General features: G+C 32.9%; 2 protein-coding genes and 1 pseudogene across 6 annotated transcripts; 1 reads left to right on the top strand and 2 right to left on the bottom strand.

Moving 5' to 3' along the window:
* The first annotated feature begins 29,148 nt into the window (after nucleotides 1-29,148).
* On the top strand, nucleotides 29,149-32,111 carry LOC133671226 (pyruvate dehydrogenase E1 component subunit beta-3, chloroplastic). The gene is made up of 4 exons (XM_062091913.1): nucleotides 29,149-29,534; nucleotides 29,616-29,728; nucleotides 29,820-29,863; nucleotides 30,841-32,111. Exons 1-4 carry the CDS (start codon nucleotides 29,429-29,431, stop codon nucleotides 31,811-31,813), a joined length of 1,236 nt encoding a protein of 411 aa, XP_061947897.1. The 5' UTR covers nucleotides 29,149-29,428; the 3' UTR covers nucleotides 31,814-32,111.
* A 7,308-nt stretch (nucleotides 32,112-39,419) lies between these two features.
* LOC133670700 (inositol hexakisphosphate and diphosphoinositol-pentakisphosphate kinase VIP2-like) lies at nucleotides 39,420-58,010 on the bottom strand. Of its 5 annotated transcripts, none has more exons than XM_062091276.1 (30): nucleotides 57,662-58,010; nucleotides 57,468-57,527; nucleotides 57,342-57,388; nucleotides 56,792-56,875; nucleotides 56,246-56,309; nucleotides 55,670-55,823; nucleotides 54,962-55,032; nucleotides 54,304-54,408; nucleotides 53,177-53,269; nucleotides 52,212-52,286; nucleotides 51,490-51,575; nucleotides 50,504-50,710; nucleotides 50,321-50,420; nucleotides 49,261-49,331; nucleotides 48,451-48,532; nucleotides 47,880-48,038; nucleotides 47,661-47,703; nucleotides 46,632-46,714; nucleotides 46,444-46,506; nucleotides 46,296-46,370; nucleotides 45,842-45,967; nucleotides 44,749-44,990; nucleotides 44,450-44,494; nucleotides 43,664-43,730; nucleotides 43,223-43,294; nucleotides 42,493-42,746; nucleotides 42,359-42,416; nucleotides 41,436-41,603; nucleotides 40,848-40,922; nucleotides 39,420-39,929 (listed from the first exon to the last, which is right to left on the bottom strand). In XM_062091276.1, exons 1-30 carry the CDS (start codon nucleotides 57,752-57,754, stop codon nucleotides 39,660-39,662), a joined length of 3,192 nt encoding a protein of 1,063 aa, XP_061947260.1. In that variant the 5' UTR covers nucleotides 57,755-58,010; the 3' UTR covers nucleotides 39,420-39,659. The 5 variants fall into 5 exon arrangements, with proteins under 5 accessions (XP_061947260.1, XP_061947262.1, XP_061947261.1 ...); XM_062091278.1 differs by having other exon boundaries at nucleotides 57,680-58,010; XM_062091277.1 differs by having other exon boundaries at nucleotides 39,420-39,926; nucleotides 57,662-58,009.
* A 7,321-nt stretch (nucleotides 58,011-65,331) lies between these two features.
* The window catches only part of LOC133670955 (cleavage and polyadenylation specificity factor subunit 3-I-like), an 8,959-nt pseudogene continuing 2,201 nt past the window's right edge, over nucleotides 65,332-72,089 (bottom strand).

Below are 72,089 nucleotides of genomic sequence, written 5' to 3'. Positions count from 1 at the left end.
CTTTGCTTCATTTTTTTTCAATATTTTGTCCCATTCCTTTTTCTTTTTACCTTTTGACCATTTATGAGTTTTGATTGAGTATGGCTGATTGATCTTATTTTAGACAAAATTACATAACTTTTTGGTGTTTCATTGGTCGAGAGGAAAAAAAACTTGTACAACATTTGAGTGACACACATTGTTGCCTTAATACAAAATTGCCAATCATGAAAAAAGGTCGTTATATATATATATATTTATTATTCTAAGAAAAAATGAAACCAATCTTATGGTATATGCTAGGATAAGATCATTAACTCCGATCACATTATCAGAAACCACATAAGAAAGTTTGTGCTACATTATAAACTAGTACATAATTAATGCCTTTATCCCCTTTAATTTTTGAAATGGAGCATTTTTCAACCATTTCTTTTTTATGCATTTAAATGGTTTCAACTCTTTCTTTGTTTTCTACTTTCATTGGTCATTAGAAAGTCTTAGGCAAAAATGGCTTTAAACATGGAGAAGCCCCTATATTGCAACAACGTTCTACCTTTTTACTACTATACTTTACTAATAATTTTCAATTTTTCCATCAAACAAGGATCACCATCTTACTACCAAATATTGTTCTTTAACTTATTCAACCTTTTCAATCACATTTCATCAACAAAACCATAGTTTTTCGAGGCAAAGAGATAACTCAACTTTCTTATGGATTCTTATATCCAAAATAATATGAGGTTTGCTCTTCTTTTTGCTCAACTCAATTAGTTAGATTGTATGCTCATAAATCATACATTAAACATTTAAGCTTCTTTTATTGACTTTTTCATTTATATTATGTAAACTAACTATCTTTACTTAATGGATACAAAAAAAAACTTTAGTTTCTAAAAGAGATTTATGCACATCTACTTGATCCATTCTATTAGTTACATTATTTTTTATTTATAAAATTATTTGATTGGGTTATTCTTATAGATTTTGATTGTCTAAAACTTTTTAATTGCATAACGTTATGCTAATTTTTTTTTTTTTATCTTTTCCCTTCCTATTAGCTCTCACAAACCTTTAGTTAGCTCGAATGCAAGTTATTACCCTACTAACATGTTCCTTTCTCCTATCAAAACATAAAAACTTCACAGCAATGTTGCATCCGTTGCACTAGAAAAGCATTGGTATAATCAACTACCAATGAATCAACTTTTACTTCTAATAAACAAAGGATCACCAACACTACCACAACAAAGGTTTTGTTATTCATCTTTTATGTATATTTTGCTAATCATTACATCATTCTGCTACCATTTCATAACTTTGTGTTTTATTCTCCTTTTAAACTCTCATATGTGGTAGCATTCAAAGGCGGAACCAAGGGGTGGCAAGCAGAGGCCCGGGCCCCTGCAAAACACCCCTGCAAAATATTTTAATTTTTTTTTAGTATTTAAATATAACAAGTAATTAGCTTTCTAATAATAAATTATTATTTTACTACTTATATTTAAATTTAAAATTATCTCTCCTTATAAGTAGAAAAGAAAACAAATAATTTTTTTAATTTAATTACATTTCTTTATCATTTCTCTGTCTTTCTTTTCTAGAGTCTTAACCACAAAATATAATAAAACAAAGCATTGCGGAAAGGTTAAAACAAAGCTGCCAATTAATTCATTGTTTATCAAAACAAGGTAATTTGTTTTTTTTTATGTTTGTTAAGAATTTGATGAGGTTTATATATATATATATATATATATATATATATATATATATATATAATTCTCCTACTTTTTCTTTTTTATAGATTTACTAGTTTTATCATTTTTTTTTATTTCTTGTTATAGTGAATGTTGTTTTTTCTAATTAATTAGATATATTTTATAGGTTTGTTTCGATCATGCTTGGATTTTTTATGTTTTATTTTTAGTAGAGCCGTTAAAATTATTAATTTTTTCTCACATGTACCTTATTATCACAAGGTCCCATATACAATTAGACACGATCTTTCTAGCCAAATTGAATTCTTTGAAGAGCACATACTCAATTTTGATTCAATGTTAGATTTGCTTTTATATATTAGTTTCTTTACATGTAAAAAAATTATACCTTGTTATATTGGTTTTGGCCCCCCTATCAAATAATCTCAGCTTCGCTCCTGGTAGCATTGATATAAAACAAAGTAAATAGTAAAGAAGTGCCAAAGAGTTTCGACAGCTACAAGTTTATTTGATTTTCTTGAACAAATACCTTGTATTTCTTATAGCTTCATGTTTTGCATTCATAGCCCTTAATTTTGTTTTCAATTTTTTCTCTAGGTTTAAAAAGTAGGTTCTTAATATATAACTAAATATGTTTGGTATCTATGTACTTTTACGCCAACTTCTAAATGATTTCTATAATGCTATAATTTTTTACTTCTTTTTTAAACCATCATTTCTCACCCATCATGAATCATGCTCCATTTAATATGAAGAAGGAGATTGTTCTCTTTAGTTTGTTTCATTATGTCACCTTGTTGTCATAACAATTGAGATTCATCATCAATTTCTTTTCTCGTGTGTTTAAGTCTGTTTCTATTATAGCACATTTCAAAATTGAATATACCATTGTGTTTCATTTGCAAAAAAAAAAAAACTATAATTGACATTTTTTTCAATCTATTATGTTTATACATGTGCTCAAATAAATTATTATTGGCAACTACATCACATATTAACTCTAACTATTGGTGGAATTTTTATACCATAGTGAACACCTCTATTTTTACCATCATGGTTGATTTAATATTTTGTTCATTACTAATTGAAAAATGAAGGTTTCCAAGTTATATGTTCATTAGATTTTCAAAAAAAAAAAATTAAATTACTTAATTTATCTTCCAACTACTATGCTATTAATTATAATGATTTCTATGACATAGAATACTATAAATGGATATCATGTGTCATTACAATGAAGTGAATATGATGATATAGTAAGAAATTCGAATACATTTAGATTGAGGTGCAATTTGTTATAATAATAATATTTTATTCTTGATGCTGCTACTATGCTTAAGCTTTTTCTTTTTCTACTTGATGATTATGTCACTCTTATCACCAATATAGGTATAAAGAATACAAAATGTGAGAGGAAATCATAATTGATGTCTTGAAATAGGTCTTATTTTGCACGTATATGATTCAATTATACAACTATCTTTGTTTGGAGTATTTGTCATAACCTAATTTTTCAATTTAAATTTCAAAATATTTTTCAAAAATTCAAATAAAACATTAAAAAAATGTGTTTACAATGTATTTAATTCGTTCGCACACCCATTTTGTATTTTTCAATTATTTTTATCTTGTAGATGTCTTCTTTAAAAATAAAAAATATATTTTCAATGTATTTGAGCTCATTTTTTAATTTTCAACGTCTTTAAAAAAAATCAAAAACCCAAAAATATGTTTTTGATGCATTTTGACCATTAACATATTCATTTCGTAATTTTTTAATTAATTTTCTTATTGACTTGACATTGTTTTTTTATAAAAAAAATCCAAAATGCAAAATAAAATAAAATTAGGGAGCAAAATGGACAAGTGGGCTAAAATGCAAAATAAGAAAACAATGAATGACCAGAAAAAATACAACAAGGATATTCTTAGAATAAGGGATAAAAAAAGAATATTCCTAAGGAGAGTAATATAAATGAAACTTATCTCTCTCATAAAAAGGAGGAGTAAAAAAAAAAAATCATAGCCATCATCAGAAAAAATAAAATTAGAAAGAAAATATGTGAAAAGGATGAGAGAAAAATATATTTTTTTTAAAAAAAAGAGTGTAAAAAGAGAGGGAAATAGAGGAAGAAAAAAAAGAGAAAATATGAGTAGATCTTTCTCTTCGATTCTCTCACCATTTTAAAAAACAAAGATAACACCTATTAACCTCTCACCTACTGGATTCCAGTATAGCGACCACTAACCCAACTCTACCAACCATTATGGCTATCGCACCGACAAGTCTAGTTGTCATTCTTCTTTCCAGCTAACATCAACTCTCTCTCTCTCTCTCTCTCTCTTTCAAAAAGCCAAAATCCTATCTCTTGCTCTCATTCTTTTTTCCATCCCTAACGACACCCACCAAACCAACAATCCATAGCAAAGTAGTGCCAGTCCTTTTCTCCCCTCCAGTTGACCGATATCTCTTTTTTTTTTTTGTCAAACTCAAATCAACCTCCACAGCTTTTAGCCAAAATAGCACCTCCACCATCAACCACTTCGCATTGTCAGCAACACACAACAAAAACACCAGTCCCTCACACCAATCACACTAGTGGCCAAGTAGAAAAGAGAGGAAAACAAGTTGCGATAGAGAGAAAAGAAGAGAAAGGATTGAAGTTTCCTATAGCTATATCTTCCTTCTCAAGTGGTAGTTGACTTAATCGCTACTTCAAAAGTAACAAATATAAAAAGGAACTTCTAATCTACTACGTGACACCAAAGATACATGTGGTTCCATACCCTAGTAGCACTAGTGATACATGAATCACACGCACCACTATTGTTTTAATTCAATTCCAATAGTGTCATCCATGATTTTAGTCATTTCAATCGACTCCAACCATATTAAAAGGTCATTTTACAACACCTAATGCATTTTATTGCTTATTTTCCAAGAAATTCTAACATGTTATTGATTTTATGGTGTTGTGATGAGATACTTAGATTTGAACAATCTTTTACATGTTTATTATTACATATTATTGTGAAATATTTAAAGTGTTAGGTTCTATATCGTTGCATGGCAACCTCAAAGGTATGATGCTACTAAGAAATTTATTTTTGAGTGTAGAATAAGGATGGAAATAAATACATTATGATGGGTTGGGAGGATTGAGTTGTAACAGGTTTATCCAAGGCGTAATGGTTTGGTCTTGATTTGAATTTTTAATGTGAATTGATGTTTGTTTATGAGTTGTGAAATCTATACATGGATGCTTGATATTTCTTGTATGTTTAATTTTTTAGCATGATGCGTTTTGTGTATAAAATGCGGTAGGATCATTTTCACATAAAAAGAAAAAAAAATAATATATATATATATATATATATATATATATATATATATATAACACAATTGCATGATATTTTGATGAATTGTATTTAAAAAAAAAACAAATTGTTAAACAAGAACATGAATCGGTGAGTTGAAAGGTTACTTTGATGATACCGTCTCGACTTATTTCTCCTTCATACAGTAAATTGGTATCCTATCAGCGGAGTCACTCTTGAAGTGACTACATATAATTTAAAAATAAAAAAGTTTCTTGTTCTTTTTATCATTTTTATTTGTAGGTATTTTTTGTTTATATTTTATATGTTTACGTCATATCATCTCTTTTGTTGTGAATGAACCTAGGCTGATTCAACCTGACCCCACATAAGTCCAATGAGTATTAGCAAATATTCTAAAATTAGAACATTGATGTGATTGTTAAATATAGTAACACGTCCTTGGACAAATGAATTCATAGAGGTCATTTAAACTAAGTTCACAACATTGGTACCACTAGATCTTACCACTAAGTAAATCAACCTAAAATAGTTATTGCTTGGATATTTTAGAACTAGGATACAAAATCCTCAATCAGCCAAAATTACAAGTAAACCCTAGTACAATAGGATAAATAAATATGAGCAAAGCATTATCCATGGACCACTATTGTATAAACAAAATGTTTAAGGACAAATCCTTGAAAGCTCTAGGATGTGTTCAATGAGGCCAACATAGGCCTACTCGATTATTGATTAGCACTTAAAAGTGCATTTTTATCAAGGTTTTATATCATCATTTTGCACTTGAAGTATCAATAGCTCCTTAACTAAAGCATGTTTTATAATAACATATCTAATTATATAAGATACCTTTAATTTATGGTAAATGTTCATCTTAAATGCAGGCCTATCACATAAATGAAAGAATTGATTGATGAGTTGAAGTACTAATTGAAAGGACAAAGAGATTGTCAAAGTTAGAAAAGAGATGCTGGTGCAGTCCAAACTGGAACACTATTCGGTAATTGGGTCATATCTGGAGTTGCAGATCTTGGATTTAGGTCCATTTTATATGGATGGAAAGATAAGACATAGGCCTACAACTTTCATGTGGAGCCCAAGATTTAAAAAGGCTGTTTTCAAATCCAAATTGTAGCAACAACAAAGAAGTCCGAATCTGTCCTGTAGCCCAGACACTATTCAGTGTTCAGCCCATATCTCAAGTTCTAAAAGTTCAAATGATCTCAAAGTTTTACCTTGGAAAGATGAGACAATTTCCTATAACTTTCATGATTTAAGTTTTTTCAAATTATGACATCATCAATGATGTTTTTGGCAGACAAGAAGATAAGAATTGTCACCAAGTCAAGATGTGGCCACCCACTCATCAATTAGTCAACAAATCAATAGTTCCAAATTTTGGCCTATAAAAGGAGGCATTTGCCATGTATTTAGGCATCTTGGTGTTCAGATCAAGATCATGCTCTTGCTTTCTCTCTTTGTATTGCTTATGCTTTGCTTTCATTAATATCAAGTTTATGCCTTTCATTTCCTTTCCTTTACTTAGTTAACTTTTATCTTACTTATGTTCTTATCTTGTTTATTTATGTTTCTTTCTTTCATTATGTCTAGCTAAGTTAATTATGTCAAGGTGAAAAAGTTACACTAATGGTGTAAGGATAAGTATAATATAAACTCAACATGGACTTTAATGTTGGATACTAACATGCTTTATATTTGTTATCTTATTCACTTTTAATACTTTGCTTGTTAAATGGTTAATCTAGATTTATGTTGTATAACACTTGGTACAACAAATACTTGGCACTTTCATAGCCCATACTGTATGGTATAACCGACACCTAAGCTATGAAAGGAACTTGATTTGTTGTTAACATAAGTTATAATCATGAATGCCTGAAAATATTTACAAGTATTAGCATTATTCGAATAAGATAGCTAATGTAATCATGTTAACAATTTATAATCTGATTGGAACCTCCTTGTGTGTGGTTTCAATTGAGTAATAAAAACAGTTTATACTATACTTGTTTGAAATAACATTAGTGGATCCTCTAACCCTGACAATTATTTTTATCCTTGTTTAATCCTTACATCAATATCACATCTCAAAGCTCTCTTTAACTTATTATTATTGTTGTTGTTGTTGTTGTTTATAATTTATACAATTAACCTCTCTGTGGTTCGACCCTGGTCTTGCCAGGTTATTTATTACTTCGACACTCCTACACTTGGGAGAAGACATCAATCTTTTGGTCGTGTCAAGTTTTTGGCGCTGTTGTCGGGGAGGTAAATTCTTGTACAAATTATAGTATTTATTTTATTTTCTCTTTTCTCTTTTCTTGTATCTAACTTTGTTTCTTTTGTTTTGTTTTCTTCTTCCTTTTATTCTCTTCTTACACGTGCATGAGAGTGTGGTCACGTACATTAAGTGGTAGACTTTGTAGGGTATCCTCATCATTTTTAGAAAATATGGCTGAAGAAGATAATCAATCGCTTTATAATGAGAATAATGAGAATATTCGAGTTAGAACTCTTAGAGACCACATGAATCCTACAAGAACAAGTGCACCCTCATGCATAGTTTTTCCTCCTGATGCATCTCATTTTAATTTTAAGACATACATTATTCAACTTTTACCATCTTTTCATGGCTTAGATTTAGAAAATCCATACTTGCATTTAAGGGAATTTGAGGAGGTTTGCAACACGTATAATGACTCAAATTGTAGCATGAACACCATTAGATTAAAGCTTTTTCCTTTTTCATTAAAAGATAAAGCTAAAACATGGCTACAAAATTTGAGACCTGGATCCATTCGTGCTTGGGATGAAATGCAAAAACAATTTTTAAAGAAGTTTTTTCCATCCCACAGAACAAACTCTTTCAAAAGACAAATCATTACTTTCTCTCAAAAACCAGGAGAAACATTTTATCAATGTTGGGATAGGTATCGAGACTTACTTAATACTTGCCCCCATCATGGTTTTGAAACATGGAGATTAGTTTCACATTTTTATGAAGGGTTAACTCCTAGAGATAGGCAAATGGTTGAATTGATGTGCAATGGAACTTTTGAGGATAAAGACCCTAATGAAGCAATAGAATACCTAGACTTGCTAGCTGAAAATGCGTAAAATTGGGACACTACAGGTACTTATGAGGCACCAAGTACAACCCAACCTCATACATCTAGTGGGGGTATGTACAACCTTAGGGATGATTATAACCTCCAAGCCAAGTTTGCATCTTTAGCTAAAAAAGCCGAAGCACTAAAATTGAAAAAAAGTGGTCAATTAAAATCTATTCAAGACATTATGTGTCAAATCTGTGAAACCAATGAACATTCAACCAATGACTGTCCAACCTTGCCTTTTTTTAAAGAATATCTCCATGAACAAACCCATGCTTTAAATAGTTTCCGAATGCCCAATCATAACCCATACTCGCAAACATACAACCTTGATTGTAGAAATCACCCAAATTTCAATTGGAAGAGTGATAACAATAATACACAAACTTCACAGCCACCATTTCAAGCACACCATAATTTCCAAAATTCTCATGGATATGCACCTCCTTATGCTCCACCTCCTAGAAGAAATCTTGAGGAAACATTGCATGCATTTATGGAAAAGCAGGAGGCAATTAACACTCTACTTGCTCAAAGCATGACAGATTTTAAAGATACTCTTGTAAAATTGACATCTGCTCTTAGTTTTCAAGAGAAAGGTAAGTTTCCATCTCAACCACAACAAAATCCCAAGAGGCAATACAATGCGAATGCAAGTAGTTCAGGAAGCAAACGCATGGATCACGTAAAATCAGTCATCACTCTTCGCAGTGGTAAGGTTATTGAAAAACCCATTCTTGAACCTTGTGAGAATGATGATGAGTCAATCTCTGAGGGTAAGGAAGGGGTTGAATCTGATCATTGCAAAGAAAAGACTGATTCTCCGCCAGCACTTCCATTTCCTCATGCCATAACCAAACAAAGAAAAGTCAATCACAACTCTGAAATCTTTGAAACCTTCAAACAGGTAAGGATCAATATACCTTTGCTGGATGCTATTAAACAGGTTCCTTCTTATGCTAAATTTTTGAAAGATCTGTGCACTGTGAAGAGAAAACTGAATGTGAAAAAGAAAGCCTTTTTAGCTGAACAAGTAAGTGCCATTCTTCAGAATAATAATGCTTTGAAATATAAAGACCCTGGTTGTCCTACAATTTCTTGCTTTATTAGAGAATGTAAAATTGAAAAAGCCTTACTTGATCTTGGAGCTAGTGTGAATTTACTTCCATATTCAGTTTTTCAAAGTCTCAATCTAGGTGAGTTAAAACCAACTTCTGTAACTCTTTTACTTGCCGATAGATCTGTAAAAGTGCCTAGAGGAATAGTTGAAGATGTGTTAGTACAAGTCGATAAATTCATTTATCCTGTGGATTTTATTGTCTTGGATACACAACCTGTTGAAACATGTAATTCATTTCCTGTTATTTTAGGACGTCCATTTCTTGCAACTTCTAATGCATTGATTAATTGTAGGAATGGACTGATGAAGCTATCATTTGGGAACATGATATAAGAGATGAATATTTTCAACATTTGCAAGCAACTTGGAGATGATAATGATTTACATGAAATAGATTCTATTGAAGAATTAGTTTATGATCAACTTGAATCTACTTTGAGTAAAATTAAGTTGGATGAATCTGAAGATTTGCAAATGATTTACTTTCAGGAAGAAATCATGGATGAAAAAGATACCGAAAATGTTGATGCGGATCTTTTGTCAAGAGTGACAACAGATTCAACATCCGACATCACACCAATCGACGATTACTTTCCTGATGAATCCTTACTTTCTCTTAGTTCAATGCCTTGGTTTGCTAAAAATATCAATTTCCTTGCCTCAGGAGATTTTCCAACTCATTGGAGTACCGAAGATAAAGGAAAGTTTTTGAACAAAGTAAGAAACTTTTATTGGGATGACCCTAACTTATTCAAATATTTTCATGATCAAATATTTCAAAGATGCATTGCGGATAATGAGGTAAGTAGTGCCATTAAATTTTGTCATTCTGAAGCATGTGGAGGTCATTTCTCATCAAGAAAGACCACTGCAAAAATCCTACAAAGTGGATTTTACTGGCTCACCATATTCAAGGACACACATGCATTCTGCAAAGCTTGTGAAAATTGTCAAAAGTCAGGATTTATTTCAAAATATAAGGAATCTTTAGATAATCTTCTATTGACTTTGGAGACATATCCTAGTGGAGATGTGCATCGTGCATTTCAAGATTTATGGCCCCATTTTCATAAAGAACATGATAGACTTAGTCTTGGGAATCTGCTAAAAAAGACCTTGTTTGCCAGTTTTTAAGAAAACTGGATGGGAAGCCTATCCCCGACCCATAGAGGGCGTTTAAGCCGTTCTTGGACGTAAAACCAAGGGAAGATGTGAGCCACAATCACAACTACCCTGTACATACACATGCTTTTTCAAAATAAATAAATAAATAAAAAGAGAGAGAGAGAGAGAGTGTGTGTGTGTGTGTGTGAGACTCCAGCTGGCCTATATATAGGTGATATGATTGTATTTTCAATTCCGCATCTATAAAATCTTCTCTTCCTTCCCCTCATTTCTACTCAACCCTTACATTAGATAGATATAGAAGTGTGTAGAAATGGCAGGTCCCTCAAGTTATCATATAAAAAATATTTGTGTTTTCGGTGGATCCAGTCCTGAGAAGGAAATAGCTTTTTTAGAAGCAGCAAATCATCTTGGTCAGGTACTAGCTGAGAAAAAGATTCATTTAGTGTATAGGGGAGGCAACCTTGGGTTAATGGAGGGTGTGGCAATAGCTGTATTTTTAGGAGGTAGTTAAGTTTTGGGGGTCGTCCCCGAAGCTTTAACAAAAGGGGACATCATTGGAAGAACAATTGGAGAGGAACTACAGGTCTCCACAATGTTTGATCGAATGAATACAATGTTTAACCATGCTGATGCCTTCATTGCCTTACCAGGTGGTCTGGGCACATTGGAAGAGATCTTTCATATTTCCTCTTGGGCCCAACTTCACATTCACCATAAACCTATAGGTCTGTTAAATGTTAATGGTTTTTATGATAATTTGTTGTCTTTTCTTGATCAAGCTGTGAAACAGGAATTTCTAACATCTTCGGCACGACAAATCATAATCTCTGCTGCTACTACTGAACAATTGATCGACAAACTACAATCTTTCACCCCTGTAATTGATCCTTCCATGAGTCGCATAAATTGGTCAGCTAAGGAAAGCCGTAAAAAAGCTTAGATTGGATTTGAGCCTTCGTTTGTGAATCCTTATGTCTTTTGGTTTTATTTCTAGCATAGTATTTTGTTCTGTTATTTCTTATATTTTTTTAAGTGTGTTTCAGGTTTGTCAGTGTTCGTTGTTTCAGGTGATGTCTTCTATACTCTATCTTTCTACTTTAGGACATTGAGGACAATGTCTCATTTTGGTTGGGGGGAGAGGGTAGTAGTATTTTTTTTTAAAAAAAAAACTAACCAACTAACTGTTTTTGTTTTTAAAAACCATTTGGCAAAATTGTCATTACTATGATGGCAGAGTATGGGGGAATTTTATTGACTCTTGAGATGCATCTTAGTAAACATTTTCTAATGGTTATTTGCAATATTCATAACAAGGCCTATTAGAATCCTTCTTGAAATATTCAGGTTTACAAACTCTCGCATTGTTATCACTTAATTTTGCTCATATACTCATTTAACAAGTATTCTTAAACCTTCATTTTCACACATACACTTTAACATATGATTGTGGGTTGCGTATTGGATTATTACATTATTTATGTTCTTTTGTTAAGGTAACAATTAAGGGATAGGGATAGTATATAATTTTCAAAAAAAAAGAGAGAAAAAAAATTAAAAAAAATGATGATAATAAAAACGTAGATAAGTTTGGTTTCGTAGCCTCCCTAACTTAAGCAATTAAGCCCGAAGGGGTGTTTTAACACCTAATACCCTAAAGTCAACTGACTTGGGAGCTATTGGCCCAAAGCTTGTTACATGGGTTAAGGAGAAAAGCTTAAGGGAATCAAACATTGCACTATCTACGTATCAGTATCTGCAACCCGAGTTACTAAGCTCGTAGGGGTGTCTCAACACCTAATGCCCTAAGATCAACTGGTCTGGGAGTCATTAGCCGAAAGCTCGTTACATGGGTTAAAGATGCATTGTGTTTTAGGTTATATGTATAGATATTAAAAAAAAACAAAAAAAAAACAAAAAAAAAAAACAAAGTAAAATAAAATAAAATAATCCTAACCCAAAGAAGTTAACCTTAAACATTAGAACAAAATATTGTTTTCTTCCAATAAAAGCCCCATCATCTATGTTTCATACATTAAGCACATAACAAGGAAGGTTTATTAATATTTTGTTTAAGAGATATTGAGCATATATATAAAATTTAATGAGAGTTTGTTTATTTAGATAGATTAATGGAAGTTGAATGATGAATGCCTTGCTTTGTGGAATTTACAAATTGTTTTTCTATTTTAACGCTTTAATTACTAGGGACTAGTAATAAGCTGGTTGGGGGGGTGTGATTAGCACTTAAAAGTGCATTTTTATTAAGGTTTTATATCATCATTTTGCACTTGAAGTATCAATAACTCCTTAACTAAAGCACGTTTTATAATAACATATCTAATTATATAAGATACCTTTAATTTATGGTAAATGTTCATCTTAAATGCAGGCCTATCACATAAATGAAAGAATTGATTGATGAGTTGAAGTACTGAAATTGAAAGGACAAAGAGATGGCCAAAGTTAGAAAAGAGATGCTGGTGCAGTCCAAACTGGAACACTATTTGGTAATTGGGTCATATCTGGAGTTGCAGATCTTGGATTTAGGTCCATTTTATATGGATGGAAAGATAAGACATAGGCCTACAACTTTCATGTGGAGCCCAAGATTTAAAAAGGCTGTTTTCAAATCCAAATTGTAGCAACAACAAAGAAGTCTGAATCTGTCCTGCAGCCCAGACACTATTCAGTGTTCAGCCCATATCTCAAGTTCTAAACGTCCAAATGATCTCAAAGGTTTACCTTGGAAAGATGAGACAATTTCCTAGAACTTTCATGATTTAAGTTTGTTCAAATTATGACGTCATCAATGATGTTTTTGGCAGACAAGAAGATAAGAATTGTCACCAAGTCAAGATGTGGCCACCCACTCATCAATTAGTCAACAAATCAATAGTTCCGAATTTTGGCCTATAAAAGGAGGTATTTGCCATGTATTTAGGCATCTTGGTGTTCAAATCAAGATCATGCTCTTGCTTTCTCTCTTTGTATTGCTTATGCTTTGCTTTCATTAATATCAAGTTTATGCCTTTCATTTCCTTTCCTTTACTTAGTTAACTTTTATCTTACTTATGTTCTTATCTTGTTTATTTATATTTCTTTCTTTCTTTATGTCTAGCTAAGTTAATTATGTCAAGGTGAAAAGGTTACACTAATGGTGTAAGGATAAGTATAATATAAACTCAACATGGACTTTAATGTTGGATACTAACATGCTTTATATTTGTTATCTTATTCACTTTTAATACTTTGCTTGTTAAATGGTTAATCTAGATTTATGTTGTATAACACTTGATACAACAAATACTTGGCACTTTCATAGCCCATACTGTATGGTATAACCGACACCTAAGCTATGAAAGGAGCTTGATTTGTTGTTAACATAAGTTATAATCATGAATGCCTGAAAACATTTACAAGTATTAGCATTATTCGAATAAGATAGCTAATGTAATCATGTTAACAAATTATAATCTGATTGGAACCTCCTTGTGTGTGGTTTCCAATTGAGTAATAAAAACAGTTTATAATATACTTGTTTGAAATACCATTAGTGGATCCTCTAACCTTGACAATTATTTTTATCCTTGTTTAATCCTTACATCAATATCACATCTCAAAGCTCTTTTTAACTTATTATTATTGTTGTTGTTGTTGTTGTATTATTGTTGTTTATAATTTATACAATTAACCTCCTTGTGGTTCGACCCCGGTCTTGCCGGGTTATTTATTACTTCGACACTCCTGCACTTGGGAGAAGACATCAATTTTTTAGTCGTGTCAATTATTCACCAACATGACTTGATAAAATATTAATAGTCATACATCATGATCAAGAGTAAATGGTCATAAAAATATCAATTCACCAAACAAATTGGAAGATTAATGACCCCAACTTTTAAAAGCAATTTCCATATGTTATCCTTTTCAATAATGTCAAAAACTAGGTAATTTTTTTTTGTAACAATCTATTGTCAGTTTAATAGTCAACTAGATTAATTCTGTCCAACAATTTGGTCAATCGGTCTCTCTAAAAATTCTTAGATTTATCTTACCGGTTGATCAATCGGTCAACTGATTTCTCTAAAAATTCTTAGATTTCTCTAATTGGTTGATCAATCGGTCGATCGATTCTTTTAACTACTTGGGACAATAATGATTTTAACTGTTCATTCTACCAAGTGGTCGACCTAATCAATTTGATAATCCCAATAATGTTCTGAGCAGAATCATTCATTTTCATTATTTATCCTTTAATCATTTATCAATTTTTAGTGTAGCATTTGTTTTTACTTATTTTTGTAAATTGACAGCATTTCTATCGAATCGAATCTTCAGTAGAATTTATCCCTTTCTTTTTAATTGACCATGTTATCAACAACTTCCTCACATCTTAAACCAACAACACAAATCATGGTCCAACCATCTTGAACTTTATCTCATCTCATTATAATCAAAGTTTCGTAGTATGTATAAATTTTCATCTTATTATAATCAAAGTTTCCTAGTATGTACAAATTTTCATGATGCACAGAACATTAATATCTTGAATTAAGACTATTTATAGTATTTTGTTTACATTAACATAAACATTAACACTTGTTCATAAAATAATCAAAACACTTACAAGTTGTTGGTTTCATAATTATTTAAGACATATATATATATATATATATAAACCAAAACTTTTGATAGGTACTTCTCATCCTTAGAGTTTATAACATAATTATTATACATATTAGTTTGATTCCCTATAATTATATAATTAACTCTATAACAAAAAGTAAAAGGGTAATGATATAAAGATCAAATAATTAAGTCTATAGCTCTAGGATGAGAAGTATCTGTCAAATTTTTCAATTTTTATATTTTATTAAAACAAAGATTAAATAATTAATGCACGACCAATTTACTTATTAATTCATTTCATAAAACAATTTAATTCTTTTCCTTATTCTCAATAATACACACAATTCTTATTTATACTATAGCTTTACAACATGTTTAAACTCCCTAATACTCACACAATTGGTAGCAACCAATTTCTTCCAGGAACTAATCGCATAAAGTTATCTCGGCAATCTAACCATTGATGTCAGTGGCTCTAAAATAGTTAACTAGTCTAATTATTACATCCTGATCATCCAAACATAAATGTCATTAGCCTCATTACAATCAGCTAGTCTAATTATTATATCTCAATCATCTAAACATGGATGCCAATAGTCCCATTACAATTGAATAGTCTAATAAATTGTATCCCGGACATCCAAACATGGAAATTCATTACAAAATTAAACTTTGCATAGAATCGTTTTATTCCTTGACATAACATGTTTAAACACAATATCTCATCACTTTAAACTAATCATTTATTTTTCTCATTTCTCATAATATAATTCTATTTAATGCACTCACAATTTAATCATCATTTACAATTCAACCTATATTGAAATTTTCATTTCAATTTTTCAATCAATCCACATTCTTGACATGATTAACAAGAAATTTTTTTTATAATTCATACACACATATACACTAATACACAAATTTTATTCTTATAACATGTATCATTTAATTATTATATCAAGAACAATTCTAAACAAAGTTAGCTAATTTCAGCCGATTTAACTTAATCACTCAAGACCACTATTTAATATTTTAATCATAACTAAAGTTATACAATTTAGTTTTGGGTATGCTTTGTCTCTTTTGAAAGCTAAGACAAGAAGCTACAATTTTATTGAAAGGAAGAAAACTCAGTTATGCTATTAACGCAACAATCTATCCAGCAAGATTCAGTTCGACCTTTCTTTGGTTTTTAATCCATATCTAGAGCTTTATAACTCCAAATTAAGCAAGGTCAATCTCGTTTGAAATTTATTTCAAATTTTATAATTTTAAACTCCTAATCTCATTTAGAAGTCAGGTAGTGAAACTGTCAAGTTTTCAATCTATGGATTTGACAAGCAACTTTATCTAAATTCATCTCCTTACCATTCAAAACAAGCATTTTCTTTTATTCCTTGACATAACATGTTTAAACACAATATCTCATCACTTTAAACTAATCATTTATTTTTCTCATTTCTCATAATATAATTCTATTTAATGCACTCACAATTTAATCATCATTTACAATTCAACCTATATTGAAATTTTCATTTCAATTTTTCAATCAATCCACATTCTTGACATGATTAACAAGAAATTTTTTTTATAATTCATACACACATATACACTAATACACAAATTTTATTCTTATAACATGTATCATTTAATTATTATATCAAGAACAATTCTAAACAAAGTTAGCTAATTTCAGCCGATTTAACTTAATCACTCAAGACCACTATTTAATATTTTAATCATAACTAAAGTTATACAATTTAGTTTTGGGTATGCTTTGTCTCTTTTGAAAGCTAAGACAAGAAGCTACAATTTTATTGAAAGGAAGAAAACTCAGTTATGCTATTAACGCAACAATCTATCCAGCAAGATTCAGTTCGACCTTTCTTTGGTTTTTAATCCATATCTAGAGCTTTATAACTCCAAATTAAGCAAGGTCAATCTCGTTTGAAATTTATTTCAAATTTTATAATTTTAAACTCCTAATCTCATTTAGAAGTCAGGTAGTGAAACTGTCAAGTTTTCAATCTATGGATTTGACAAGCAACTTTATCTAAATTCATCTCCTTACCATTCAAAACAAGCATTTTCATTTATATACCTTACAACACCATTAAACACAATCCTCCTATAAATCAATTAATCCAACTTTATCTAAATTCTTTAATAAATAATAATTTCAACATAAAACAATAGTTTAGCCTACACTTCTATAATTTTTCAAAAGATACAATTCAATTAAGAATTCACCACCATTAAATAAAAATAACTCAACTCTTTAAGATTCATCATTTGCATAATCATATTCACATTTATAATACATTTCACAAACATTGTCATAACAATTTTTGACCACTTGTTTCTATAAATATTTTCAAAATACAAAGAAAACAAAAAAATATATGTTCTTGACATGTCTAAATCATTTTTAGCATTTTAAGCATCTTCTCAAAAGAATTCAAAATTCAAAAATTTCTTTTTAACACGTTCAACTTTTAATACGTCATTTTCAAAATCGTTGATTAATGTTTTTTTATTGAGTCAATGTTGACTTGTCTTTTCAAAAAAAAAAATCAAAACATAAAAAATATAATAAATGGACAATAAGACCAAAAGAAAAAAGAAAAAAATAAGGGACTAAAGTAAATTTAGGTTGCTTAGGGACCAAGAAATTTAAGAGAAGAAGATAAATTTCTTTATCTATAAATAGTGAAGGAATCTCACACAAAAAGGAGGAGGTTATTATAAAAAACAAAACTAACAGAAAATTAATAAAAAATATAAAGAACTCTCTTTAGCTCACAAAACACAAAAAACCCTAACCTATTTTTTACATTAAGCCGCTAACCACCAAACTAAAAAAAACAAAAACATTAGCCCTCATGTTTACAACATTAGTCACTCTAACTCTCCACCAGCTCTTCTGCTACCCATAATCCTTCTCACTGCCCATGCAGATTGGTCACTATCAATAAAACTCCAGCCATCAACAATCCAACAACATCCAACGTGAGATCCTCACTAGCAATCCTCTTTCCTAAGCCTCAGACCCATCATCCCTAAACCCATAAAAGAACCCAAACTAAGCTTTTTCTTCTAAAAATCATTGTGTCAGCTCTATTTTCTCCATTAAAACACAAACCAAACAAAATTCTTTCTCTTGTACTTCTTCCTCACTCCTTAACAACAACCAGCCTTCATTTTCCCCATTGTCACTCATCATTTGACCACCATCAACCAACAATCAGCTATCACCACTAACAGTCGAGACCTTCTTTTCCATCGTTGGTTACCCCCTAGAACTAAAATAACTCTCTCTATTATTGTCAAAACTGAGCAACAACTATACTAGCAGCACCCATGCCTTGAGCAGCAGTAAGCTAACATCCATTTCCCTACTCATGGTAGGAACTAATCCTTTAGTAGACCCTCTCAATCTAAAAACCAATATATCCCCTAATGTGAACCTCATGATCATGTAGTCATGCAACCCACACACAAAGACTCAATTCCTGGAAAGCCAAGTAAATCAAGTTTGATAGGAGTGTGACACAAAGATAACTTGTACCTAAATACCGACACTATTGGAAATGAAAGCCCCTACCCAACAAAAATTGATTCGTGAACGAGAAGTATAAAGATGACGCCATAAAGTCAGTTGTTTTTTGAAAAGTTATTTTTCAGCTTTTTACAGAACCAAGGAAGGGAGATTATCCCACCAACACACAACAAGTGCGACAAACAAGAAGTTTTATTAATTTGAATTGTCTAACTTACATGACTAGTTATATCTTTATTTATACTAACTCTAAACTTAAATAAACTCTAATGAACGCCCCTTAGGTGGACTTAGATGAGGTCCACTTACAATTAACCCAAATAAGTAATAATAACCCAATGACTAAGAAGAAAATAATAAAAATTCAAATATTATTATCCTAAATATGCTAGAATCATATTTCTCACCCTTAAAAAGTTCCAAATAGACTAGGCAATATGATCTTAAGGTAGAATTAATTCTGAAGTATTCTTTTCTTGTTGTAGCTAGGATGAATAAGGAATCCTTGTAAGAAAAGGATTTTGAAACATTTATGAATCCTTGCCGCACTTGGAAACTATATTGCAGCCTATTAAAGATTTTTATAGAACTAAGAGATTCCCAAAACAAGCTGCCACATCCTTGTAGGAAAAGAATCCTAGCCAAATAGAAAGTCCACAAGCCAAAATGAAATAAATAATAAAATTCATACAGCCTTTGTTAACCAATACGGCTGTTGTAACCCATTTTTGGGTCCCCATAAAAAATAAAAATAAAAAGTCAAAGGAGGTTAGAAAAATAACAGGAGGTAGAAGCGCTCAGAAAATGGTCGGAAAATTGGTCAAGAAGGTTAAAAATACAAAGATTTGATTTTTGACAGTATATTCTTGAAGGATGAGAGCCCTGTTGAGAAGGAAAATTTGAATTTTGAGGAGAAAAGCCCAAATTTAGATGTTTATGGACTTAATTGGATTTTTATTTTTCAATTTATAGAGGATTTGATTGCAAGAAAAATTTATTTTTAAGTCAATATGGGCTTTAATTAGAAGAAATTAAAGTTCTGGGGCCAAATTATAATTTTTAGAAATTTATTAGGTCCAATCAGGGGCTTAATTGCATAAATATTGAAGTTTAAGGGCCAATTAGGGACTTAATTAAAGAAATCCGAAACCAAGGACCAAATTGGAAAAGACGTGTAAGTATAGGGGCTGCAATTAACAAAATCCGGGGGCCAAATTGAAGAAATTGAAAGTTTAATGGTAAAGTAAGGATAAGATTGAACGAAACCAAAAGTCGGAGGACTAAATTGAAAATTGGCAAAGAAATCCCTTTTTTATCAAAACGGCGCCGTTTTGCATTTAAAAAAAAAACCCGGTATTGTTCACTTTCTTCCCCACCGAGCTGCCCGGGTGGCCGACTTCCAGGCATGTTTTTTGCCTCGTTTGGCCCCCAAATTCTACAAAACATGCGCCAACATGTCCACCTGAAACCCCTTTATCCCGGAGAATGGTCTGGTCGGGTCGACAAATTTAGAAACGGCTCCGTTGAGTGGCTCTAAGTGGCCACATCGGGCAATTCACAGCCTTGAGCTGCCAAATTTGGCAGCTCGAGGTGCACACTTTGAACCAAAGATTTGGATTCCTCGAGTCGAATCAAAGGCTGAAAATTTTCCCCAATATAGACAATATGGCCCTCTTACACCGCCTATAAATAGAATCTCTGTTGAAGACCTGGGGGAGAAAGAGATTGGGTCCAAAGTCAGCCAAAAAACCAGCATTTTCGCCCAATTTCTGCAGATTTCTTCCTTTACTTCCAACGCCAGCCGCCAGCTCCAACCCCCTCCCCCTGGGCTTTTGATTTTTTGTTTCTTCCCCACAACAGCTGACCGAAACTCTCAGCCTCTCACCCCACCTAAACCAGCGCCGTTCTTTCCCTCTTTTTGCCTGGCCAAAGACAAACCAGAGAACTCATCATTTTCCTCTCCTCTCTCCCAACCGGTTTGATTTTCTTCTTCCCTTCAGCAGCCAGCAACAAGGGACAGCCCCTTCTTTTGCAAAGCCAAACCGGGGCAGCCCTCTCCCTTTCCTCTCATTCTCTTCCAGCAGCCCCAGCACTGTCCCCTCTCCTTCTCATCAACACAAAGCCAGCGGCAGATCTTCACCTCAGCTTTTCCTTCACTGCAGCTTCAACAGCCCCAGCATTCAGCACCACCGGCCGGATCTGCGACCAGCAGAGGGAAACAAACTGAAAGGAAGAAATAAAACAGAGGATAATCAGATCTGGAGAGGAAAGAAAAAAATTTGAACCGACTGCCTTGTGTGTATTTTTTAGGTTTTTGCAGGTGACGGTGACTCCACCGCCGGCGTGGGAAGACGGAGGGGAAGAGGACATTGCAGATCCCCTGTTTGTTTGAGCTTCCAGCGGCGGCGCGTGAGCCCACGCGCCGCTAGTGGTGGTGGCGCGTGGGAAGACGCGCCGCCACTGTTCCTGCAGTGGCAGAAGGGTTTCCCTGCAATTTCTGGAGTTCAGGGACTATTTTGTAATTTTAAATTATGTAATGTAATTTTTGTTTAGTGATTAATTTTTTATAATTTTGTAATGTGATGTATAAAAAGAACAAAAAAAGAAAAGGAAAAGAAAGAAAAGAAAAGTATAGTGAAAAGGATGTGTGATTTGTATTTTGTTTATGAATGTTTTTTTGTATGATAAAATTGTAAGAATAAAGAAGAATTTAATATTTTGATTTGATCACGGATAAAGAATTATGAACTTACATGTAAGTCGTATTTCTAAAATTCGATGAAAGAACAGAATTTTTAAAACTTCTTTAACACATCAAGTCCACGAAGCAGCTTACCTCAGGTAGGTGCGTTAGGGGTGCTAATACCTTCCCTAACCATAACGAATCTCTGATAAGACCAGTACCCGGGTTTCCTAGTAGCCTTCAGTTAAATACTAGGTGGCGACTCCAACGAATCAATCAAAGCAAAACGCATAAAGAAAAATCGCCAGCCGACGCCGCGCGGATTTTTTAACGTGCGACAACGGCAATGCCTTATCGAACTTCAATTGACCTAAAAGTTTACTCCAAGGTAGGACAACATGTCAGGAGACTCCACATAAACTTTCAGCCCGATCCAACGGTCGGATTGAGAATTATAACTATTGTTGTGAAACTGGATAGTTGTGCATTTTATGTTAGAACCTGAATCTGATTGTTTTTTTATTACCTAGATTGTATCATTCCCTGTCTTTTTAATATGATTCATCCTCGAATCATTAACAGGGATAAAAGACAGTTTTAGCCTCTTTTTGAAGCCTTTTAAAGTTCTTTTCTTGCCAACAATCGTCGCCAACAACTTTGGATAAAGGTAACAGCCCTTCTCTTTCATCTATCATCATTACAACGTTTTTGCTCCTCTCTTTCTGAAGCTTGCTTGGCATCGACTAATGCCATTGACGCCTCAAGTTCTTACTACATCTCCCCTAGAATACGAGATAGACTCTTGGTTTTTTTTTTTAGAACATTAATCTCTTTATTTATCTCTCTTTGATACCACCTCTCCTTTTGAATCTTCTTCTTCTTTTGCTATAAAACTTTGTCAGAATACATGAAATATTTATTGTAAAACTCCCTTTGCATTTTTTTATATATCAAAACTTAAAATGAAATCTAATGACAGTAAAGAAAGTAAAAAGACACTAAGGACTGAATATTGACCCAAAATTATATGGACTTTCAATTGATGAACGTAACAAACCTCTTTAAACCCAAAAAAGGACACTAAATTAAACAACTTCCAAATGGTCTGAAATTTGATATTTAGAGCAAATTCATGCCAAAAAAACCAGAATATAAAGTTTGATTTAATTCCGAGTTGATTTGATATATGAACGCGAATCAAGCCCCTTAAAACCTAAATTTGGAACCTAAACCAAACGATGTCCAAATGAGTTGAAAATTGATATATTGTGCAACTTCACTCTGAATAACCAAAATATCAATTTTGACATAATTACAATATGGTTTGATAAGTGGACGCAAAACAGAAACGAAACAAACCCCTTTGTCATGAATAACATTTTTTCAATTATCTTTTTTACTCTAAAAAAAAAATTCTGGACAGAAAGACTAATATAACACCTTTTTTTTTAATTACAAAAGACTCAATTCAATGCAACTAATCAAGAATAACATAGGAAGAATACAATCTGACTGAAACTTATTTGAAACAAGATTAGGCCCAAAACAAAGACGACACAGAAAAATTTACGCGGAAGATAAAAAAACAAAAATATAAGAAATAAAAAAGATAGAACCTATTTAATGGAGCCAAACTTTGATACCAAATGATGCGAACCTCGTGATCATGTGGTCATGTAACCCACACACAAAGACACTAATTCCCAGAAAGTCAAGTAAATGAGGTTTGATAGTAGTGTGACATAAAGATAAGTTGTACCTAGGCACCAGCACTATTGGAAATGGAAACCCCTACCCAATGAATATTGATTCCCGAATGAAAAGTATAAGGATGACATCACGAAATCAGTTGTTTTTCTATAAGTATTTTTCAGTTCTTTAGAGAACTAAGGAAGGGAGATTATCTCACCAACACATAACAAGTGCCGCAAATAAAAAGTTTTATTAATCTGAAATGTCTAACTTATATGTCTGGTTATACATTTATTTATACTGACTCTAGACTTAAATAAATCCTAATGGACCCCTCTTAGGTGGACTTGTATGAGGCTCACTTACAATTAACCCAAATAAGTAATAATAACCCAAAGACTAAGAAAAAAATAATAAAAATCCAAAAATTATTATCCTAAATATGTTAGAATTAGATTTCTCACCCTTAAGAAGTTCCAAATAGACTAGAAAATCTGATTTTCTGAAGTCTTCTTTCCTTGTTGTAGCTAGGATGAATAAGGAATCCTTGTAAGAAAAGGATTATGAAACATTTATGAATCCTTACTACACTTGGAAACTGTATTATAGCCCATTAAAAATCTTTGTAGAATTAGGAGATTCTCAAAACAAGTTGCCACATCCTTGTAGAAAAAGAATCCTAGCCAAATAGGAAGTCCACAAGTCAAAAGGAAGTAACTAACAAGATTCATATAGCCTTTGTTAACCAGTACTGCAATGCCTTAACAAACTTTGATTGACCTGAAATTTTAACCAAAGGTAGGACAACATGTCAGGAGACTCCACATATAATTTCAGCCCGATCCAACGGTCAGATTAAGAATCATGACAGTTACCGTGAAACTGGACAGTTGTGCATTTTACATCAAAATCCAAATCTGATTGTTTTTTTATTACCCAGATCGTATCATCCCCTCTTCATCACCAATTGTTCCAACCAAAAAAACCCACCTCATGACAACAACAACGCCACCTCTTTCTCCCATCTCTCAGTTGAACTTCTCTGGTCATACGCCACCATCTTCTTTAACCGAGACCGACCCATCACCTCCAATGATAGCCACAAACCTCAGCCTCTCATTTAGTTCCCCATAACTAATGCCCTATCAACAACCTTAGCAAGCCAACTAACACAGTCTTTCTTCCATTTCCATCCAAGACAAACCCATCTCACCCCATTTGACCAACTAACAACCATTAATATAAGAAAACCTAGCTTCAGTTTAACCCTAAACAACCTTCAATTCAATGGCAGTAATAGAAAAAACTGGTAGAAAAGGAAACAGATCTAAAAAGGACAAAAAACATTATTTATGTGATTTACTTTTGTATGTAATGGTTTGAGGCACTGCTAGCATAAAAAGAAAGAGAAGGAAAAACCCCTTTAGATCCACCTTATTTCCTAGTTCACTAGTGATGACACGTGAACCACGCGTCGACAGTGACAGTGGCATGTAGAGCCATTCGCCGCCATTGTTCTTCCATATTTATTATTGTTCCCTTGGTTACATCAGCTCCTCCAATCTATTCTTAGTCATTGGAAGGTTGATTTATAAACTTTTTTGGCAAACACTTTAAATTGTGAAATTTGGTACAAAATACTTATTGTTGTGTATAATTTTTGGACTATTTGGACACTATTAACTTTGTTTGATGTGTATTTTTTATTTTGAAATGATATGATTATATGTGTTGAATTATAAGTTTATTTTTTAGATTTTAATTTCTTTTTAGACATTAAATGTTGATACATGAATTATGTTTAGGTTTGTGTTGATTCGTTTGAATTAATATGTGATTTGAATATTATTCGTGAAAACCATCAATTATATATATATATATATATATGAACTAAATCAATATGGAAATATAATTTTCTATGTAAAAAAACAATAGTCTTATTATATATATGGTTTCAGATAAGTCGTACCTCTATCAGCTGGATTTAAGTGAAAATATAATGGAAGATGAATTGTTTGATCTAAGTTGCAATTTAAAGTGTGGCAAAAAATTACATCACCACGTGAAATTTCATTCATAAATATATACAAAATGTGAGCCATGGTTCCAAGCTTTGAGCAAATTCTTCGCATCACGGACACATAAACACTAATCTCTTTATATTTTACAATATCCATCAATCATATATATATATATATATATATATATATATATATATATATATATATATATATATATATATATATATAAACGAATCATAATTGTAGTTTGTTTCTCTCATAAACTCTTCCATCTTTATTAAAATTAGCAATGATGTAGTTTGCACATTATAGATTCAATGTGAATTGAAAAAAAAAATATCCCTCTCTAAATTGATAGATTATGATTCAAACCTAGGTAAAGTTAACTACAAACACACATATTACAAAGTTATACTATCATTTATGATCAAATATCCAAAATAAATACATATAGATTATTTTATAGGAATTTAGGAAAAATGACACAAATCATCATCATTTTCCCCTTTATATAAGCTAGTAGCACAGACACAATATAATACACCTATTCTTAAATTAAAAAAAATTAATAGTCTTATGTTTATAATTTAATTGATTTGTATTTTTTTATATAAATATATTTGAATTTACATTATTTCAAAAACAAAATACACCATCAACTATATTTTTAATCTCACTAATACATTTTCTTTTTTAAAATTATACTTTTAGTTTTTTCTTATGAAATATTTTGCTTTGGAATAGATTTTAAATATTTATTAAATATAAGAATTATATTATATACTAAATTATGTTTGTATACAACAACACTACTAAAATAAATAAATTTACTAATATACTTTTAATAAATTATTGTAAACTTAAAATATATTTCAATATTTAAGCCAAATGACTTAATTTGTCTTTATACAACAACACTCTCTCTCTCTCAAACTTGACTTGAGATATAATCTATTGAAAGTCCTAAGTCACAAGATCACCGAATCAACTTTCAGATCAATAGATTAACTCATTTTTTTATTAAAAAAAATTAAAATGATTTTGTTTTAATTTTTATATATATATTTTATAGTTAACTCGATTGGATTTAGGCTAGGTTAGGCTAATTCAACCAAGCCAACGAGAAGTCTTATATATGCCATTGTATTTTTAATTACATTTATTATGTCTTTATGTAGCATAGTTTTCATACCAAACTCGAGGTTTGACTTAGTGAAAGACTCAAGTTATTAGTTCAGTGAATCACATCCTAAAAAATAAAGGATAAGAAAGTTTGTTTTAAGTTAAAATCACAAAGACAAAAAAAAACATCATAATTACAGGGAGGTATACAAAATAATTAATTTTTATTTAGTCAAGTCTCACTTGTCAAATGTTATTACAATCCTTACATAAAAAAAATACTAGAAAACCATATTAACATTAAGAAGAAAAATAAAAATAGAAAAAATAGAAAAGCCTAATAATATTGATAAGAAAAACAAAAATTGAAAAAAAAAATTCATGAACTAAAAAGAAGAAATTAAAGTAATTATAGAAAATATTTAATTTTTCATAAAACTTTTAAATCAGTCTTTGTAGGTTGGAAAGAACTTGTCCTTAAGTTTAAATTGTTCATTAGAAAAAACCTCTTTAGTCAAAAATCATCCTCTACCATGAAAACATCCAACATGATATTTTTTTAGTACAACATCATCAATTGAAAATTAACTATCCTTTTGGGAGTGAGCCATCTTATCATGGATCTCTAATACTTTTGTGTGGCTATCTCATCATGAGTCCCACCACCAATAGTTCTAATAGCAATACACATTAGCTAAACTACCAGGAATTAATGAGCTCTAATACCAACTGATATAGTCAAGAGTGAAGGATAACAATGTTAATTTTAAGTTAAAACCCTCAAAAATCAAAACCACCCTAACTGTGAAAAGGCTCAAAAAATATTTAATTTTTATTCATTCAAGTCTCACTTGTCAAAACATTATTACAACCTTCTATATATATAAAAAAAAAAAAACTAGAAAACCCTACTAATATTGAATAGAAAAATAAAAGTAGTTAAACTATTTTCTTCAAATAGAGAAAACTAGAAATGCATAATAATATTGATTGGGAAAATTAAAATAGAAAAAATAAAATTTCTAAATTGAAAAGGAAGAAAAAAATAATTAAGAGAAATATTTATTTTTTAAAAAAGCTCGTACATAAGCAAATCAATCTTCAAGTCATGGGTCAATTCATTTAAAAAAAAAACATTATTTTGATTCTTTTTATATTTCATAGTTGACTTAATTGAGTTTGGATCGAGTTAAATCAAGTTGACTAAATCAATCAAGTTTTCATTGATCGATCAAGTTTTATTAGGTAAACTCTTTGATTGGTTTAATTTCAAACTAGACTCGAATTAGACCTTGGATTGTTGGTTTTTGAGTCAACCAATAAGACCGAACCAAATTTAACAATTAGTGTATAATATCCAATTTTTTACCATGTCATGCTTTCAAGTTCATCTATTCAAATTGTCATAATTGTATTTTCCACTCCAATACCCTTAAGCTAATTGTATCTTAAAATAATTAGATTCCTTTTCTTTTCTCAATTTGCTCTCAATTTTAACAAAGTAAAAATTATTATAAGAAAATCTAAAAGGTATAGAAAAACTATTATAGCAATCCATGATTTTACCTTTCTCAAAACAAAATAAATAACTAGTTATTAGGGATAATAATGTGGATTAAGAGGGTTCCATTGATCATTAACATATTTATGAGGGATAAATTGGGTTTTTTTTTTTTTGCATTTCTGACGCACAATGAAATGACTATATTACCTTTTAAAACTTCAAAGCAACCCTTTAATTTGTTATTTTTTAAGATTTGATCCCTGTTATTTTTTTTTAATTTTTTATTTGAAATAATTTATAAATTTGGAATAATTTTTAAATTTTGTTCCCTTTAGATTTTTTTTTATATTTCAAGTTAGATTCCCTTTCTTTTGATTACTATTTTTTTCACTTTGAAAATTTTTTTAAATAACTTTTTTTTTTAATTTCATCATTAAATATTAAATTGATTGGAAATTAAGTCTTTTGATTTAGCTCGGGTCTAAAATTTTACGGGTTGTGAGTTTTAGAGATTAACTTGGATTTAGAAGGTTCATCTAAATTTGGTTTTTTTTTTATTTTGCTCTTTTTTCTAATCTTATATTTTTTCAGTTTCATCCTTTAATATTTATTTAGTTAGAGATTGAGCTTTGTTAATTCCTTTGTTTGCCTTTTGTATTATTTTTCATGAACTAGATTATCTCGAGTCTTTTTATTTTTTATTTTTTTTAAAATTTATCTTTTTTAAAGATATTTTTTTTAATTAGATAAAATTAATTGATTAAATGTAAACATAAGATGCTCATTTCATGATATTTTAAAATAAAAAATTATTGGGTAAACATCGTTTTATTGGCTCATATAATTGTTTGATTGAATAAAAAATTTATTCAAAAAAACAAAGTTACATGCTCTATGTTGTGAGATCATATATTTCAATATACATGTATCTCTTAATTTTTCTAATTTAATATTTACTTATCATTAACGATTATATATATATATATATATATATATATATATTTCTTAGCATGAATAACTCTTGATTTATTTAATTATATGTACACATAAATTTTTTTATTGATAATTTTTTTATGGCAAAAACATACGTTGAAAGAGTCTATTTATTTATATTTTTTTCTGAAAAATAAAATTATACAACCTGCAAGATTGGATTATAATTGGCTTTTACACTGGTTTTAGTCGAGTCAAGTACTGAAATATTAAAAGTTGGTCCAACACTCCAACCACCCACCCGGTGGGTGACCAACACCATGACCACAACCCTTGTGCACATCACGTGCCCACTTCCTCTTAAATTACCAAAAAGCCCCTTCTCCACGAACCATAGGAAACAACAAAAACTGTCGACCTAAGTCCAAGAAGTAAAAATAAAAAAAAATAAAAAATCCCTTACATTAAATGACATCCCATCTCTCACGTCTGAATGTATATCGAGGAGGTGTTCATTGAATATAATATCTATATTATTTGATTTTAATGGGTTGAATAAACTTAAATAATATAAATGAAATAGTTTTTTTTCTAACACGCCTGGACACGAGTCGCGCAACAGAAGTGGCGATGCAAACTATGTTGGCGTTGCTGTTAATTAATTTTGTGGTTCCAAAAGAAAAACATAGGAATTATAGCTTACTCTCCTTTTCTTTTCTGCAGTCCCTCAGTATCTTCGCCCCCTCCTTCTCTCTCTCTCTTTTCTCTCCTGCGTTTATAAATTCCATCCCTTTCACGTACTTTCTCATCCTGTCTTCTTGAAAATCGCCACTTTTTCAGCCATAAAGAAAAGAAGAGCAAATGGCCACCATTTTCCAGGGATTAGGAGGTGGAGCTGCTACAGCTTTAACCAATTCCTTCGATTCAAAGAAATTGCTTTTGCCTTCCACTCGCAGATCCCACTCGGGTTAGTTTCCTTCCATTTTCTGTAAAAGATTCGTTTTTTATGCTTTTATAATAATGGGTTTTGAGTTTTGTTTGATTTTAGAGAGGAAAGTGAGCTTTTCGGTGGTGAGATCTGATGGGAGCGTGAACCTGAATCTTGGGGGTTCTAGCGCTAGAGCTCGCAGGGTTGATCAATTGATTACAAATGCAGTTGCAGTTAATCTCCTCTCCTCTTATGTTAAAGTTTGTTCTCCAAGTTTGGTCTTGTTTGTAATTGTGTATGTGTGTTTATCTTGTTTTGTTTTAGACAAAGGCTGATAGTTCTGCAGCTTCCTCTACATCGAAACCAGGGTATGTTTGCTTCCATTTCTCGACCCACATATATGTGCAATGCTATGCTTGATTTGGTGTAATATATTCGTTATTTTAGCTCAATATTCATGTCACTCTCTTTAATATAGCATTCTAATCCGTACGACGACAACAATAATTCCTATTCTGTGGTTACTGTTATAGGGTGCAATAGTAACCCTGCTGGACATTGCTGATCTGTGGACTCTTTGGTATATAACAAATACTGATTCTCAATACAACTTGGTTATATTATATATATTCTGGATCGGATATTTGGGTAGTTTTGAGGATACTTAACTGTAGTATTAACAACACACGGTTCCTTTTATTGAGTTTTGGTTTCTTAAGAATATGATAAAGATTAGAGTAGGAAAAAGAATAATCTGAATGGATGTTGTATGAAAGAAATAATGTCGATTAGAAATTAGTAGTTTCATTTTATCTGAATTAACTGAAAGGATAGTTGAAAATTTCTGCAATTTTCACAAAAGACTAATTCCTTAATTTGCTCTCATCTTTAAACAGGATAGTTTCATTTGCATTTCTGCAATTTGAATGACAAACCATGTTTGAAGGTGTTTGTTTTCTTTTCAACAATTATCTAGGAGTCGTAGGATATGGGTTATCGAGGTCCCAAGCTACGCAAATACCACCACCACAATATCTAGACAGATTTGTTTCGCTTTCAAGTTTCTCTCTTTGAGTAAGAAACTACAAAAAGTGGGCCAATTAGCCCAGCCCTGGCCATGATTGTTGTGGTTGCATTAGTTAGAGAGGCTGTCTGGCTCACTGCCACTTATAGTAATAAACTAATATCTCCGTTGCACATCTTGCCTCTACGAGTGCTTTATCTCTTTTAAGTTTTCTATATTGATGTGCATATGATAAGCACCTTGTCACCTGCTTGTGGGTAAGTAATATTTTCGTATTGCACATTATAAATCTGCTTAACAAAATCTGCATTTTATATGAAGGCATGAACTGCTACTTTTTGAGGCCCTCCGAGAAGGTTTGGAAGAGGAAATGGACAGAGATCCCCATGTCTGTGTCATGGGTGAAGACGTGGGTCATTATGGAGGTTCTTACAAGGTGACCAAAGGCCTGGCTGATAAGTATGGGGATCTCAGAGTTCTTGACACCCCTATTGCTGAGAACTCCTTCACTGGTATGGGCATTGGAGCTGCCATGACTGGCTTGAGGCCAATTATCGAGGGCATGAACATGGGATTTCTTCTTCTAGCCTTCAACCAGATCTCAAACAATTGTGGCATGCTTCACTATACATCAGGTGGCCAGTTTACTATACCAGTTGTCATTCGCGGGCCTGGGGGAGTTGGCCGACAACTTGGAGCTGAGCATTCACAACGCCTTGAGTCATATTTTCAATCAATCCCGGGAATCCAAATGGTTGCATGTTCAACCCCTTACAATGCCAAGGGCTTGATGAAAGCTGCAATCCGAAGTGAGAACCCAGTCATACTGTTTGAGCATGTCTTGCTTTACAACCTCAAGGAGAGAATCCCAGACGAAGAATACATTTGCAATCTCGAGGAAGCTGAGATGGTTAGGCCTGGAGAGCATGTCACTATCTTAACCTACTCCCGGATGAGATATCATGTGATGCAGGCTGCCAAAACCTTGGTAAACAAGGGATATGATCCTGAAGTAATTGATATCAGATCATTGAAGCCATTTGATCTTCATACGATAGGAAATTCTGTGAAGAAGACACATCGTGTTTTGATTGTGGAGGAATGCATGAGAACTGGTGGTATTGGTGCTAGCTTGACTGCAGCTATCACTGAAAATTTCCATGACTACTTGGATGCTCCAATCGTGTGCTTATCTTCACAGGATGTGCCAACACCTTATGCCGGGACATTGGAGGAATGGACAGTGGTTCAACCTGCCCAGATTGTGACTGCAGTTGAGCAGCTTTGCCAGTAGTTACCCTTAACAGTAGCATACATAGTCCTTGCTATTGCAGAAGACTTGGCAAGTTCCTCTATTCTTCTTCTCAGCTTCGTCCAAAACTGTTATTGAATTTACTCTGTTGAGAAATTTTGTGTTGTTGAAACTCTCAATTGCTACAGTCCTGTCAAGGTGAGGTTTTCAGTCTGTTCTTGTTTGCTCTTATTGGAAGTAAAGCAAATATTATGCATATGCGACCACTGCCCAATTGTTGTGTGTAATGTCCTCAGTTACATGGGGGTAATAAAAGTAAGAGAGGCCCATTCGGACTTCACATTTGCAGTGTTTTGTACGAAGTTTTTAATTCTTGCTATAATTTCTTATCGGGGGATGGTTGTGAACGTGGGGGCTTGAAACAGAAAACCCCGAGAATGGAAGTAGAAAAGGAACCGCAGTTACTGAAAAATATAAACTAGAACAGGAACTTGTGCATTCAGTTTGCAGTTATAGTTTTTGTCCCTCTCAAATCAATAGAACATAATGGCAAGGAATGAAAAAAAAATTATACATGCAAGGAAAAAGAAAAACAAACAATATTTTAGTAAAATTACTGAGGTGGCCTTTTCTCCTCCAAAAGTCATATATACAGAGAATGAAAGAAAAAGAAAAAGCTCCCATTTCGCATAATTGGGACTTTGCGGATCATTTAAACAAGTCGAAATCAGAAAACAAAACTAGTTAATATTTTGATTCTATATCAAGAAACAGGCTAAACCATGACGCTACAACCTAGCTTAGCTATGACCTACTACACGAAGAGAAGGCAATGTCATGTTCTAGCTACTTTCAAACTTTAGTTGGGAGAATATCAGGGAGAAGTTTGGACGGACTTAGCTTCATCGCCACTCTTTCTCTCCACCAAGAATCAATCTGACTTTCCAAACATCTGAAAAAACCTATAGTGAAGACTCACCAAAAGATAAAGAAAAAAAAAACAATCTAATTCATAAGTACACATTGATCAGTGTGTAAATTCTAAAGAAATATAAGAATATTCTAGTTATGGGTAATTTACTGTTGGGAAGAAAACTTTAATGTTTTAATGTCGTTTCATGAACCAATTATGATACTAGAATACATGAACATTTAACATGCGATACAAACCATATCAAGAGTTGGTGAAGTAGTTCAAGTCTATCTAGATGGATAACTGATTAAGTATATGTTGCCTAAGCAAACATGTTTTAGTTAAGTGTATATCATCTAGCTAGGTTGACCAGTTTGTCAAGGCTCCTCTTTAGATATACCACTGAAATGGACTAAATGGGTTCTCTAAGTATATATGTACCCTGAGTATATTAGTTTTCCTCTCAAGTCTCGATGGCATGGGTGGCACAAAGACAAAGTATTCATCTACCCTTGTCAGTATTGGTGTTGTTTATTTAAATGTCATTTAGGGTGAAGGGTGTTGATCAAGACGGCATGCCCTATCTAGACAACATGCATTCCTCTAGATGAATAAGGAGTAATTCCACATTTCTTGTTGACTATGATTCCTTAAAGGTGCAATGGTGTGAAAGCATATGAGAAAATGTGCACACAAGAAAGTCATATAATTGAGAGTTTAAGAATTACTGTGTAAGTGCATGCTAGGATTCAAAATGTTAGCGCATGGATAAGCAAGTGAAAATCTTAGGAATTTTGAATATTTAAAATTCTAAAAACCCGTCATAAATAATGTCATGTTATGAGTTGAGTGGATTAACTTTTCAGTTATTATTGACCCACTTAGCTCACCCTTTGTGTGTGTGTGTGTGTGGAGAGAGAGTAGAGTCAATGAGCAGGCTTATGTTGCATGCCATGTGGAATGGCCTATATAAGGCTATCATTTTCATTTTTCCTTATTTCTTATTTTGTTTCACCTATGCTTTGAGTTTGGTTATTTTTAAGATTCAAAAAGTCCCAATTATTTTGTTTCACCTATGTTTCACATGCCCTTTTTTTTTCTAGTGGTCATGTGATTTTTTGGCAACCATTTGGTGCTTATGGGAAATTTTAATCATTTTCTTTACCATTCAAGGTGTTTTGAGAGGTTTGGTGCAGTTGATCTTCAAGAACACTATTGTTCTTCCTATTTATTTTTCAATGAATGAGGTATTTCCAACTAGGTTCTTCCACACTTTTAAATGAGGGATTTCTAGCTAGGTACTTTCATATTGTCACCCTTCCTCTTTTTTTCTTTTTTTCTTTTTGTATAAGGTAACTTAGGACATGGTAGACCATAACCAACTTACTAATGGACTTGGGGCCACCCTGAATGTGGGGTCTCGAGTGAAATAAAAGGCAAGAGAACCCTAATAAAGGGTTGGACTCTTTGAGGGATGATTAGACAACCTTGAGATTAATATACGACCTCTATGAAAACAAAATGACTTTGGAGAAGTTAAAGTCGTATGCTAGAAAATTTCCAGTTTGATATGTAGCTCGATACTCAAGCAACATAAAAGAATAATAAGTCTACATTCGAGTAGGGTCTAAACAGGAGAGGTTGAGATTATTTCCCTAGTCTATATATTTTTATATGGATACACCTTTTCATTGTTGGGATTTGTAAGGGGTGTTTTGTACTTCATTAATTTGTTTATGAAGTAGTTATACTTGAACTATTAAGCTATTAGAGACACTCTAACTTTAGGGTTGTTTAGGGTTTGTTGCTGAAAGATCAGTTGCTTTTATGATAGGCAAGAGATGATGTGATTTTATTTTTTTCTTTATCTTATTGAAGATCCTATACATTAATTGATTTTAAGAAAAATTGACCACGTGAAAAAAGATGTCTTTATTTCTAAAGAATAGTAAATGATTTATAATTTAGTATAGATAGAGGGGTGCATTTCGGTAAAACTTATGAAATATAGATGTGTTTTTATTTCTAAAAAATACTAGTTGGGCCTTAGAACAATATACCTTTCTAAGAGTTGTAGAGTGAGCTTTTGTTGATCAGTTAAGGGAAATGTCCATGTGTTACAAGATCAACACCATATCATAGGTTATAGCTTAGGGAAAAGTCAAATTTGTTATGCCTTATTGTTTTTATTTTTTATCTTTATAATTTTGTTTTGTTTTTTCCCTCACCATTTTTGTTTGTTTTTTAGGAGTTGTTACTTGAGTTGTGAGCTCTATAATTAAATAACTTGGTCCATCTAGGGCTTCCAAGAGAAAGAAATAGAAGGTTGAATGCCAATTCATGGATATAGTCCTCTATCCCCTGCATTGAATAATCCAAAACTAATTTTTTTATACTCGAGTCAGCAATGTGTAGTGCTTCAGAAAATATATATACAACCTCAAAGTGAGCACCCAATAAGAGGAACATGTGAACCAAGCTCTACTAGAGGAATCTTTCGTGTAAGTGATTCAATTTTTTTTTTTATCTTTATATTTTTTTTCACTTTCCTAGCTATCATAGATGAGTTAGATGTAATTCCACTAAACCAAATAGTGGAAAGTGAATAGGATAAATAGGATAAGGTTTATAAGTGGTCAATGAGATCAAGACCGCTATGCTTGATTTTTGAAAGGAGTTGTAGGTGTCGACTTTTATCTAGGTTGAGCTGGAAGTAAGGCCTTTTAAGGGAAAAAAAAAAAGGAAGCAACCTTTGTAGCTGTATAAGTAGCTAGCCAAGCTAATTGATGTTGAACAGTCCTTGAAAGAGGAGGGGTAAAAAGAAAAAAGCAAAAGAGGCTAGTTGTCAACTTGACTCGAAAATGGAACAACATCAAGTAAGAAGTGTTTTGGCTAAGATAAGTTGGGAATTTTCCAAAAAAGCTCATCAATATATAATAGAGGAGTTGAGAGTGTAAAAGATCCTAAAAGACAAGCTTTTCACATTGATAATAGATTCGGCTAAGAGGTCTTAGAGGGCTGATAGTGGACTTTTCTTAGTTTTTCTCCCTAATCAGGCTGTTTAACTTCAAGAAGCTCTACTTAGATACAGCTATTGCTGCTACTCGAGGGGCAGTACTTGTCTGACCTGGATGATAAAAACATTTTAGAGGATGAAGATAGGACTAAGGATGAGGTTGTCTAGGGTAACCAAGAAGAAGATCTTCTAGATTGAAGAAAAAATAGCTCATAATTTACTAGAGAATATAAAGTAAGCCCAAATAGAGATAGAGCTCCTAGTGGAGATTATAAAGGAGACATCAACCCAAGACTTGGTCAAAATGGATTAGGTCTTTATCCATTATAATTAGTTCATTTCACCCCCAATCTTACAAGTATTGATTTTTATACTTAGAATATTTTTCTTTTATAGTCTTTAAATGATATTTTTAATATTAATTCAATTCTTTATTTATTTTCATTGTTTTTTTCCTTTTCATCTTGTTATTTGAGTTCAGGACCTCTATCGCTTCATAAATTAGGGTTTATATCCCTAAACCTAGTTATTCAAGGTTTAAAGCTCTAATAAAGTGCTACATGGGATCCATGGCTCCCAATGATAAACTTTATAGGATTTGGGATTCAAAGTCCCCATTTAGTGTATCATCCGTCCTTTTTTAACGTTAAAAATTCGAGTAAGTCTTGCTCATTTGACTATGCCTATGATTATGTATTTTATGGATTTTATGATTTTAAGTCACTTTTTTAGCCTTTATATTTAGGGAAAAGTTCAACAAAAAAAGTGTCTCGTATATGAAGGGCTTTTTTTTCCTTTATACATGGACAAGGTGCCCTCTTGTGCCTAAGAGGGATCAAACATTTATACTCGCAAGATGTGTTCTCATGCCTAAATGGATTTAAAAAAAAAAAAAACTTGGATAAGGTGGCCTCTCATATCTTAGGAGATTTTGTATTTATACTTGGAAATAATATACTTGGTAAAAAAAGCTTGGATAAAGGGTGAGCAAAAAAATCAAAAAACCGATTAAACTGAGAAAACCGGAAACAAAATTGAAAAAAACCGAACTGTGAAAAAAACCAATTAAACCGATTAGAATTTTTAAAAAACTGACCGGTTCAATTTCAATTTTATAAGCCTGAAACTGAAAAAACCGATCTGAACCCAACCCAACCCAAACCAGAAAAAAACCGAGCCAAACAAAAAAAAAACAGAAAAACCAAGCTAAACCAAAAAAATCGGTTTGAACCGGTTTTTTTTTTCTAAAATAACCGAACCAAACTGAAACCAGTCGATTTGAACTGGTTTTGTTTTTTTGGTTTGGTTATTTTTTTTTTATAAAAACTGAACCAAACCGAACCGAAAATGATCACCCCTAGACAATATGGTTTTCCTAAACCGAGAGGGTTATTGTTTTTATACCTAAACATCTTATTTTAATTAATAGAATACTCTAAGAAAGATTTTCATGAAAGCCAACAATTTATTAATGTTTCATGATTTACACAAGTCATTATTATTTATTAATAGTATGACTTAAGATGATCTAAATGTTATAAGTGGGGTAATATCTTCCCTTCTTCATATTATAAATGGTAAGTGTTGGTCTTGATTAAGTGGATGAGTTTTTAAGGTTTATCGCATTATGATGCTTGCTTTCCTTTATCTTTCATATTGCATATAGATTTAAGCTTTTTTAATATTAGATCTTTTATACAAAAACATCGACTTTTTACTAAAATATTATGATATTAGGCAACCTTTTTTCATACACCTCATTCCAAACTAGTGCCATTATGTAGGTTTCTTCTAGGAGGTCCAAGTTGGTCCTAAATTTTTTATCAATAATTCTGATAGAATAACACTAGACTCGATAATTACGGAAACCAATTTTAGCTACTATAATGGTTTTAGTCTTATATATCAATAAAAATATTGCTTTGCCCATTAAGGATTTTTTAGTAGTTTATATGCCAATAAAATCTCATCCATATGCCATTCCACTTTACCTTTAACCCATCAAATTTCTTCTTAAACTTATTCAAAAGGATCAAATTTATGAGCTCAATCTGTCTATTTTTCTGATGATAGGATATTGAGAAGAATTTATGGTCAATTCAAAACCTTTAAAACTACTTTTATTTATTTATCAAATTATGGGCCATTATCAATGATTTGAACTTCGGTAAAACTAAATAAATAAATTATGTTCTTTCACATGAAAAAAGTCATATTGTTAAATATGATTTTGACTAAGACTTCAACCTCAACCTATTTAATTAAGTAATCCACAACTACGATGACAAACTATTTCTTTTTTAAGGACTTTAGGAATGTGCTTAAAATATCCATTCATCATTAAGAGAATAACAAGTGGAAAAAGATTGTTGTCTATTGGTGTAAAGTAAGGGAAGTGAGCAAACCTTTGAAACTTATCACACTTCCTAACCATTTTCATTACATCATGAAGGATAAGGGCCAATATGACCTTATTTAGGTAACTACAACAACAACTCGCTCTTACCATTTTGTGGATTCTACATATTCCCTCATGCATCTCCTTTATTACTTATTAGCTTATATATATATGGGGTACAGTTTAGGAGAGGGGTTAATCCTGATCTTTTATAATGATACCCTTTGCTAGAATGTAATTTGATGCTCTATTTATAATGATGCTCTGGAATGTACAGCAACTGGGACCAACAACACTAGATTTATCCCTTCACTCTCCCACTTTTTATAAGATCTAAAAAAAACAAAAAAATAAAATTAAAGTCAACTGTTTATGTGAATTTTTTGTCTTTTGCAGGTAATGGTGAGTCACCGCCGACAGAAGGAGAAGAAGAGAAAAAAAAGACCGAAACCTTTAACTAAGTAGATCTCTTTCCTCGGAAGTTATTTTGTCTAACCTTCAGTGTAGAAACAAGGAGGGGGAAAAGGAGTATCGGATCTACTGGTTCATGCCCATCCAATAGTGGTGGCGTGTGAATCCACGCACTGATGTGCCACGCGCCACCATTGTTCCAGCAACACTTTTGACCCAATTTCAATATACCCCGAACTGTTAATTTGGTTTAATTTGTGTTTGAATTTTGAAATAATTTAATTATTTACATTGAATTATGAGTTTATTTTTTGGGTGTATTTGTTTTGTGAACGTTAAATATTGATGCATAAGTTATATTCAGGTCGGTTTATTTATTTGTTTAGGATGAAATTTGAACGAAGTACGTGACATTAATAAAATATATGTGGATGTTTGACGTTGTTTGGTTTTAAGTCGATAACAATAGTTTATTTTAAATTGACATCGTAGTTAAAATAACTTGATAAACACATGTTATTTGCATTTTGTGGAACAATGCCTTAGTCTAGTCATTATATCATTTTTACAATTAATTTTGAGTTTTCCATATTCTTACCCTTTCATATTTAATATGTATAATTGTGATTTACATGCGAGGTATTTTTTCAATATTAAACGAATCGATTCCCTCCTACAAAAAAAAATAAAAAAAAGTATTTCCTTTAAAAATACAATATTTTAATTTACATATGAATTTACATATGATCAAGTCTCTCAAAAATAAATTATAAGATGTATTTTTTATATTAAATTAAAACATAGTTCCTTTTATTTTTTTATTAACATTAAACAATTAGATTTTTAACTTAATAAGATAAAGACCAACCTGCTGAAAAGTACTTTTCTTTGACCATGAACACACCAACAATTAAAAAACACAGTATTTTCTTAATTTATATCAGACAAATAAACAATACAGCTTATCTCAAATAAAGCTTATCTCAAATAAAATATAATCAAATCCAATCAGAAGCGCACTCCAAAAGTATTTTTCCAAGATAAGCTCGAAGCATACCTTAAAGCATCAGCATGGTGACATGAGATAAGCAAAGAATTGTGAAAATGGAATGTTCACTCATGAAAGAAAACAGGGACAAAATGTTAGCAGCTACTTTCCATTAGCACTTGCATGCTTATCATGCTTATGGAAGGGCCAAAGATTAACAAGGCGCTCAAGTACTGCACTTTTTGAGAAGTAGCCCGAGAATCCAGCAGGGGTGGACGGTGGAGGAAAGTCTTCTGCTGGCATGGCAAAAGGACGAAACATCATCTCCATTTTCTCTAATGTGGGATAGGATCCCACTTCTTGCAGCCTTTCTGGACCCATTATTGGAAGAGTGTGCTCCTGATGCAACGAGGTAGCCTCACTGCCATTCTTCTGTCAAACAAAACAGAACCAAACTTGACGTGGCTCATTCAACTATGCCTAGTTTAAATAGTATTTAGCCTTTATCCCTAGTATCAAATCATTTGGCACAAAAGGAGGTCATCTTAGTAAAAAGAAACAGACACCAGCGAATAATAGAATAAATCAAGATGTTTGACTCTATTGGAATTTCTCCTTTAAGCATGTTTTGCAATTTATTGTACAATCTGAAGGTGTCTAGACAGTGTGTTGATAGAGCCACCACTCATCCACCTTCACAGTGTGGGAAAAAAATAGTGAGGTGAGGGGAAAATTTTTAGCCTCCCTTGTTTGAATAACTACGAGGGGGAATGGGGGGGGGGGGGTATCTGGAGTTTATCTGGAGATGGGAAGGTAATGAATGTTACATCTAGTTAGGACCCTTTCAGATTGAAAGAAAGATGATGAAGTGTCAAATACGGTTAAAAGGGTTTATTTGTTGAAGAAATAAAATTGGGTTTCTAAAAAAAAATTATGGTTAAATAGGAAGTGTCTGAATTAAAGTTAAAATAAGAAGTCTGTCAAAAACTTGTAGGGCTATTCACCTCCCATCCATTAACCCCCAGTCCAGGGGTGAGACTTTGAAGGGGATATGCCTAGTAGGGCATAACTCCAAGCAGTGATGATTGTCAGGCTCAACATTATAAAGACTCTTTTGCCGAAGTGAAATTCAATTTGTATTCCAAACATTAAATGCAAATAAAGGGATAAATATTATTCTCTTCGTTTGTGTGCGCATATGTTGATTAACTTCCTAGATAAAGTTCCAACTTTCCTACTGATTCTTATTTTCTTCGTTTCGTTTGGAAAACAAGTTAAATTTTAAATGATAAATGAAGAGCAGCACCAATACATGGGAGCTCTCTTAGCAACAAATGAATATATGCTTACCTCCAACGGGGACAAGTCTGCCCCACGGCTGAAAGTCATCTCTATGCGGAACCTTTTTGGGTCTTCCAAAGCAACCTGAAATATCAAATTGGAAAAAAAATAAAAAATTGCCTTCCTAAGTTTAACTTATTGTCTCCAATTGCATTAGAGAGAAGGTAACTGGTCAAACTGTAAACTATTCACACACAGCTCTGTTTGATTTAGCGATAAGAAATCTGTTCCCTCAACATGAAAATCTACGACATGGAAAATTATAAGGTTTCAGGCATGAAAATGAATGGCCTGGAAACCTCTTCCTTTTTTTTCTTTTTTTTTTCTCTATAACTCGCCTGAAACTTGAAAGACCCAAAACCATGAAGACTTCCAGTCAAACACTGGCTTTATTAGCTAAGTTCCTAAATTGAACCAGTTCAAGATTATGGATACCAGTTTCTGGGCTTGACAGCCAACCTGGGCCAAGAATAATACTGGCTCTAGCTTTGACTGAAAACAATTTTATTGAGTAACAGTCTAATAAGCCAAAAAGGAAAATATGGAATTAAGGTAATCAAGTAGAAAGAACATTCTAAAAATAGTCAGGATTACCACCTCAGTATTCTCAAACATCCTTAGCACAATATAGCTCATGTAGTCAAGCTCCTTGGTTTTGTACAAACGCTCCAAGGCATTCTGGCAAACAAGGCTATCTTCACCTTGAAGAGATTCATCCAGGTTACAGTAACGGAGAACATTCATAAGGGAATGTATATGTGATTCCTGTCATCCAAGTTGCATGATAAAAACTTCTGAGGATATGATGTATCAAAAATAAAATCTTCTGTTTATCAGCATGTCAAATGACTATCCCGTTTATATCCAACTGAAGTAAATATTTCAGATAGTGCAAGACTAGAAAAAATCAATAACGAGGAAAGGTAGGAAAAAATTGTAGCGTGTGCTAAACATATCAGTGGCTGTACACCCTTGGTTGCCAAAGTGTGAAATGAAAGAAGTAAAACTTGTTTCATTGAAAGAAGTTGAAGGGTGAGTCTATAGAACTCACTTATTCATCAACACTGGGGGTTTCATTCCACAGCCCATTAACATCATCAGCATTGAGATACAACAGTTCACAATGGAAATGTTTAAAAATGAAAACCAAAGAAGTTTTAGTCTAATGATTGGAAATCCCATATAAAAATATGGTGAGTAAGTCCTAGTCTTTGAAAACAACTCAGCATTTGAAAAGTGCATAAAAAAAGAAGTTATTTTGCCGAAGAAACATAAATCTGTCCTCTTCATAATTATAGTTAAGTAACCAAGGATCCTTCAACCCTCTGGTCAAAAGTTGAGATGGTGGAGATCATTCAATTGCCCAATAGGTTTCTATATTAAGTATTCCCGGATTTTAAACCAATAACAGAGAATCTAGTATTATCAAAGAACGTTTCTTGTTTTACAAAAAGCATTGAGTGAGAGAGAGATATGGATGTCTGTGTGTCGTAGAAAGCAGGGGACCGTATTTTTCTTACCGATGTAAAATAGAGGCGTGTACGCACATGGCGTCCTGGGGTCTTTACATTTGCATACCTAATTAAAAGTGAACATTACTAATCAGTGATTCTATATAATGTTGAAGCATCAAGAAAAAGGTTGAAATATTTACTTTGGATCCAAACGGTATTTTGTCTCTTTATCATCATCATCATCCTGATCCATTGATATATCACTAGTGGTGCTAGTTCTTCTCACGTCATCATTCTTAACTGAAAGCTTTAACTGGTAATCTGTGTCTTCCTTTTCAGACTTCTTAGAAGTTGATTGCTGATCTTCATTACATTTTAATTCAGCAACACTAATGGCTTCCTCACGTGTGTTCCTAAGATCAATCAATATTTTACCCAACAAACGACGAGCTATCTGAATTGAAAACAAAAAAGCACAAGTAAGAAACAATATATATAAGAGACTAAAAGTGATGCAAGAGAATCAAAAGATTCACGCACAAAGGTGTAGGAACCATTTTTTATTAGAGCTCCAAACATCAATAACTCCAGTAGTTCCCTAACCCCTTCTCTCACCCTGTCTGGATCTCTACTGTTCGAGGAAGGGTGTTAAAATAATGTTCTACAGTTGACGTGTTAATACAACAATGTGACTTTGAACATGTGCAAACAGCCTAATGGTAACTTACCCTGAGATCAAGCCATTGATCTAGCCTGAATTTATATGATTTTAAGAGCATTTGGTATACTTAATCAAGAAATATTCATCAGAATGTTTGTAGTTAACATCAAAAGTATGTTTGCCAAATATGACATACTGCATAAATTAAGCATCCCTATCAAGTGAATTTTCTCAGTAACATGTGGAAGCATCAAAAAAAGGTACTTCACCTTTGAGCCAATCTTCAATCTCTGCTTTGGATTAATTCCATACTCATTAGGAATGACACCATCAGCAAGTAGCTTCAATAACAATATTCAAAACACAAAGAGAAATTACAATGATTATCCAATAATAGCTCAATGCTATGTATATTTGCAAGAGAGAATTGATTTGATATGTGTACTCCATTGCCTCTAAAATTATATTTCATATAATCAACAGTTATGTCAAATGTGTCCTTAATTCAAGAAATGGGCACCGCATACTGAAAAGAAGCCAGACATTGCCATCTTAATCAGCATATTGTAGGGGAATAGTTTTTACTATATCTTTATGACATTCAGTTCCACAGTACAAAAGCAGACCAAATCTGCTAGTGATGAATGCTTAAAGACAAACACAACATCTGTTAAAAAAGCATAAATTGTTGGACCAGAGTCCATTTATACCTGAGAAACTTTGAAGAGTTCATCCAGGCCCTCTAGATTAAGGTGAGCATTGTGTAACAGATCATATCTGTAAAATGGTAGATCAAATAAAGAAACTATATAACAGTCGGAAAACAACTACAGTGAGAACATGGTACCATGAATCTTCGATAAAATTAGTATGCCAAAGGTTTTTGAATAAGGCAAGTCAATCACCATCAGCAAAAAATAAATATAGTTTCATACCAATTTTGAGACAATATAATATAAATGAACATTTATAGATATCCTGCCTCTACAAGCATCCTTCACCCTTCCATCTCAAGGCAGCAAATATCAGTCATGCCAACATCCATGGACAAATGGATGTCTTTGTAACACCTTGTGCATTGTAGATGTTACCATGCATCTCACTATAAATTAATGCCATTACTGGGCCCACTCAGATTAGCACAAACCCGCCCAAACCATCACTTGGTGTGCAGTCCCTTAATCTCAAAGATAATTGAAAAAAGAAAAAAAGAGAAGAAAAAAAAAAGAACAGGAAGCAAGACAATAAGAAAACCACATACTGCAAATATGCAGTAAAAAATGCTAAAACAAAAAAACCACAGAATTTCAACTTTCATGGCCTGTAGACAACCATAAATTGTGTAGTTAAGCTTAATAAAGATTTTGAGTGCAACAAAACAACTGCAGGAATATTTTTCACATTCATGATCATTAGAAGGTAATAATTTAGTATCGGGTGTATTATTACTTTCTAAGAACTTGAAACAAAGCATATACTGGAAATAGAGAACTTACTTGCAAGAGTCATAAACATCAGGAATTTGTGTTATATCAAACCGCCTGTATGTAAATCAATAATTAAGAAATGTTAGACAATATGTAAGTTTACTAGAACTGTTCTATCATATTAACAGAAACACTTCTTTTTTAACTTTTGTTAAAAAATACAGATGCTGAAATTCCATATTCTTGAAAAGAATAACATTGAAGTGACATTAACATATATGTATAAGGAAATGCAAGAGCAGCAACCCCTTAATCATTTACACTCATCACACTATCAACAACCAACACAAATAATAGCAACCACTTACACTTTGCGTTCATTATACAAGTCTCTTTCAAGCTTCTTCCAGCGAGCATACATCAACAAGAATCCCTCACTTCCACAGGGTAATCCAGCAGCAATACGATCTATATCAATATTTATTTTACCAAGAGCCTTTGCTTGGTCATATGGTGGAATTACTTCATATGAGCTTGTCTCTGTAAGTTCTTCATCTTCATCCTTGGCAAGTAGTCTCACTTGTTCTGTCACCTTCTTGGTCAATGTTACCTATTCACGTTGAAACACAAAATGAGGGGAAGATGAGAAGTTTGGAAAAGTTTCTACGTCTAACAATGAGATACACCTCATGGAAATTAGTAAAAGAACTCCAGAAATTGTTACATAAGCAACAGAGAGAGAGAGAGAGAGAGAGAAACTAGCCACTAAGGTAGGAATTTTTATTATACTACAGTGTAACAGCCATATATCAACTACAAGTTAGCAGAAGGCACCCTACAGAGTTGATTTAACAATTTCCCAAGGGCTGAGATTCAAATCTAATAATGATAATATCACTCTTTCAAGTACAGAAAAGTGGCATAAAACTTAAGAGCATCAAAACATGAGAAGAGTTACTCTATTTTTACCATTAACTATTACTCAGCAGGAATTAGCTTCTTGTATGCATCACTTGAAACCTCATATTCATAATGGAAACCCTTGGGTCCATATATAAATAAGAGTTCCTTTGAAGACGTACAGATACAAAAATGATAGAAAGTTAATTATAAATAAAAATCATTGATTTCAGGTGAATCATTCAATCAGTTTGACTATCATGGAGTTAAGATACAGATTTCCAATTAAAATAGAGAAAACAACTTTTTTGTGAAGTATGTGCAACACCTGAAGTTAAATGCCTGCTTTGACCTCGAACAATGCAACAGTCTCCCAACAATCCTTGTGTGTTTTTTTTTGAAAAAAGAAAAACTACTGACAAAGCCTCCAAGTAAAATCGAGCTTAAAGAGAGTGTTTTGTATTATCAATATAGGCATGTACCATTAGAAATATCCACAGAAGTGTGAACCTGTATGTATAGACATTAGGCTCATCATGTTTCACTAGCAAGAATATTCACCAGTTTAGGGAGAAGTTCAGAAGCATTTGAAGGCAGTCCAGCTCCATCAGTCATCCAAGGACACTCAGAGGATCCATTGCTATGAACTATCTTTGCAGCAGATGTTATAATCTCATTCAACCTAGCCTGCAAAAAAATCAATAAAACAAAAGGAAATCACTGTTAGAATAGAGCACAACATCATTCCAGACTTTTGGAGATGATTGAGCCTAGCAAACAATCAAAGGGAAAGAAAGCAATTAGTTTATTCATATTGGAGATGCTTAGCTTGTGTCAATCGGGATACATGACATCAAGTAATGTTTAATAATAATAGGAATAGAAAAATATTTAAGGATATGAACATCATCTGAATTTAACAGTTTGGTGTCATAATCATGGTCAATTACTGGATATTAAATTCAGCCGGTAGAAGATAAAAAAGCGCTAATGCATTTCAAGGAGCAAAACAAACCTTGGCTTCTTCCATCTCACTGCTGGCATTGTCAAGCCCATCCAGCATGGAGGAATCCTTACTAACAAGGGAAACCTTGATAAAGTTTAACAGGTCAGTTAAAAACTCAATATCCAAAAGCAGTAAATCTAAAGAAAAGATCACAGACCAGAATTGGTGTTAGCTGTCCTTCCAGATCGAGGAGGCCCTTTGCAAATGCCGCTGCGGACATCTGTCAGAAACTATTTGTGAATGATGTGTGGCAATTCAGTCCATAATTGGAATAGCACCCAAATAAGAAAACAAAGCAACCAAAGATTACGTACAATTTTATTTACACTAACTACTATGCTATACCTGTACACGACCTTCATCAGAGCTGTAAATTTTAAGGTCATGACGATATGTGCTATGAAGACGAAGCAGTCCTGTGCCTTCACCTGAAATTTTATACATCTCCATCAAGAGAAGCAAAGATATACAATCTTGAAACTAAACCACCATAGTTTATGCTGTTCTGATTGTCAATGAAAAAGGGCCTCCCAAGTCCAACTTAAAAAGAAGCATGCAACCATTCAGACCAAAATTCATCCTAAAAGATAATAATTACTAAGTGCACTGGAGAACATGTGGCAGCAGGAACATAAATCTACTTTGTCCTGGGTACGTCTACTAACATTCTGGTCAACAGCCATGGCCTAGAAATTAAAGATAACATCACATCAATTGTTAATATCTTCCATTGAGCAGCTGTCAACATGTTTGAATGAATAAATCAAGTGAGATGACATAAGTAGTAAACAAAAAGGTCTACCAGAACAGTTAAAACAAGAGGAAAAGCCATGTATAGTTAAGAAACTAAAACTGCCAGATACTAAAGTCCCGGAGTAATTAATGAAGAAAATATTGCAGAATCTAAAGTGGCTCCCATAAATCATGGCCCAGAACAGACTACACAAGGACTTCAAAAACTGCCGTTGATAGGATGGAAAAGCAGCATCGAATCTTAGTAAAGGAGTTCAAATTGCCTGTACTCCCACATGTAGCTAAAGTCACCTATAATTCATTTATTTGAAAATCTAGTACATATTATACAATCATCTTGTGAAAAAGACATCAAACAAAAACACTGCAAGTTACATTTAGTAAAGCTGGCAGTATACTGCAGGCATTCATAGAGTTATATTTCAAGAAGCAAACTGAACAAGGAACAAGAAAAAATTCTGAGCACAGTTGTAAGACCTAGACTCAAAGTTCTATCAGTCATAGATGATCAAAGAACACCAAATAGCAAAATGTCAGAAGAGAGGCCTAATAAAATCTTGGACAAGCATATGCCTGATGATTATTATCTCCTTTAAAAGAAAAAAGGTTCGTTATCTTGACCTGGATACATATTATTTCGAAAATATCTACCCAGCTCTTCTGCCTGCAAAGATATCAGAAAAGCAGAAATGAAAATCAAAACAAAGTAAGGTGGTTATTTTACTGTCAAGGGTATGACGAATTTGGCATAGTATTACTTCACTAGAGGAATCTTTAGATTGTCACTATGTATGCAAAATAAATTAAACATAAGATCAGGAAGACATCAATTATTAACACCTGCTTTCTGCCAGCATGGGTAAGAACACCTCCATATTTAAGGACCATGAGAGCTTCAACGGGTCGTTCTTCCTCACCTTCACCATTACTTTTTGGAACTTTAACCCACTTTAGAGGTTTTAGCTGGACCTTCCTATAAATACCAGAGAAATGCCCCCCCTGGAATAAGAAACACTTCAAGCATCAGACACATAATAGCAATATGTGAAGATGCTTTAACAATATATTAAATATGGCTACTTGAACTCTAAGCATTGTGCATGGAATGCCAAATCAACTCTACTCTTAACAGCATTGTTCCTGCATCATCAGAGTTGCTTTCACGATTGCTAAAAGCAAGTTGAGCCATTAACATCAATCCAATCACAGCTTGACTACACTTCTAACCATAAATGATCAAAATTTCACCCTAAACTCACTTATGAAGACAAAGTGATGGAATAGCCATGGGTAAATGAAATGGAACAAGTTATAAACCCATAGATCTACAGAAGATATACTTAAATCATAATAAACACGGACTGCTACAGGATATCTTGAGACATCAAATATTAAAGATAAATGAAACAACCTCCTCAAGAACTGCTTTAACTTGTCGTAGCTTTTCAGCATGCTCAAAGTCTTCTGCCTCACTATCACTTTCTCGACCAGGTCTATATAGCAAAAGGAGAAAAGTTAAATAACCAACAAATATTAATCAGCATTGGGAAAAAAAATATATGGAAAACGCAATTTCCAATGTTCATAGCAGCCAGGCAAGATCTGACATGAAGAGCAGTTTCAGTACCATGACAGATCCAGTACTCTCAGTGCTCATAAGTTTGCATTCCTATTAATTTTTAAATGAAAATCATATGGACCATGAACTTATGATCAATCTATGTTTCGGAAAGCAGATCCCTGCCCCCTGAAGAAAATTTGAACTCCATCTTCCAGATTATAAGCATCAAGCAGACAAACACTCACTGTCATGTGTAACTAATTGGCAAAGCTTAATGCATGACACTAACAATGATAATAGATAAGCCACAAAATTTATTAGCAAAGTGCATCTCAAAAAAACTGTTGATGATGGTAATAACAAATGTTTGAATGACACATTTATGAAATTCTATAATGTATATCACTAAAAGGCAGAACGATATTAAAGCACAAAGGAACCCATCTTTGGCAGTTAAATCAGTGGAGTTTTTGAGCTTCAAATGATATATTAGCAAAGTGCATCTCAAACAAACTGTTGATGATGGTAATAAAAAACGTTTGAATGCCACATTTATGAAATTCTATAATGTATATCGCTAAAAGGCAGAATGATATTAAAACACAACGGAACATATCCTTGGCAGTTAAATCAGTGGAGTTGTTGAACTTCAAATGATACCTTGTACGAGGTACAAGTATTCGAGTTGCATCTAACAGATCTTGTAATTGAACAGCACTTTTAAGTTTTGTCTGAGGAAGAAAGCAAAAATAAAAGCTGATATAAACCAACTTAATAGTACTACAAGACAACAGAATAGTAAATGAATAAAAACGGGATAAAAACATCAGCAGTACAGTTAGTTTTAGCGATTTTCTAATTTAGGCCTTGTGCTTCATTTTTTTCCAAAGTACATGTATATTTTGCAGAGTAACAGATCAGTTCATACAACTAGTCTCCGTTTAAAATGCAGCTGATATGACCACTATCTTATTAAGTATCTCCATTACGACAATACATGTGAGAAACATCATCAAGATGGGGAAAATTAGCCCAAAAACTCAATTGAGATTTTGTGGTTTAAGAATAATTTCTAAAAACACTTGTGACTGCAAAAGTATCCAAAACTGGGATAACCATGCTAACAAAACAGTGGCCCGCACACTTATTCCCAACACTGTAGAGTTGATGATGGGAAAGAATCAGGGGAGATCATGCCATAAAGGGAAATAGAAGAGGAGGCAAAGACATCACATGGGTTTTTTTTTTTCACTCAACATAAAATGGGAATCAAACAAACAAAAATAAATAAGGTGTTTGATCATCAACCTTCCAATCTCCAAACACGTGATTTTTGTTATTGACATTCTAGCCCCAAATCTGATTTATCTTTCTAATAAACAATCCCATATCTCATATATGATTTATTTAGGGTCAATGTAAAATGATAAGCAAATAAGAAAAAATGGGATACGAAGAGGGTTTTTGATCATCAACCTGCTAGTCTCCAAACAGCTGAAAATCTTTTTTTCGACATTCTAAACCCAATGAGATAACAGCAACACCAGCACTTTTAAATGGAGACTAAGAATATGAACTGATTTTTTTTACTTTCTGAAACATGCAAGAATATTTCCCTGAATAAGAAGTTAAGGACTCAAATAAAAATAAAAATAAAAATAAAAAATCATCAAAAGTACATGTACCACTGATGTCTTTAACCCCATAATAAAGGAATCACCTCAGATCTGGGTCGTCCCCCATTGTACTTTAACATCAAATTCAGCAGCTTTTCCTCTGTGACCTTCAACTTCACCTTCTGTTTGGGAGTTCTATCACCACTGACCACATAAAACACAAATAAGAAGGTAGATTTGAAAATCTTAAGTGAAGTAAAATACTACAAGGAAATGATATAACTTACTGACGAATAATGGCAATCACACAGCGTAGCTCCTCAGACTGCCCAAATGTACCAATAATCCCACTTCCCTGACGAGTTAATCCCTCAGAAGGCTGGACTGGTTCATTGACTTTCCATGGTAAAGTGGGGGGAATTGCTGATGAAAGATGAGGAGCTTTCGCATCCAAAAGCATCTTTCTCAACACACAAGCAGAATCATCATAATATCTGTTTTGAGAATGGAAATGATGTAAGAAAATTGCGAGAATTGTGAAATTGCTAGGAAGAAAATGAAAATAAGTAAACCAAATAATAAACAAGTTCCAGTTTTGCACAATCAGGATATACTGTGAAAATTCAAATAAAAACTGATAGCTATAGAAAGTAAACATTCTATTACTTTTCATAATTTCATGTAATATGCCAACACAATAAAAGAAATGAAGACATGGTAATTAGTCCAAATAAAAAGCTCAACAGGTTGAGGAATCAGGACGCATTTGTCAGATTTTTCTTTCCTTATTTTTTTAGAAGAACAGCAAGGGAGAGTTTGCTTTCAGAATTATTTTGCAGTTTTCATCTCAGCTTTTTTTAATCTAGAAAATTGTCTCACGTGAATAATTAGAAAAACAGGTTTGCTAACCACAAGTTTTCCAAAATAGAAAACAAGGAATTCTTTTGGTTTGCCTTCCAAATAATAAGAAAATGAGGTTTTTTTCTTAAAAAAAAAAAGACTGACCAAAAACAGCACTTGTTTTCTAGAGTTGGAGTATTTGAACAACTTTCACTACTTCCCAGAAATGGAGATAGAAAACACTTGTTTGAGAAAGTATTTTTCATTTTTCAATTAGAGAGCATGTTTCAACAGTTCTCGGTTTTCTAGAAAAATGGAAATTTTCCACAAGTATACAGTCTTAACATTTTAGACTAAACAGTGAGCAGCATATGACTAGTTAAACAAGCATCTACGAAACTAAAATTACTTAAAAAAATATAATGACCAGTACTTGTAGGAATTTTTCACAAAACTCCATCCATTTACATCACAAACATATGATCGTCCTTCACAACGCAGGAGATCAAACCCACAAACCTGCAAGCAACAATAATTAAGTATTGACTGACAATACAATATCAGTAATGAAGACAGCACTAATAATATGAAAGTAAAATGGAGAAATCACATTGTACTTATTTATAGGAAGATATGTTTAGCTGTTACGAATAAACAGTATTGAAAAGATCAGCAACCACAAACTACATGCTTGAAAATGACTTAGAAGAAGACACATGAGTCTTAACAGGGAGGCTAGGCTAAAGCAGTTGTCCTAACAAGATTCAAGCGGCTATTGTTGAGTTCAGTCATTTTTTTCACAAAGATAAGAATGACAAAAGGTCACATAAAACACATTGGATGACACTAGCAAAATGAGCTCATTGCAATAACTAATCATGTCAGTGAGAAACATCAATAAACTAACCCATCTAATGCACCTACACTTATCAATCATTATTGAATATTTACTGTGGATCATCATGGCAGGAGAAAGGCATACTGTTGCACTTCGCAAAAGAAATAAAAACTAAAGCAATGACAAACCAGTCTTTTTAAAGCAATGAAAAACCAGTTAGCATAAGGTATTCATGAGGAGACACAATCAAGTAGAATAATAATATCTTGGAAGCCAGAAATATATTAAGTAACTAAAACCAGATTCTAATTCCATACCGCCTGCCTAAATGCAATGCAAACATCTCTTGCCATTTGCTTCTCGTTAGGTGTCAGTAACACTGGATACCTTACCTGTCAAACACGGTAAGAGGATTTATGACACAATCATCATAAAACTCTGAACCAGGAATATAAATGTAAATCAGTTCAGGAGTATCATGCCTTCTGATTGCAGTATACTTGCATTAGGAAAGAGTACATGTACACACGCAGGCATGCATGTATATTGGAATGTTACTTCTCTTATTTAATCCTTTTCTTACGAGTTTAAAAATTCATCACTTGAGAAGCAAACTTAGTTCAGTTAACCAGTTGTCAAATCAACAGAAAAATTTTAAAGGTAGCTTGGCAAGTCTGTTAATACAATTTACTTGAAGAGTCAATACAATTCATAGAAGTGTTATGTGTCAATTCTGACACCTGTAGTCTGAAAGCATTATTGAACTGTGAAACCTGAACAAGAAGCATTTGCCAAATTATGAGAAAAGACCTAGAATGTTGCTCTAAGGAATGTGATATACTAAATAGTGAGAAGAGGCAACTGTGCATTGCTTGCCTAACTAGACAAAAGAATTACTGAGAAGAGTTTATATCTATTTTCTGTAGCATCTTTATCCTAAACTTTGCAGCATATCACTTTCAATGCACTATTTTCCAAAACATAAAAAGTTAGGAAACTAAGTTTGCTTCTCAAGTGTTGGATTTCACAAAAGTGGAATACAATCTGTGCTCGTGGAAGCAAATCACTTTCAATGCACTATTTTCCAAAACATAAAAAGGTAGGAAACTAATTTTACTTCTCAAGTGATGGATTTCACAAAGTGGAATACAAGGAAGCAGCTGAGAAAGTGAATCTGTGTTTGTGGATGCACGTGGTTTGGTTTCAGTCAGTCACTCATGCACACACACAGAATGTGTGTATATGTATGTGGGGGGGGGGGGGGGTTGCTACAGGAAATTACCTCTTTTCCATCAGGATTCCGCATGACAACACCATCAACAACAGGAGATTTCCTTGCCTCAGCGTGTGCATATTCAGGACCAACAGTATACACCTATAATCATTTAATGATTTACCAAGGCAATCATTTGTAAATGTCAGTAACAAACAAACACAGGAAGAATTGAATCCTTCATGTATAAAAAGAAATCAAAAACAGATAGCATGAACATAATGGTGCTCGCACAAAATAGTTTCAAAACAAACCAACCAATGCTTTCAGGAAGAAGGATAGAACTGCAAGCAGCATGGACTAAAGCAATAACAGACCCTCACCACTAACGGTTGATAGTGAGCCAAAAATACTTGAAATACCAGAAACATAAAAACAACCTGATGTGTGATCACATAGAATACATACATCGTACAAAAGTCAATTTGGTAATAGGTTTATGAAAAATTACTTGCCAGACTAAAATAAACCAAGGGAAAGTTCAGAAATGTGTGTGAGAAGACATATAATCAAAAAGTGAACATAGAAACATGGTGATCCTTTTTTTCAAGTAACAGGTAAAGTTCAGCCTGAAGCAAAATTTGAAGCCTACTAGCATCTACAAGTTACCACAAATTTCACACTGTATAGGAATGGATTGCATTTTCTCTTGGGAGAATACAAAGTACGCCAAGCTATCTCATAACATGATGCATATTACTATTTTATACCACAGGCCAATTATGCATCTGAACAGCTCATATCAGTTTAACTTGACTAGGCACTTGTATCAGTTTTATAGGTTCAGATGTTCCTCCCATCAATTTCTTTCCATCCTTTCTGTGATATTATTGTGACAGGTTAGAATTCAAAACATAAACACCACTGAAATCTATAACATGCTCCATCTGTATTGTTACCATGCAACCAAATTCAAATCCTAATAGCATGATCAAATTCTGTATCTCTCTTCAAATTAAAATTAATCAACAAAGGAACCTGGACAAAATGCCCCACCTATTTCAAATCAATCACAAGTTCTAATGAACTTTCTAAACGTATTGCAACATGGACTATGTGTGTCTACATCCTATCACAATGACATTAACAAGTAAACGAAACAACATGGGCAAACTTTCAACAGAAAACTATACAACCTTCACATCTGTTCCTCCAGTTGGCATAAATTCTTCATATATGTAAGAGCCTTCACGCCTCACTCTTCTAACATCTGGATGGAAATCACTTGACCGATTACCAACCTGAAATGAGACCTGATCAAGTACTTGTACTGTGATAGATAATGGAGAGAAAAAGGATCAGTAAATAAAAACTTTTGCAACATCCAAGCTATCAGGCATCTTGAAAAGTGAGATGCAAATAACTACATGGAAGTATGATTGGAAGGTATGCCTTAATAATTCCATAGCTATGCACAAATAGGGTGGAAAATAAACAAACATAGCAAAAGAAAATCACACCAAGAGAAACATATTATGGATTGGAATCCTTGTCTATAAACCTGGAAATGCAAGTAGACAAACAGACAACAGAAAGCTAGAATTGACCGTGGCTTAACTGCAGAAAGAGAAAATTGTGTCTAAACCAATCCAATCATTAGTTTTTTCCTATATCTGTAAATGCTTTTTATGTCTTAAATTCTTCCGTAGAATAATCACTAATGCTTCAATAATGTCTCCATAGCATTACAGAATCACTTCTGGCATGGGGAAAAAGAAAGAAAGAAAGAAAGAAAGACAAAGAAACAGAGTTTAGCTTCCAAATTAGAAAAACAGAAGTTGTTGACAAACTTACCTTCCTAAACAATTCCTTCATACCTCCACCTGCTGCACTGGGATAATATATCATGATGCTGTGGTCATCGCCTTCTCAAAAGTACAACAAGCGAGTCATTGTCATGCGTGCTAATAATAGTAAAGCAAACTCTACAAATAAATGCAGGTGCAACAAATAATGAATAAACAGTTATAAGCAGTGTCTATTTAAGGCAACATCTTTATGCAATCCAAGCACAGTGCTCCATCTAGGGCTTCTAAGTAAAGAGGAGAATTTAAGCAATGGATATGAGAAGCAGAAAACACATCACTGTTGACACAAACTGATGACTTTAGAAGCCAAAAGCATCAGAAAAATGGAAATGCTGATTCGATGCAAAGATTTTTTTTTTTTTTTTTTTTTTTTGAAGATAGAAAACTTCAAAATTATAATAAAAAGGCTGCCCATATACAAGTACACAAAATTGAATTAATGAACTCTCATCACTGAACAATTGCAATGGATACATGCACATTATGAGATGTCTGGTCACATGAACAATTACAAAGGTGAACTAGATGTAATGTCCAAAGCATAAATAGTGATGTCCTTAGAAAATAACTATAGCAGTCCACTATACAAGCATCAAGCAAAATACATGGAGCAATGCTGCATTGTTTAGCCCACTCTTAATGGGCAAAAACAGCACAAGTCATGGAACTTGATAAATGTATGAAAAATGCTCACCATCAACAGGCTTCTCTACAAAGGGTTTCCAAAAACGATTTCCATGGACCTCAACAAAATCTTCTTCTTCAATAAAATAATCCAACTCTTGATATGGAAACTCCCTATTAACAAGGGCATATCTCGGGACAGGAATTCCAAACATTTCAGCACGCTTGAATCCCCAAAAACAAATAGAAAATAACTGATTACTTTTAACCAATTAAGAAATAACAATGCACAAGAAATTAAGAAATAACAGTGCACATGACATGGCTCAATTATAGTCATTAGTATACTCCATCAATGAGGGCTAGCAGATTTGAGGAAATATATCATGCAGTCCAATGAGTTCATTCCTTGCAGTAGAATACTGACCAATCATGGTTGAGAACTTGCCTTCAGAACCCTAGGGGAAAAAGAGAAAGAAAACGAAAAACTGCAAGAAATTTTTCAAGAGGGTGGGTAGAAAAATGTTTGATGTGCATGTGTGTGTGTGTGTGTGTCATAATAAAATAGTGTACTATGTCATGCAATATTTCGTACAAAGCACCACGCTGTCAAACAGAAAATAAGATGGAATTTTAGACTCCATACCTCATACACCTTCCGCCGGTCATGAAGAAGATGTTGTGGCACCAATTCATTCACAAGAAAAGGCCTGAATCAAAGCATGATCTATTCAACATTGAACAGCATTTCACTTGGATGTGGACAAAAAATGAAATAGCAGCTTGAGCGGTGGAGTAATAAGGTCTATCGGTAACAGTGGACTAAATATAAAAGGAAAGTTGGAGGCACACAAGTATGGCATTCTTCAGTGCAATGAGAATGAACAGAAACAAGGCATTTGTTCAATTTATTCCACCACTAGGATAATTTTCTACTCATTTTTTCATGGACAAAGAAAAATATCATTCCTTGTCCATATTCACATACCGCCGACCCCAGTTTAACTTCAAGCAACAAAGTGGAAATATAGATGAAGCATGCATTTAGAAACTACAAAAAAGATTTCAGCTTCTCGAAGGTGAGTAGAAAATCGTTTGCATGTATGAAGTTCCCAGCTGACTCTCATCACAAGAAGCATAGTCAATTCATTAATCATTTGAAATGGGAACATGAGCAAGAAATGCTACTTACTTCCTTAAAGTGGCATATGCCTCAGCCTTTTCAAGGGGATAACCAGTGGAATAGAAAGCAATCAAGCAATCACATATTGGCCAGCTGAAACAAGCAAAAACTGCAACAAATCAGTCAACCTCTAGAAGACAGTGAAACTAAGATTCTAAGTGCATTCTCAGATTATATTAACTAGCTTAGACTAAAAGCATCCTCATAATCACGAAGCTAATTACAGATGGCACTGCCAGCAATAAGTCTCCAAATCCTGCCAGCATTAGTGACTGCACAGCACACGTCACGACTCGTGACAGTACTAACCCCTCCAAAAAAATATCTTTTCAGCATATGATAGCGGACGAGTATAAAAATCCAAAAATGTGGACTTGACAAGATATAGACAGAAAAAAAAATCAACGATTCCATTTTTTGTCTCTCTACAAGCCACGTCCTTGTTTTTCATAAAATGAAATCCAGTCTCCAAAAACAAGAAACAGTAAAAGAAAGAAGCATGCATCTCAGTAAACCCAAAGACAACCAAACACTAAATGAACTAAAATTTAAGTATTACCTCTCAATTGGATCCTCAAGAATCACTTTATCACCGAAATACATAACCTAAAAATCATCAAAACGGTAAAGGAAAAGCGCTAATGGAATTATACACTCAATTAAATTCCGAGGAAAAAAAAAGTACTTCGAATTCACCAAATGCTTGTAATCTATCAAGAATCTGTCCCATTGGAGCTGATAACACCTGAAGAAACCACCAATGCAAAAATCCTTCGCTATTAGTGGTAAATCAATAGCGAAATGCTTTTACTATATTATATGAATAAATATTTTCATAGCTTCCGGTTTCTGGTTTCGAAAACAAAAGAGAAAGAGAACCTCAGAGCCGCATTTCACCTTCTTTTCCATCACACAAACTCCAACTTTTATCTTCTTCTCTCCTCCTCCTCCTGCTTCTGTCACCACCCCCATCTCTCTCTGCGTCTACGCTTGGTTGGTTGGTTGGTTTTGTATTTGTATTTATATTTATACACGAAGAGGAAACAGCTAGGGAGTCACGAGAGGAAAAACTGAGAGCAAGCGCTCCTTTCTTTCCCCGTTCTTTCCTTTGAGATATAAATAGCATAGCCGAGGGGGAGAGAGATAAGGGAGTGTTTGGAGAGAGGATTAGCCTTAAGGATGGATTCTGGAATATGCAATTTGAAGGGGGTGCTTTAGGATGAATGATGAGGACGTGTAAGGATCTCTGTACCTCATACGATTTTTGGATTTATAACCTTTTGTTTTTCTAAATTTAGTGCTTCTACTTTTTTTTTTTTATTATTTTTTTTATTTTAGTGCTTTCCTCTTGTACTTGGTGTAGTCATCTCCGTGGACACTTGGCCACAAATTTATGTATAATATTTTTTAAAAAAAAAAAATCATATGTTAACAGAACCCTATCCTTACTATGTCTCTTTCATGCGCCTTTTTCTTTCCCCTAAAAAATCCTCGACAATATAATATCATTTTTTTCTCTACTTGCATCAATCTTTTTGGTAATACGCGTGGATGACAGTTGCTTGATTTTTTGAATTTTTTTCAACAAATATTTAATAAAAAATTAATATGAGATTCATTTATTTCTGTTTTTTCATTATTTACAAATGAATATTTTTGATGTTTATTAAATAAATATGTTTGATTTTTAGTAATTTTATATAAATTTTAACAATTCTAATTAAATTAATCCTTTTGATTTCGAGACCCAAATAACTTTTAACTGGACTTTTTAGGAAATAGGGATATAAATTGAATTGTTTTGTAAATTTGAATTTAATAGCTTTATGGTATTCGGTGCATTCTCAATTATATTTAATGTTTTATATTCATGTATTTATCCATGTAATATTATTGTTGTAACAATTGGAAATTACGTGACTAGAAAAAATATAAATTTGTAAATATTAAGAAACAAAATGGACGTATTGTTTTGTGGGTTAGATTTTTTTTTCTACAGAAAAATATTTTATATGCAAGATTTTCTGACTCATTTTTGTACATAAAAAATTTAAATGTTAATTAAAAAATTTATACGTACATTTAACCAAATAAATCAAGAATTATGTGTGTTAATAAATGAAAAGAAAAAAATCATTAACAAAAAATGAAGATGAAAAAGAAAAAATCAAAAAATATATAGATCAAGATATTTAACATTGCAACACGAGCCTTTAACTGAGATATGTTTAATGACTTTATTTATCAAAATCAAATTTTTATTTAATCAAACGATAATAAAAATAAACATACATGAAATTAATCAAATAAAAAAATAAAAAATATTATATAAAGTTACACATATTAGATATATTATTCAAAACAAATATTTTTTAACATATATATATATATATATATATATATATTATTAACAATACTCTAAAAGACGTGGGGAAAGTACAGTGGCTTTCCACATACCTTTTAGACTTTCCCTATTATTAATATATTATATTATTATAATTATTATATTATATTATAACTTACACTAAAAAGTAAATGAAAAACTGAGCTGTTTTTTCTTTAATTTTTTTTGTGTTTTTTAATGAATTTTTTTTAATTTAGTTTGTTAATGTTAAAATTTTTTTTATGTAGTTATTGGACGTTCATGATACGGATTTCGAGTTTGATGGGTTAACCTGGTTTAACGAGTTAATCCATAATTTTTTTTCTTTTTAATTTATTTTTTTATTTAGTTTAGTTTGTTAATGTTAAATTTCTTTCTATTTAATTATCAGTCTTTCATGACACGTATCCCGGGCTTGACGGGTTAACCTAGTTAATTCTGGGTATACCTGTCAATTTTTTTTTCTATTTAGTTATCAAACTTTCATGACGTGAATCTCAGGTTTGACGGGTTAACCTGATTTGAAGGGTTAACTCAGTTAATTCAGATTTTTTTTCTTTTTCTTCATTAGTTTTTTCTTCCTATTAGTTTTTTTTCTTTGTTTTTTTTTAATTAATCTACATAATTATTACACTTTTATGACACGACCTTATAGCCAGACTCACATCCAATGCTCTTGCATTCGGTGTTGCAGCCAGACTCATTTAAACTTAAGCCATGTAAGTTTAATATTAATAGTAATATTATAAATATTACTCTTGGGTCAAGCGTTGCAGTTAGACCCAAGGCTTTTGAGTATATCTTTGCAGAAAAACCTAACACTCTTAGATCTTAGCCTTTTTTTATATTTTTTATGCAAGAAAAAAAAAACTCGTGGCGTATGCCTTTGCTTTTTTTTCCTTTTTAAACTTTTTATTGTGGACTGCACTGTGCAGTCCACAATGAAAAAGTTTATGCCTTTAGTTTATTTTTTTCTATAGTTTCTTAATATTAAATTTTTTTTCTGTTTAATTATCAGGTTTTCATGACACGGATTTCATGTTTGATGGTTTAACCCAGTTGATTCAGATTTATTTTTTTTCATTAGTTTTTTTATTCTGTAGGTTTTTTCTCTTTACTTTTTCCTTTTTAATTAATCATTTTTTTAATTTAGTTCATTAATATTAAATCTTTTTTCTATTTAGTTATCACACTTTCATGAATCTCAGGTTTGACGAGTTAACCTGATTTGGCGAGTTAACCCTGTTGATTCAGATTTTTTTTTCTTATTTGTTTTTTTCTTCTGATTTCATATTTTAATATTGCATGCAGTCCACAGTGAAAAAACTAGTACCTTTAGTTTTTTTTTTTGCTTTTTTTTCTTTTTACGCCTTTCACTGTGGACTGCACAGTGCAATCCACGATGAAAAGGTTGATGCCTTCTTTTTTTTTAATTAATTTTTTTTATTTAATTTGTTGATATTAAATATTTTTCTATTTAGTTATCAAACTTTCATGACACGGATCTTAGGTTTGACGGGTTAATCCAGTTAATTTATATTTTTTTTTCTTTTTCTTCTTATAAGTTTTTTTTCTGCTATTTTTTCTTTTGAATTAATATTTTTTTATTTAATTTAGTTCATTAATATGAAATTATTTTCTATTTAGTTATTGGCTGATGTCTTTTTTTCTATTTAGTTATCTTAGGTTTGGCTAATTAGAGAAATTTTTTTTTCTTTTTTCTTTTTCGTTGTTTTTATGCTTATAACACAACCTTGCAGCCACACCCACATCCAAGGCTATTGGGTCAGGTATTGCAGCCAAACCCACTTAAACTTAGGTCATGCAAGTTTAATGTTATTATTAATATTATAAATATTACTCTTAGGTCAGGCGTTGCAGCGAAATCCAAGACTCTTGGGTATAGCTTTGCAGAAAAATCTAACACTTTTAGATCTTAGCTTATTTGATACTTTTTATGCAAAACAAATTGACCCGCGACATTGCACGGGTTATGTTAGGTGTGTGTGTGTGTGTGTGTGTGTGTGTGTGTGTGTGTATTGTGGATTTTCATATTGAAGGTCTGATTTTACTCTTGGTGAACAAGCTTGGGTTCAAAAGTTTTTGTTTATGTTTTTTTTTAAAAAAAACATTTCTTATGGCTTGGAAAAAATAAAAAGAAAACATTTAAATAGAAATAATTTATTGAATATATTATATAGGAAACACAATATTGAATATTAAATTGAAAAAAATACAAAGAGTTATAGAAAACTTTTAGTTTGCTTGAAAAAACATATTGTAGAAAACAAAATATAAAAACCTAAATTGAGTTCAAATTAACATACTTGTATTCATCTTAAACTAGATCATTGTCGACGTTACATTGTAGGTCGGAGATGTAAAAATAATATCTAGGTGTTTTAAATGTGTTTTTTGAGTAGAAAAAAATTAAAATTATATGGGGATTGATTTTATGTGACTTAGTCAACTTGACAAGTTCAAAAACAACCCAAATGACCGATAAAAATGTAGTTTGACTATAAAAAAATCAAGATGACATCTTTTATTAAGTATTGAAATGACAACATATTAGATTAACTCGAATTGACTTTGGTTGACATGTCAAATCTACTACCTAAGTCATGAGACCCTGATAATCCTATAGAAAACAAATAAAAAAATTTATTAAACCCAAATATCAATTAATTCAATATTGAAGGATGAGATTGAAAACAAAATTCAACTAAAAAAATGAGTCGAGTCAACCGGCTTAACTCACAATCCAAGTCATAAGACTGTGATAATCCCATAAAAAGCACATAAAACAAAATTATGAAGCTCAATTCATAATCAACCCTATAAAAAGCACATAAAACAAAATTATGAAGCTCAATTCATAATCAACCCAATGTTGAAGGATTAAAGTGAAAAAAAACAACTTGAATAAACTGGAGTTAACTTGCCAAACTCGGATGAGAAGACCAAGATAATTCCACAGAAAACAAATAAACAAAAATTATAAAGTTCAATTCCCAATAAAGCCTAATGTTGAAAGATAAAATTGAATTTTTTTTCTAAGTTAACCTAACTAACTTGCAAAACTTGTGATCCTAATCATGAGACCATGGTAACCTTATAGAAATAAAATAAAATAAAATAATTATGATTATAAAACCAAATTTTCAATAAACTTAATGTTAAAAAGATGAAGTTAAGAGAAAACATAAACCAAAAAGGACTAAAGTGTGAAATAATTTCATATAAAGCAAATCGAAATAAATTATGAAGTTCAATACCTAGTAAACCTAAAATCAAATGATGAATTTGAAAAAAAAAATTTAAAATTAAAAAAATATAAAAAAAAGTTTTCAAAAAATTTGATTTTTAAGGACTAAAGTGTGAAATACCATGGTTTTTTACTGTTCATTGTTACAGTGAAATGTCAATGTAGATGTTAATAATATAAAATTTCAATGGCAATATAATAACTCTTTTATCTACCTTATACAAAGTAATATCCATTAAAAATAAGATTATTTTTGATTAATTTTTTAAAATAATTAAATAAGACATAATATTCTATACTTATAAATATTAAAAAAGACACACAAATTCTTGTTTATTCTTTCTATATCTTAAATTAAACTAAGAATAGGGACTATAATGGAGGCGCAAGATCGAATTCCCTAAGATTAATGAAGGTTCTCACTTCGACATATCATATGTTATTTAATTGGCATATTGCATACTATGTAACACCATCTACCTATTTGTAGAGTTAAATAAATTATATATTTTTTAATAACAGCACAAACATTAATATAAATTCCATAAACAATATTCAACCTGCCCAACAGAAACATAAAGCTAGTTTAAATATGTAAAATCTTGTTGCAACAATGACGTAAAGCTAGTTTATATATCTTCTTACCAAAAGCCAATCCTATTTGATTTTCCATTTAATTTCACGACACGGCATAGGTTTTCAAAATATCTTTCAATATTATTTTTTATTTGAATATTTGAATCAACACACATATTGAATATCCTCTAAACTATAAAGGAAAAAATGAGGCAATTTCAAGGTTGTTAAGTGAGAAATAAATTATTAAAAACATCATAGAAAATAATATTAAAAAAAATATAGACACTGATTAACTAAAATGCTAGAGGCAGGTGGGTTATTAGTTATGACAGACAAGGACTTGTAAGGTCCAGTTTCAACATCTTGACATCATAGGACCTAGTATTCTTGTGTGGTCCCGCAGTGACGTACGTTCTCCTTTCCATTTGATTGGCCAAAATAATTTGACCATCTTTGGTGCGAGTTTCATAAGATTATTCAAACCTAAGATCTTTATATGATATGGAATTATGCTTATTTGTTAACTCTTTTATATATATATATATATATATATATATATATATATATATATATATATATATATATATATGAAATGAAATGAAATGTCGGTACTGCACGACGGAATATCCTTCCTGGACTTCCAGCAGAGCATTTATTATACATTTGCTTGTGGGATTTTGTTTTCATTATATTTTTTTATTTTTTTAGTTTCATGCTATAATTCCAATATTTTGTTAAATTCGGGTTAAAAAAAACTATAAAAATTATAAAATCTAATTTCTAATCAATCTAATATTAAAAAATAAAATTAAAAAAATTTAATTAAAAAAAACAAAATAAACTCGAATTAACCTCGTTAACTCGCAAAATTTGAGATCTATATTATGAGACCGTGATAATATTATAGAAAAAAAATCAAAAAATAATTATAAAATTCAATTTTTAATATGGAGTTGAATTTAAAAAAAATAACAAAAAAAATGATATGACTCAATATGACTAATATACAAAACTTGAAATTTGAGTTATAAGAAAAATATAACTTTATAAAAAATAAATTGAAATAAATAATAATAATAAAATGTAATGTAATATTTCAATTGAATAATGATTGAATTGTTTTTTTATTTAAAAAAAAAAACGAAAAACAATATAGGATATGGATCGAGTACCTGTTGTGATCTTATCTGCCAGGTGAAGTCAAAAGGGCGACAACATTGGTTGAGTTGGTGGAAGAGTGGGACCGGGTCGGTTGACGGCAAGTCAAAGATTGGAATTTAGACCACCAAAGTAAGCGGCGGCTGAGACAATCTCTCTCTCTCTCACTTTTCTCCTGTTGATACTGGGGGCGTGGAAATGGATTCTAATGATTCACCATGTCCGAGCATGATCTTCTCCCCTTTTCATTTCACATTTTCTGCCATTGGTCAAAAAACACTATTTTTTTTTAATGAAAGGGAAAACCTTACTCTTTTATGTTTAATAATAAAGGAATCATGCTTCTCTGTGCTGAAATGGATTTGTTAAGTACCACTTCTTTGAATGACTTTCTTCGCCTAGTGTTAAGCAGTTAGAGCCGCTGTCCCTCTGTCTCTTGAGCTCTAGTACCAAAGCTGATTTCACAAAGAATTTGCTATTTCTTCAACGTAGCTCAAGCCTAGAACCAAACCCCAGAATCTATCCCACATATTATTGACTACATCAGTGCTTGAATTTTGATAAAACTTGATAACTTCTCTTTCTGTCTCACCCTTACAATCACTATAGAACTTCACTCAAAAACCTTTCATTTGAACCTGCTCTTCTAAGCTGGCAAAATAATCCAATCACAGATTCCTATTACCAGAGATGTTAGCAATCAATCCCATAATTTAAACCGTCAATTGAACTTCAAGAATAAAATCAAGTCATGATAGCAACTCGCATGGAAACAATGGTTACAAATCTGACTATTTACAACTTATAGGCAACCAGCATTCAATCATAATATTAGAAACTGATTTTTTTGAAGCGCAGATTTAGAATCTGACTGAACTAGCAATTAATCCTGCATTTCAAGAATAAAATCAAGTCACGACAGCAATTCTCACATAGAAACAATGGTTAGAAATCTGACTATTTACAACTTGCATGCAGCAAATATTCAATTATATTTTTAGAGACTGATTTTTTAAGGCACTAATTTGAAATCGAACTATCCCTTGGTAGGATAAGTCCAAACTACAGCAATGAGCAAAATCATCAAGGCACCAGACTAAAATAATAGGCAACCTCAAGGCAGGATGCATTCAAACATAAAATTACTACGGAAACAGAGGATAAATTAGAAATTAGTGCTCAATAGAAATAAAATCTATTCTCAAAGGTCAGAAACATGTTGATACAACAAGGAAAAGGAAAGAGAAGCTAAGATGCAGGGAGCGGGATTGGCCTCACAGCACTTTGAATTCGTCTAAATGCTGTCCTAACTCGTTCCTTGAGACCTTCATTCTCACTCTCAACATCCCCACTCTGTTTGTCAAGCTCTGCCACATTCCCATCAACACGTATGACCAGCTTCCCGTTCCCTCCAAGTTTCACATCTCCAAAGAGTGAAACAAGGAGGGCATAAATCACTTTCTCTGCTTTTTTCTCCTTTTCTTCCTTGGATTTTATGTCCTCTGACTCGACAATTACCTTAGGCACCTCCCGGCTGATGTTCAAAACCAAAGCTACAATTGAATCAGATACCATATCACTTATGGGGTCAGCAGTCCAATGAAGTGAAATATGTCTATCAGATTCTTGTTTCACTGTTACCAGCTCATGCACTTGCAATGTTGGAGACCCAGACTCCTCCTCATCAGTTCCAGACTCCACACTCTCATAAATCTGCTCAAGCCTGTGCTTTATCACACCAAATGCACCAGAAAAAGGAATGGTAATCCTCTGAGTAATATTTCCAGTTGAAAGTTGTGAGAAGACATGGAGATCTCCAGGTGCCATGATTTGATAAGTGAAGCCCTTCTTCACCAGTATACCACTGACAGTTTCACCAACATCCGGGGTCCTTTCAGCCAGCTTTCCAATGGTTTTTGCCATTTTTTCAGAGTTGAAATATATCTCAACAGACTGACAATTCTTTGGGGTGATTATCTTGGTGTTGCCGTCAGTAAACTCTGTGATAAGTTTCTGTTTGAGCCTTCCCATTTCATTGGCTTCTCCATGAACTAGAATAATGTTAGGAGGCATAAGCTCTTTCAAAAATGTACTTGTCTGAGCATAGTCTGCATGGGCAGAGAACGAGATGTAATGGACCTGCATGTTGAGGGGTGCAGTCAGTCCATTCATGAGCTGTACCTCCTTTGGTTCATTAATGATTGTCTTAGCTAAGGTCCCTTCAACAACATATCCAGGTATAACACAAGCATTTTTCTTATCAGAGCACCACATCAAACAACTGCCTTGACAAACCGCTCTGAAGTCCACTAGGACTTGCCATAACCACAGATGGCCCTACATCAGTAAAATCTTCAATGCTATTCAACGGTGATATATGCTTGAATTTGAAGGGGTTTGAATTCACAAACTGATTGCGGATCCTTTCATTCATAGAAAGGATGTATGTCTGGTAAACAGTCATACACTTTTTCGCAAGGGGAGAAGCATAATATATGGGAATGTTATGAAGCTCAGGATGGTTTGACCAATACTCATCAAGGATCAAAAGGAGTTCTTGAGCTCGGCCGAGGGCAAATGCTGGTATTAGAACACGACCGCCTAGAGAGATGGTGGAATGGATAACATCAGTGAAGCGCTTCTCCCTAAGGTGTTGAGGTTGATGGAGTTGGACACCATAGGTAGATTCAATTATGCATATGTCAGGAGAGAATTGCGGCATCTCAGCAGCACAAAGATGCCGATCTTCTTCACGTGAATAGTCTCCAGTATAGAGCACTCGAACACCAGCAATATCTACCATGAACATGGCAGCACCAAGGACATGGCCAGCAGTGTAGCACCAAAATTTAATGCCATTAACATCCACAGTCTGATGGAAGTCAATAACCTGCAATTACAAAAATCATTAATGAAATTAAGGATTCTTAAGTTAAACAGAGGATGACAAAGGAGCATTACAAGCTAGGCCATCACAAGGAAAATAGGACCTGGCAAACACCAGCAGATCTGCTCACAAAAAAAGACAAAAATGCAAACACATGCACCCAACCTTGACATGGGAATGTGTAAACTGCGTTCCTCAAATTTTGCAAATTTTTCTTCTTTTTTTTTGTTTAAAATAATTTTTTTTTGTATTTTCAGATCATTTTGATGTGCTGATGTCAAAAATAATTTTTAAAAAATAAAAAAACTTTATTTTGATGTATTTCTACAAGAAAAACACTTTAAACCGTTACCGCTACTACAATCTCAAACACACACTAACAAACCACGCATGAAAAGAAAAATATATAAAAGAGATATCCTCTCTTTTCCTCTGCAATCTCTCAATGTTTTGACCACTTGCACTCATGGATCGTGATTGTGCTACAAGGATGGAAATAAAATCAAAAGAAAAAAGAAATCCTCGCTTTGAATTAGCTCCATAGATATCCTCTTTTTTTTTTTGTTGTTGTTGAATTACCGTTATCTTATTACTAATCACTAAAATCTTATATGTGCAGGAAGATAAAGAGTGAGATGGCACTCGCTATATTATGACCCAAACTGTCATAGTTCAAAAAAGATGCATGGCAGTCAACCACAACTACTTGAATATGCTCTTTGATTAATCAGGCAATAGAGTATTCCAAATGCAACTTAAGTGTGGAATCAACTTAGATTGATCAGTACTGGAAAAAGAAAGGCATAACTTAATTATCAGATGCATATAAATTGGTCCTAAGTTTCCAAGCGAAACATGCAAACCTCAAATGAGAAGCCAACAACTAACAATGCCAAACTCAAACAGACTGAAAGCTAAGAAATCCATAGAGAGCAAAATTCACAACATCAAATGCAAGATTGAAACACTTTAAATTCCAGAAGACGCCGACCTTTCATCTAGAGCAATTAATTCAACATGGATAGGAGGTGATAAAGAAGAATAACCAATAAGCTGAATTCCTGGGCCCCTGACTTTGGGACCACAACATAATGCCAAGCCAAATATAATAAACAAAAATATTTCCAAGCTATTGCTTAGATGGAAGGTAAACGAAGTGGACAAAGTTTCTGGGAGAACAAAAAGGTTGCGGATAGATGCAAACAAAAGAATGCAAGAATTCATAAACACAGACCTCGATTTTATCCATTGAGCGGTTTATGTCTTTCTCATCAAACAACATATCTTCCACTGAAACTTTGCTCACTTTCACATAATCAGTCAAAAGCAACTTGAAGATGGCCTTTGTCGCATGAGTCATGAAAACTCGACCTCTAAATGTGGTCTGATAAAGAGTGAACATGTTAGATTGATCCTAGTGAAAGATACAATAACTTTGTAGAAATCAGTAAAAAAACAAACCTTCTCAAGAAAATAAGGTAGGGATGCAGCATGATCCAAGTGAAAGCTGCAAGCAGAAAGCATCACTCCCAATGATTGAGAAGAAAAAACTAGAGAGGCCTAAAAATTTTGATTGAAAAAGTAACGATAGATAACAAAAACTAAGTTGAACAAATATAGAAAACACAGTATTGATTTTATTTGTTTTAAAAAAAATCCAAGAGGCCCTTATGACTTCATTAATGTAACAGAAAGAATTCTCAAAAAAAAAAAATAGAAACTAAGTAGAGTTTCCTGACACCTTAAATGAAATTTCAGCAAATGGAGCATATTTATTTCCCAACCAATGTGATACAATGATTTTTCAATATTTTCATTTTTTGAATCATTGCATAATATGCAATCACACTAATATTCAACATAATTAAATAGTAGTAATAATTTATATTCTTTTATTGTTTTGCTTTCTTGTTGAACACTTTATGATATTTAATCACATTAAAAAAATAATATATATTATAATATAGCATAGATAATCAAGATTTTCCTAAATGATTTCTTCAGCCGGAAAATGGATTGCTTTCACTCCCCAATTGCATGCATTTTCAGCACTGTTCTTTTGTGGTTCCCATCATAAGCAATAAACCTCACGAGTATAAGGAAAGTCATTACTCTTCCGCAAATTACTTATCCAACAGCATCAGCTCCTCCATAAATCCTCATCCAACAGAATCAACTTCTTACGTTTAATTTGAATGTTTGAATCATGTACAACTCATAATTCATAGCTTGTAGTCAGTTATAAAATAGCAGAACTTCAGGCTTAATAAGCTCTTCAATCCTGTATTTATACATGCAAATGTAAATGAAAAGGTGTGTGGAGTCATTAGGTTTTATCTGCTTCTTATCTTTCTCTATATGGTATCAGAGCCCTCTTTTCTCCAACGAGTTTCCCTTTGATTTTTTTTTCTTCTTCTTCGCTTCTGCAATGGCCTCCTCATCTCCTTCCCCTGTTGCTATTAACGCCACCCAGCAGATCACTACCCGACTCACACCAACCAATTATCCCTCTTGGCATGCACAGTTTAAGTCCCTCCTTCTCGGCTACAACCTATATGGTTATATCAATGGTGCACTCACATGCCCCTCGTCCATGAACCTTGATGCAGCACCTACTGCTGCCTATACTCACTGGTTTCGACAGGACAAATTAATTTTAAATGCTATCCTTTCTTCAATGTCTGATTCTATGATACCTTTTATAGCTGCTTCCAAAACATCCTCTCAAGCCTGGAACAAACTGACCAAGCGTTATACTAGTCGTTCTAGAACACAAGTCATACAACTCAAAGAGAATCTCACTCTTCTTCAGCGTGGAACACGCACCGTCACAGAATTTCTTTATTCTATCATGTCTATTGCAGATGAGCTTGCTCTTATTGATGCCCCTCTCTCTGCTGATGACATTACTCTCTATGTTCTCAATGGCTTAGGTCCTGAATATAGAGAAATGGTAGCCCCCATTTGTGCACACAAATCTTCTTTATCATTTGAAGAACTTCATGATCTTCTCATTGGTCATGAATCTTATCTCAAACGCCTGGACATTAATCCTCCTTCCCTGGTTTTCACAGCACACAATACTCAGCGCAAGGATCATCGTTTTTCAAAAAGACAACCATGGTCATCTCTGAATGCAGCCACACAGAACTATGATTCCAAATCTCAACCCCGCTATTTCAGGCAGCAAAAAGATACCCCCAAATGCCAATACTGTGATCAACTTGGCCATGTTGCCAAATACTGTCCTCAGTTACACACCAGGAAGACTACAACTAACTGCACCATTGCTTCTCCCAGTCCATATCAGCGCTGGCTCATTGACTCTGCTGCATCCCATAACATCACCTCTCAAGTATCCAATCTGCACTTACATTCTGAATATGATCGCACAGATGAAGTGCTCATTGGAGATGGTTCAGGTTTGAAAATAACCCACTCAGGTTCTCTTACTCTTCCTTTACCTAAAGGCACTTTCCAAATTCAAGACACTCTTTTTGTTCCCACCATCAATCAAAATTTGATTTCAGTACATCATTTTACCAAACACAACAATGTGTTTCTTGAATTTCATCCCTCTTGTTTTTTTGTCAAGGATCAACGGACGAGAGAGACTCTTCTTCAAGGACCGTGTGAGAATGGTGTTTATCCTCTACCTCATCTCCATGCCTCCACTCCAATTGCAATGGTCCATGAACGCACATCCATAAATGGCTGGCATCAGCGCCTAGGCCATCCTTCCTCCAAAGTTGTAGCCAAAATGATCACCTCCTTCTCTCTTCTAGTTTCCAGCAATTCCTCTATATCTCATGTTTGTGATTCCTGTTCTATCAATAAATCTCATCGTCTGCCTTTTCATAAACATGGCCTGACTAGCTCTGCTCCTTTTGATTTAATATATACCGATGTTTGGGGACCATCACCACAAACCAGCATTCAAGTCATAAATATTATGTGATCTTCATTGATCATCTCACAAAATATGTCTGGTTTTTTCCACTCCGTAACAAATCTGATGTTAAAATCATTTTTCCTCAATTTCATAAAATGATTCAAAATCGGTTTAATGCTAATATCAAAACTCTCTACTCTGATAATGGCGGAGAATTTGTCGCCCTTCAACCATTTCTTACTCTTCACGGCATCAGCCATTACACAACAGCCCCACACACTCCTCAACAGAATGGCGTTTCGGAGCGTCGCCATAGGCACATAGTAGAAATAGGCAACACACTTCTCAGTCACGCCAATCTTCCTTCCCTTTTTTGGTCTTATGCCTTTGCCACGACAACCTATCTAATTAATCGGTTGCCCTCACCTATTCTTCATCACAGCTCCCCTTTTCAAACCTTGTTCACAGAAGCTTCAAATTATCTCAAACTCAAATCATTTGGTTGCTTGTGTTTTCCCTGGTTAAAACCTTACCACACACATAAGCTCCAGCCGAAATTTGTGCCCTGTGTGTTTCTTGGTTATCCCACCATACAGAGTGCCTATCTTTGCTTACACTTACCTACTCAACGCTTATATGTCTCACGACATGTTACGTTTGATGAAAATATCTATCCTCTAAAGAACATCAACAGCCAGTCCACTTCTGAGTCTTCTATACCTGTCGCTCTTACTCTCTCTGCACCGCTGCTGCAGATTGTCACACTAGCCAACCAAGCTACCTCTGCACCAGTCTCCACTGCCCCTCAAGAAGAGCTCTCTCTCTCTCTCTCTACATCCAATTCAAACACTACAACAACAGTCTCCACGGTTTAGGTAAATATTTCAGCTCCTATTGTTTCTCAAAGACAACATAACATGACCACTCGATCTATAAATAACATCTTTGTTCCCAAACAACTTCACACCACCACCACACATCCATTACCTTAATCACCTGAACCAACATGTGTCAGTCAAGCACTTAAAAATCCACTCTGACGCAATGCCATGTCAGAAAAAATCACTGCATTACTTAATCATGCAACTTGGGAACTTGTCCCTCCTGCAAACAGTCAAAATCTTATAGGCTGCAAATTCG

The sequence above is a fragment of the Populus nigra genome, chromosome 13, assembly GCF_951802175.1.
Source record: "Populus nigra chromosome 13, ddPopNigr1.1, whole genome shotgun sequence".
Lineage (NCBI taxonomy): Eukaryota > Viridiplantae > Streptophyta > Magnoliopsida > Malpighiales > Salicaceae > Populus > Populus nigra.
The sequence above is the reverse complement of the archived record's forward strand: the minus strand, read 5'-3'. Positions and strand labels throughout refer to the sequence as shown.

Excerpts from the sequence above, each read along its gene's own strand:
- LOC133671226 (XM_062091913.1), top strand. The coding sequence starts at position 29,429 with ATGGCCACCATTTTCCAGGGATTAGGAGGTGGAGCTGCTACAGCTTTA. Across the intron at positions 29,535-29,615 it reads CACTCGCAGATCCCACTCGG|AGAGGAAAGTGAGCTTTTCG; the intron begins GTTAGTTTCCTT and ends GTTTGATTTTAG. Across the intron at positions 29,729-29,819 it reads TGATTACAAATGCAGTTGCA|ACAAAGGCTGATAGTTCTGC; the intron begins GTTAATCTCCTC and ends GTTTTGTTTTAG.
- LOC133670700 (XM_062091276.1), bottom strand. The coding sequence starts at position 57,754 with ATGGGGGTGGTGACAGAAGCAGGAGGAGGAGGAGAGAAGAAGATAAAA. Across the intron at positions 57,389-57,467 it reads AAGCATTTGGTGAATTCGAA|GTTATGTATTTCGGTGATAA; the intron begins GTACTTTTTTTT and ends GATGATTTTTAG. Across the intron at positions 42,417-42,492 it reads AAATACCGTTTGGATCCAAA|GTATGCAAATGTAAAGACCC; the intron begins GTAAATATTTCA and ends ACTTTTAATTAG.